Genomic DNA, 64,500 nt, shown 5'->3' with positions numbered 1-64,500 from the left:
CTCCTTCCCCGAGCTTCCCACCGCCCTCTGAGGGAGCCTGTGGGCACCCCCTGTCCCCGGGTAGTTGGGCTGGTGGTCTAAAGGGCCCTGTTTTAAGAAAAAAAGCAAAACAAATATATATATTTTACCTACGGAATTATGCTCTTTCCCATCTGTCCGCCCATGTGCCTACACGGCTGAACCTGCCAGGTGTCTGTGGGGCACCCCACAGCTTGTCCTTATTGTTGCCTGCTCACTGTCATGACAGAAGTGCTGTATCGAGAAGCTTAAAAACGTGAACTTGAACAGGCCGGCTTTGCAAGGGTGTATAGTTAAGGGGAAATATGTCCTGCATGTTCTGGGAGATGGAGGAGTTCTCTTTCCTAGGTGTTGAGTCCTATGATCTGCATGCAACAGCAAATTATTTGGAAAGCAACACTTTTAGTCAAAAACAAACCCCAAAGCACAAAATCCTGAGTGCGGTTCAAGCAATTAAAAAAAACTAAGGATGAGAGCAGCCATGCTGAGCCAGACCAAGGATCTTTATAGTTGCATCCTATTCCTAAAAGTAGCTGTGTTAACGCTGTAGTTCTACAATTGTGGTTTGGAAGAAACTGTGCTCTTAATGGGAATCTTTCCTGAATGAACTTAGATGTGTGTTTTGGCAGCTGCTTGGGGAAGATTAGAAGAACGTGGTAAGCATGAAGATGCTCTTGTCACTTGTCTCTCACTCTATAATGATTTGCAGCTTAGCAAATTGAGTTGTTGACCCAGAGTTGGTGTCTTACTTAATGTTCCTTGATTTCCCTTTTAGAAACTTATTCAGTGTTTTCCTGAACTTAGTGCTTCTTCGCTGAGATCAAAGCAAGCAAGTTATTCTTGGTATGATGTGTCAATGTCTGTAAACATCAGCTTAAAAGAAGTGTATTTATCTTAATTTACCGTAGTAGTCCAGTCTGTTGGTGTGTTCCTAAGCAGAATTTTAGGTTTAATGGGATTTTCACTGGAATGTTGTAATAATCAAAATATAATGTTGGACTCTAGACGCAAACATTAGAGGCAAAACATAGAAATGTGGGGTAAGCTCGAACTTTAAATAGTAACATGTTAGTGGAATCAAAAGCAATATTCAAGTCAGTAAAGGCAGTCAGGTGGACAAACACAATGAAGAGTTAGTCCACTGGTATAAAGAAAAGGGATGGGAAGAGGCAGCAAACACACTGAGCTTGAAGTGACAGCAAGTAACTCTTGTAAGACGATGTCAAACAGGGAGCTGCAGTTATGGATTTGAAGGGGACAGTAGCCTGGAGTGGAGAGGCAGCATCACTTGTGATGAAGGAACCTTGTGAATTTTGGAAAACCACAAACTTAGGAGCAGTTTCTGTGTAAAGCAGAGAACTAGATACATAAACTGACTGTCAAGGATATGGTCTCGGAAAAAGGAAAATAGAAGTCAGGACAGTGGTCTTAAGTTATTAAACAACGTTTTCAGAAGAAAACGTTTTCTCTTCCACTTTCTTGGACTTCTCTGTGTTCACGTGAAACTCCATTTGCCCTCCTGTTTCTCCCAAGAATTAATGGTAGTTTATTTCTTTTTTAGTGGACTGAAAAGGGAGGGGAACGATATTTGTAATTCCTGGTTACAAATACACCTTTAATTCCTGTAAGGGCTAGATAGTCCTTTGTGATCATCCCTAATGCCCCCACACACCATGTTTTAATATCATCAGAACTTTTAGGGCGGTCAGGACCCACAATTTGAGAAACTATGTCAGTGAGAAGGCATATGGAGTTGAAGCTGACTTTGTAAAATTACTGAAGAAGTATTTTTTGGCTACTAAAAGAATTTATCAACTAAACGAAGGGGGAGTGCTATTGTGAAGTTATTTGATGAGGTAGAGATGCCAAAATCAAATAACCTATAGGGAATAATTTGTGGGAGAGAAGAGAGAAGAAAATTGTCAGAGCAGAAGACAATGAAAACAGAAGAGAGCAGGAAGGTAGTATTTCTTCTGTGGTCTATGTAGTATTTCTTCTCTCACTTGCACACCAGTATACAGCAATAAAAGTATTTATTAAACCTCCCTAAGACTTCATATTTTGTATTTAAAAAACGTGGTTGGTATATTAGGACTCAGCAGGAAGTAGGGAGAAGGTAATCTATTTTTTGGAACCTTGGGCAATAGGGAATCTCAGCATTTAAAATCATCTTTATACCATTTCAAAAATGTCAACTTTCAGCATAGAAATGAACTTTCCATTCTGAAAGGTGTAGATACCCTTAGCAAGAGAGCCTTTGTCATGCAAGAAGAATCAGCATCCAGAATAACTCAAAGAACAAAAAGTCAATTAATTTCCATCTGTATTCCTATATGGTGAGCTATGAGATTATTGTGATTTTTTGACATTTTGAAAAAAGATGATGATGCTTAAGGAGGCTATCCCTGCCAATTTAATGACAACAATTTAAAAATAAGTTTTCTGTCAGAAAATGCATCTGTTTAAAAAAACAACTGAGAATATTATAATTGACAATTTTAAAGGTCACTCTAAAACTAAATTTTCCTTGCATCGTTGTTTGCTACATTATATAAGCAGTTGGTTCCTTTGACTGATAGTTTACTGTGGTCTTCCCAAGCTTACCCTCTGCTGACAGCTCCCTGCTTGGTGTGTCTGATGATTATTTTTGGTGTGCATCAGACAACTGTATCATTCTGACGTTCATTCATTCATTAACAAATTTACCTTGCTTTTGTTCCTTCCCCCTTTCCCCCCATCCTTTTGAGTTCTTTTTCCCCATATCCTATCAACCAACCTCTTGGTAAAGAAATGCCTCTTCATGTCCAGCCTGAATCTCCCCTGGTGCAGCTTTGAACCATTCTTGCTTGTACTGTCATTGGATCCCAGGGAGAAGAGCTCACCACCTCTCTCTCCACTTCTCCTCCTCAGGAAGCTGCAGAGAGCAATGAGGTTGCTCCTCAGCCTCCTTTTCTCTAAAGTAGGCAAACCTAAAGTTCTTAGACACTTCTTGTAGGAGTGTAGAGCCTATTACTGTTGCAAAAGAACACTGAGGTCAGGGCTAAGCAATCGGAATGTCGATGGGGAAATACTATACTCCTTTTAGATAATTGTGAAGGGCCTTTTTTTTTTGCTTTGTTTTGTTTGAGCCTTTTAGATAATTTGGTGCTTTTAAGTAGAGCCTAGATTATTGCCTTTTCCTTATTAAAAAAATCCACTGGTTCTCAGAGAATTTCCTTTTACTTATAATTGAGCTGTGCAAGACTTTGTCCATTCAATCCATTCTTTTTATGTTCTTTAGTAACCTTGACTGCAATCCTAAGGACAAAGTCTGTGCAGCATCTGTAGATTTTTATAATGCTGTAAGAAGGAAAAAAAAAAACCCCACCCTCTGAATGCGCTTGTGCCATTTGCTCGCTGCAACACTAATTTATTTACTTCTACAAAACCAAGGTAGTATGCATTAAATGATCAAAACTCCTCTGACCTTCAGGCTCTAGAACTATATTTCTGTCTTTTTATGCTCTAACAGAATTTTTGTAGTTGACATTACAGCTTGAAAGTTTTGTTTAAAACAGAACAAAGATACTAAGTAAACCAAACAGATATTGTTAATTTTATTACGCTTTAATTTAAAATTTATTGGTCAATATTGCGTTCCAACTGCAGTATCCTTGTTATGGAATACTTGAAATTGAGATAATACTTTTAATCACTTGATGTTTCCTTTTCTCTATCTTACATATTCTTATTGCAGACTCCAGACTTTATATTTTTGTGTGTCTAAGTTTCTGGTTACAATTTGGATATTGTGTTTTCATTGATATTTGCTTTCAACTGAATTCCAGCAATGTTGTAATATTGTAATTTATAAGCGTTTATTTCCAGATTTTTCACTGGGTGCTGTCTAATGACACTTTCTGCTCATGTGTAAGAGTGTGTATTCATGCACGTAGTGGATTCTCTGGGTTTTAATAATAGTGTTGAGCTTGAAAGACTAGATAAATTCCTGCAGTAACTTGATATGCATATTTTGAGCTTTCAGGATATCTATATTAAGACGGATTCTGTGCTAATGATTAAATTCGATGACTCGAAATGAGCCACTTTCTTGCACTTGACACCTTACCTACTGTGTCCCTTGAATTGGATACAGTAATCATGGGAGCAGCTGGATCAGCCCCAGCTGAAAACTAACTTGTTTGAGGGTGAAGAATTAGTTTTAAGTTGCTATTTGGTCACACGATCTCTTTGAAACAGACAGAAAAGTGATGTAATGTTTTCTGCACAATTATTTATTTTAGTTCAGTTAAGGCAAAGACTAGTATGTGTGCTTTTTTTACTCTGCTGAAATTTTGCTGCAGGAGATTTTGTAGAGTTACATGTAGTTCCTGGTTGTATAACTCATCTGAAGTTGTTTTCTTTGTTTTCATATTTGTTTTCTTCTTTTGACATCTGATAAAATCTAAACTGTATTTCTTTGGAAAGATATGGGTATGGAAAAATTGAAAACTTGTTGATTCACAACAAACTGTGCCTTTTGCTTGGAATGTGATACTTCTTTTTGCTTATTAAAAAGATACACTAGATATTTGCAATTATAAAGCTTCACGTACATTTATTTAGCCTTTTCATTTTAACATGATAGGATAGAAGATGGGAAATGGAAATTTGAAAGGAAACTAGAATTTAGCTGAAATGTACAAAGCCTAGCTTCTTAAATTCTCAAATTAATGGAAACCCACATAAATGTAAGGGTTGCACTGAAGTTTTAAAATACTTTCCTTTTCAGCTGGTAGATTCAAAACCATATTACATGTAATTGATACTTTTAACTGATTATTTCCACTCTAGCTTTCCTCAGCTTGAAGGGGAAAATAATTTTTAAATTCACAGTTGGTTTCTGAGATTTGACCTCATTAGGACACTAATCAGAATTACTAGGGTAGTGTTAAGTGGAAAGAAAAACATAACGAAAGAAAAAGACTGCTACTGACCTGGTTTAGTACTTTCCAACTGGCGTTTTCCCCCAAATGTTTAATTTGTGGCAGTTTAAGCATTTAACTGCTACTGGAACTTTTTTAATTAATTACTGAATTGTATGTTTAAGCTGTAATACAGATTGTTCACAATTTCACATTGAACTCTAAATAATTTAATTCTGAAAATCAATTTAATTAGGAGATTTCAAAAAAATGTTGGCTTACTTTTGTACACAGCATAATGTCACATACCAGTTAGATTAGTTTATAACGTTTTAACAGGAAAGCTTTTATGTTAGTTATATATATACATTCCCTACACCTATATAATTTTAAAAATGCATAATGTAAGGTGATAATAATTATATCTAATCTAAAGAAAATACTGGATAATCAAATGTGGTTTGATGATTGGTTTTAGAACTCCCAACAAAGAAGTTGTAAAGTTATGGGATGTGAAATGTGACTGTATTCAGTAGCATCTTTGCCATGGCTATAAAGATAGTCATATTTTTCTTTGCAGTAAAAGTAATGCTTAGAAATGGTATCAGATAGAACTTTTTCCCCCCCAGTTCATGTTCTTGTTTACGTTGCTTCATATAGGATCCAATTCTGTCATCTAGCCAAGTCTTTCTGTGTAACTGCTACAGTGCATCTAGTTGTAACTGGAATGAAGATGAACATGAGACAAGACAAAGATAAATTATAATCATGATAGAAAACCAGCTTGCTTTTGCAACTTTAAAGGAAATCCTTTTAATTTTCACCATGACAAAAAACCTCTCAAAAACTACTGAAAACAATTTCCATTCCTTCCTACATATACCCAGTTTTTGGAAATGAAATTGTAATTTTATAATTATTTGTCATCACTTTATGACAGGATGAATATGAAGAGCGGCCTCATTATGCTCTGGTGCCTCTGAAGTTTGAACAGTGTGTCTTGAAGTGGTCAGAACCTGCTTCAGAGAGAGAGGTGGCATATTTTCAAGTGTAACAGATGATGCCATTCACCATAAGACTCCAGGTAGTATGGAGTGTAATTATTGTCGTAGTGTGCAGTGGTATGTGTTGATACAACAATGATACGACTTTTTTGACTTAAGTTTTCTAATACCTTCTGTTTGAAATGTACACATAGCTCATATAGTACATTTGCATTTTGCACAACAAGAAATTTTAGGAAGGTACATGCACTGAAAGGTTCACTCTCTGACATCCCTGTCAGATGATAGTATTGATGTGCAGGCAGTTCTCTGTGATTTGTGATGCAAATGTTTCAAGTGGTTGGTGTAATAATGCAAAAAAGGGTGCCCTGCCTTACAGTACACTTCTTTGAAATTTGACAGGTCACGACTGGTTTTGCTCATACCTGTGCTGCCATGATAGTTAAATGAGTATTTAAAATATGAGTATTTGGAAGTAAGAGTTAGTTTAAAAGGCCTTAGTGTTATGACTAATCATGTCACTACATGAATGTCATTTTTGCTCTTTCAGTTCAATCACACTATTTAAATTTTACTTTATTGCTTGGTATTTAGGACTGTATAAACGTTGTTTATACAGTCCTAAATATAAACTGTATTGTCTTGTGATGCATTAGTAACACTGGTATTAATGGTTATATGTTGTTTGCTTTTGTCACTAGCATTTATATTGATGAAGCTCTGGTAATTTTGCTTCAGAAGAAATAGTAAACAATTATACCAACATTATTTCTTTACTAGGGAGCTTAGCTTAATCAGGAAGGACTTAACTTTAAGTTCTATTCTTTATCATGCTATTTCATGATAAATATATTTAACTACAGTTTTCTTTTCACTTCTATTTTTGTGACCCGTGAAGATGGGTTTATCTGTACTATTTAGAGGGTCAGAGGGTGTAAAATGTGTAGATAATTTTATTACTAGAGGCTAAGCAGCCTTGAAGTGGTGTGTATATCTGGTGCTAGTCATCGTCTTGGAGTAGATGTTGTTCATGGGTATTGTATGCCAGAACTCCTGGCCATGCTGATCAGAGCTAAATAACTCTCTGCTAGCCAGAATTTACCAGTGCGATTGCAGAGGGCAATTCAGGTTCTGCAAGTTGTTTATTTCACATTAACAAAAAATCTATCTTCTAAATTGTATGGGTTTTTTTCACTGGAATAGAAACAGTTCTGGTAAGTTGTCAGTTACCATTTAGTTAACTCATGTTAATACAGTGTAATAAAAAAATTATCTAGAAACAGATTCTTGAAATAAGGAATGCAATTAAAAGTGAGGGAGGTTGTGTTGGTTATGCTCTGTATCCTTCCACAAGGAGCCTATGTAGTGGAGTTTAGGTACATTTAGACACCCAAGCCAATATCTCTCTTTCCAGTAGGCCATAAGGGGAAATGTTTTATCATTTTTATGAACTAATGGGTAATCTTAGTCCTTAAGGACATCACATCCATAACTTATCCCCATGCAGAGTTAGCATGGCTGTTCTTCTGAATATCAGACTGCCACTGGTATGATTTTGAGTTCATTGAAAGCATGAGAATGGAAGTTTGAAGAGAGAGAATATTATGTAATGGAAGTAGATCTGCAATTAGAATAAGAATAATGTTAGAAAAGCTGCCAACAGAAAAGTTTCAAGTGCATCCTTTGCATTTTCATTTTTACATATTGAACTTTATTAACTTGCTCCAGTGTAGTTATGTCCTATGTGGGAATTGTACCAAGTTGCATAAGAAGTCGGATCAATAGAAGCTGCTGGTACTTTGTACTTTGCCAATTATTCAAACAGTCAAAACATTGTAGAAAAAAATTCCACTGTAGTAAGAGGTATTCCTGCAACTCCTAGAATGAGAGCACTCACTTGAGGTTTAAAAAATTATAATAGAAAATGTTTTGATTCAGAAAATAAAATATCCTCACCTTTTATATCAGTTTGACGCACCAAAAATTGCAGTTTGATAGATTCAATTAAAGGTAGCATTTAAACTAGCTGTGATTTTCATAGCCAAAGAACATTCTGTGGCTACTGTCAAGAGCCCAATACCAGGTTCTTTCAGATACTACACACAAGGAGGGTTTAGGCTTCTGTTCTCATCTGAAGATATTTGCTGTTACATGGGACCTTGGTTTAGCAGAGTGATACAGCAATCTGCTGAAGTCACAATGCAAGCACATGTCAGCGCTTGTTTGGATCTCTCAAACAGGTAAGCATACTCTGTAAATTAAATTTTATTTTCTGACCTCAATAGGAAAGAAAGCAAGCACATCAAACAAGGGCTTAATCCCCTTTGTACAGACTAGTCTAACATGTGAATTCAATAATTCATCTCCTAACTCATGAGGTTTCTAGCTCACAAGTTCTCCAATTAATAACTCGCAACTTGTAGCTCACGTGGCTATGAGCAAAATAGTTCCCTAACTGACGGAAAGAGTTCTCATCCTTCCTCCTCCCTCACAGTGCAGAACTCCTTTGTGTTGCACTGGGAAGCATGAAAGCCTCAGCAGTCTGGCTGCTGTTGGATGTATTTCAAAAAGTTTTTTGGATGTATTTATACCTTGAGCTTGGAAGTTTGGTCTATACTCTTTCCATAAATTAGTGGATTCTGAAAGAACTGCCAGACAATCAATATGCAAGGATTATGACTGCAGGAGACAGCAAAGTGCAGGTGATAGCGGCTGTGTAATGACCTGTAGCTCTTCTGTCCACCATGTCCTGCCTACATGCTGCTCTTGCCTTGACCTAATGGCACAACTCCCAGGATAAGACCAGGCCTTAGCTTGATGTTATCCAAAGTCTGAGCAGAACTTCAGTGAAGAGTCACAGCAGTAACTATAAGTACAGTTAGATCACAGTACAGATGAGATTCCTGTTACAGATCTTTATACACTAATCATCATGACATGGGACATTCCTACTTGCCAGGAAGGACTATGTGGGTTAAAGCCAGCTCATGCCCATTGCTCTGCTGAAAGTTGATTTTGCTGGTTGCTCAGTTTTTGTACTGTGTTGGGTTTAGCCAACATTTCCCACCTGCTCATCTGGCCAGCACAGGAATGCAGTCACAGTTCTTGATTAACTAAGGCCACTTATACAACCAGTTGATCCACTCAACTGGTACAGCCAAAGGCCACCCTCTGCCCTTCCCTGTGTTGAGATAAGTTCAGCTTTCTTTACAACAGCTGTGGTCACTCCCTCTATTCTTCCTTAAGCTTCATGAGTGCTCATCCCCTCTGCACTAGCAGATTGCCAGAATTCAAATACATTTGCAAAACTCGTAAATTGTAGAGCAGTTCAGGTCAGCTCCTGTGACTGTTTCTCAGCCTGAGAAGTTGTTCTAAAAACAGTAGAAAATTTCAAATCCAGTTAGGTGGAATTCTATTATGAAGCAAATTCTAGTTCTCTGCTTAGAGTTTTGTCTCCCAGTTTGAGTGGAACATTATCTTGTAAGGGAGTATTTGTGATGTGCGGTACTGCTGTTCCTAAGAAAGAAGATCAGAATCAAAACACTTGACTTGAGCTTTTTTTCTTTTTATAGATAACTCTAAGCTCTATTTTCGATCATATTTGTCTGAACAGAAGATCTTAGCCAGCACTGACTGCTGTCGCTCTTTAACTCTGTGAGAGGAGTTGTGCTTTTACTTTTTTTTCTGGGGCCAAACATGTATCCTATGAAGTATTTGTGCCTTTTTACTGCCTAAATGTGTGCAATAGAAGTGAGAGGACAGATTTCAATTCCCTTGATTGCTTCTCTTGAAATATTTGAATAATTATCTCTTAATATGCTTGGTATTACCAAATAAGAATAGTCATTTGCAAGCTGTAGTTAATTGTCATGGGATAAGGAAAGAAATGCTCTTATACTTGATGGCGATAAAAATTTTGCACTGCAGTTTTATGTATTGCTCATTACAAGGAGCCACATATTCCCCTCAGTTATAGGCTCTGAAGTTTATTATCTTTGCAAAGGGCAGCACCTTGCAAAATACAATTTGTCTTTTATTTTCAAAATGAAAAAAAAATGGTTAAAAACAGTAAAGAAGGTGCTTTTGATCTTGAGGATGGCGACAAGAAAAATATTTACATGGCACCATCATGCTTCTGTTGACTACACAGTATAAATAAACTTCTGCTGCTTTGCTGCTTCATTAAAACATAGATTTGTTGTTCAAAATGTTACTTAGTCCTGTCAGTCTAGCAAAAAGATGTATCTCCTTGAGACAGAGCTTGAAACAATCTAGTTGTAAAAAGAATGTTGTTTCAACTTTCAGAAGGTATCTGACCAAAATCTGTCCCAAATCCTCCATATAACCTCTAGTACTAATCCAGAGTGATGGCATATTTGAATGGTGTTTCCCAGTGTTAATGGGCTCAGAATACCCATTTTTTCCTGATACTAATAGCAAGACTTTGAATGAACAGTCAGAAAGTAATTCAATTCAAGCTCAGTACTATACCTCTGATACCAATCACATAGGGTAGATTAGCACGTTGTTTCTGAAGGGCAGTTAATTTTTTTGTTTAGCTCTGTTCTTTTGTCATGGCTACGTGTTCATACTAAAAATCAGGCTCTTTGACATTTGTTCTGTCCCTGTCTGGCTCTAATGCTATTGCTGTATTAAAACAACAGAATCACAACTAGGGTAGTGCTCTGTAAGTTTGCAAAACAAAATGTATGTCTGTGCTGGGTATAGACTGAATACCTGGAAGTTTGCACTTCTGCAGAGCTTCTTAAGCTGGCAGTGCTTTTTCCCCCTTCTCCATGTGATGTTGGTATTGAGGCCAACAGTTTCCAATGCCACGTGATGCCTTCTGAAGTGAAGTTCTCTTTGTGGAGTATTCCTTGGTCTGGCATTTTGACTTTCTTCTCAGGTTTTTGAAACTGAAGTGAGCATTTCCACTATGACAGTAGAAGCCTAATTACTGGTAATCTTTATTTGTTGCAGTAAATTTAATGATACATAATACCTTCACTGAAAGCTTCCAGTCAAATATGAAAAATAATTGGAATAAAACATGTTGTACTGTTCATTTCAATGTCCATTTGAAACCTAAAACTTAATTTCCTGTTCTTGTTGCCAGTTTAGTTGATTAAATGTGAGAATGACTAAGACTGGAGCAGTGAATTATTTGTAGCGGAGATGTGTACTGATGACTCATACCCAAACAGTGGGGAAAACTCTTTCTCTTCAGGCTACCAGACCTCAGTATTGATCCATTAAGCTTCTGAGAAGATTAGAAAAAAAAAAGACATACATTTTAGCAAATTGCTACTCTCAGCTAGGGCCACTGATAGCAGATCACGTGTGAGAACAGTCTGGCAGAGCTTATTTACCTGATAAAAACAGAAAAGCCAGACACTAGAGGCACACAGTAAAAAAAAACAAAGCAGTAGTATTGGGATAAGACACATCTGGAAAAACTGCTCATTTCATTACCTCTACTACAAACAAGAACATGGTCTTGAATAAATACATCTGGGGATTATTTAATGATGTGCATTTTTATGCTTTATCATATCCCCATGGCTCCATGTCCTTTTTACCTTAGTGCACTGTAACTCAATGTCATCACGTACTGCAGTGAAAGGAATAGGAGTGACAGAAGGAGAGCATTAGGAATAGGGTTGAAATTAGTATGTATACAACTAGAAAATTATGGCAACACCGGAAGGCCAGGGTAAATTACATAAGATGATGATACAAACATAAAACAGATACACTCAGTGGATCCAGTGAAGGATACATCCTATGGTAAATGAGAATAATGGAAGCTGAGTTAGGAGAATCTGTATATAGGGAAGATTAAAGGGAGGGGACTGATGAATTTGTAATACTACAATCTTAGATGATGGCGCTTTTCAGTCTATTTTAATGTCTTGGGTTTACTGGTTACATTTTGTTCAGTTTTTTTTCTTTGCAAATATCTTGCAAACTGTGCTGTGTAAATTGGATATCTTTGTAATCAAAGCAAATAATAAAAGTTTAAAAATAAAGACAAACCTTCATGCATTTTGCAGCAACATCACGACTGAAGGAAGAACACAGTGACGTGCAGGAATGGGCACAAGTGGTAAAGGACAGAACTGGGAATAATTGAGGATAGTAACACTGCCAAATATTTAATATTGTGAAAATCCAGCAAGATTCTTCATCAGTGGAATTAGATGTATTTCAAGTAGTCTGGGTCATCTGTCCTGCATGTCATATTTTTTGGAGATCTTTACAACCAACAAATATTCAAATTCTGCAATTAGCCAAGCAATACTTCTCTCATTTGCAGGAGAAAAAATGATGGTAAACTAGAGCCTGATCTTAATGTACTGGTGTGAATGGGAATAATCTGTTTATGATCTTCTGCATATATAATTGGTTAGAGAGATTAGTCTAGCGAAATGGTATGTTAGGTAGGTCTTCTTTAGCTCAATCTAATTTAAATTTTATGATGTGTAGTTTTATATGATCTTAAGAGAAACACCAAAAAACCGTTGTATCTGCCTCTACATCACAGTTCTTCCTTATTTCCGCGTCTTGGAGCATGAGTGCACTAGTTGCAATTCAACCTACTTGATAGGGGAGTAGTATTGACCAGACAGCTCATCTCACTTCTTTTGAACATGAGGCCTGACAGTGACAGTAACTGTAAATGAGTGTCAGCCATCAGGCTCAGCCCTTAGTAAATCAGAAACATACATTTCCAGTGTTCAGTGAAAATACTGCTTTGTTACAAACAGTTAAGCTTATCTTTGTATACTTGTACCTAAAAAATTTTAAAGACAGTATTTGTTTTCAGAAGTGACGACTAAAATGTTGGAGGTTTCCCCTCTCTGTTTATGAAAGGAGAGTGTTTTGAAGTTGTCCTGATTGTTATTAATACAAGGAATCTGCTAATCTCTCTTCTTTCCAATTTTTTTTATTCAGCTGTTAGCTTGGATAACAAATTTTCTGTAAGGAATAACTAAATACAAAACAATATTTTATTTTCTCTGTTTATTTAAATATTAGCTTCTTTATTCTTAGTTCTGCTTTTTTCTTCCTATCAGTTGGAATTCAGATGACTGCCCATTAATTTTTTATTGCAGCGGTATTTAGCCACGGCACCTGAAAGTGAGGCCTTATTGTGTAAGGCATTATATATATTCATAGTAGATATTTCCTTTCTTAAAGAGTTTAAAATCTAGTTGTATGAGTAAATTAAAAGCTGCAAAGAATAAGGGTGCAGGTACATACCAACATTGAAATATACCCACAGGTTGTGTTGTGAATGCACAAAGGAAGGCCCCTGGTCTCAGGAATTCACAGTGTCATTAAGGAATATTGCAAAAGTTTTTAGATTTTTGACCTTGGCTGTTAATTGACAAGAATTCTTTACTGAGAGAGAGACTTTCCTTTTCTGGCAATGCTATTTTTTGGTACTTGCTTTGGTCATCCTCTTTAATGTAAGAAATTACTTTCTTTAAGAGAACGGTAGTGTTGATTTGATGAATGTTACAGTAGGACTATTGGTTTAAATATATTTATATCTTGAAAGCATATATTTTAATTGGGTTATTTGGTTTACTTGGGAAAAGGGAGTTTCTGATTACATAAATATTTTGGTGGTTGAGGTTTTTTTTTTAAATGCTTCTGACTTCCATCCAGGATGCAGACCAGTTAGTCTTTCCAGAGTATCAATCCTTATTCTCTGTTTCATTTTTAGTCTTAATATCAGTGAAGGAGCCTTCTGAGGCCAATATGGAACGACTTTCAGAAGAAACATCTTCACAAGAGTCCACACATGGTCCAAGAGAAGTCCACGATGCCACGGTGACTGAATTACCTTTGCCCGATGAAAAAGTAACTCATATAGAAAACATACTCGATCTCTGGAGTGGAAGTCTTAAGGTATGTATTTTGTATGGAACCCTTAAATATCCTGTACAGATGTCAGTGCGTTGTAGGATAAGTGAGAATGCAGGAAAAGCTGCAGCACGATTGCACTGGGAAATGGTCCTAGTGGTTTTCCTTTTGATTGTTGCATATTGCACATAAGCACTGGAGTATCTTGTTTCAAGTACTTGGGAATAACTTTCTCCGTTAGAGATATTCAGTTATTATCATTCAATAGTTCATTATGCCTCATAATATTTATAGATATAAACAGCCTGTATAATGAAGGCATCACTGTCTCCTTAATTGCTAAGTGTTTTAAGATATAAAATTATTCCCTCCTCTCTTTTAACTAATTGCACTGCTGTCATACCTTAAATTTTCAGACAAATGTTCTGACTGAATTGAGAAAATGGAAGCTGAGTTTGATCGAACATCATAAGCTTCAAATGAGACAAGAAAAAGAGAAGCACGCTGCACATGTGAGACAATTGAGCAATGAGATGGAAAACCTGAAGGAGTTGCTACATACTTATGAAATCTCTATTGGCCGGAAAGATGAGGTAGTAATTCAATTTCATAATTCAACAGTTCCTTTCTTTTTAAAAATATCCACACTGAATTTTTGGGTCCATCTTTGAAAAAAATTCTTCTTGCAGCAAGTAACATAGAGAAATAAATAATATATTTATATCCTATAGTACAAAAAGAATCATTGTTGCTAGTAACATGATCCATAATAGCAACAGAAATTTAACATGTGTGCACATATTTTGCATGGTTTGTCTTTTAAATCTAGGGTCTGTGTTTGTTCCTTATTTATTTCATAACTATCACATGGGCTCAGATGAGTCTATTGGCGCTTACACTTTAAAAGCCTTTAATTTTTCAATGATGGGATTGGTTTTCGTGAATTTTAAATGGACAGTAGTCTCCTAAATGTTTAAGAGTTTGTATTTTAGGATTCTTAGGAATTGTACATTTATACAGATTCTTAGGGTTGTACATTTGGGGTCTCTGAGTTATGCTTTTCTGCTATCAACAATACCAACAACTTCAAAATTAACTAGAATTGTGGAAACGGGTAGAAAATTTTGGCCCTGTAATCACATAGGGCAATTAAATCCTCTTATTGCTGTCATGAATTTTTAACCTTGTACTTGAGAGCACTTAATGGAGTTTGGGTTTTTAGTTCCTGTTTACGTTTTTTTTAAAAAATCATCCATTGAAGGAGTTAAAATATGGAGGAAGATGATGTTCTGTGTCCATTTGGGAAACAGTCTAATCTTCATATAGGCAAATACAAATGTAATGTTACGAGAAAAGGATTAGTATAATATCATTTAACGTATGTGAAGAGCCATAGTTATTTCAGTGCGTACCATTCAAACATATTTAATTCTGTTGGATATCATTGTATGTCACTCATGTTTAATGAACCATAATTCTTGATGATACCTTGAAAGCAGTATTTTTTAATCAAATAATTATTTCTTCAGCCAATTTTACAGTTCTGTATCTAAAAAAAAATATAAAATCTTTTCAATAGAAAATTATTATTGCCACCACCTTAATCGTAGGCGGCAGTGCTTCCATTTATCATACCATATTTATCAAAACTGCTGTATTCTGACATTGGCATAAGCCAAAGTTTGTCAGCCTCACAAACATCATGAATACTGTAGATTCTTGATCCTTCACACTGTAAATCTCACAAATGCTTTTTAGTGGCAAAAACATGCTAATTAACAAACACGGGTTTAGGCTAAGACTTCTACTATGTATCAACAGGTATGAAGCATCAATAATTGATATTTTATGTTAGCATATAACACCTTTTCAACAAAAGTAATTGATTTATTATATTCATTTCCTTTGCTATCTATTTTATTATTGATTTGTTGATAATTTATGCAAACTTCTAGTTTTAGATTAATTCATTGTTACGTAGCTGAGACTATTCAGTTACTGTGAAACTACGAAAAGTTAAAATTAGTCATATCTAAGCAGAGTAAAGTAGCTTATCCTATATTTATTAACAGACAGTGTTATGAAGAACTCATTCTTAAAAATCTAGAGATGGATCAGCTTTAAATTACTTTAAATGTATCAAATCGACCTTTATTTGTTTCTGATTTTGGTATTTTGAACACCTTAAGGAAACCAAGCTTGTGCTTAGTAATGTTTCATTAAACATTCTGAAGATGGACTGAAACAGTCTGTATGAAATTCTGTACTGAAACAAAATTGGAGTTTTGTACTATTTGCTAGATAACTGTGTTGATTTAAGGGTAAACTTTAAGTACAATTCATTTCATTGATGTATGTTCAATAATTATTGCATTTAACTTATGCAGTATGACATAATAAGGTGTGTTAGCATACAACAACTTAGAATATTGTTCCTCACAATCTTTACACAGTAGGTAAAATAAAATAATTTACCTTTGCTCCCAGGAGTCCCAAGATTGGTCACTGTTGCCCATTGGTGTTGCTCAGGTGATTGATGTCAGAATCCAGCTTAAGAAATTAGGCAAAAAATATAGAGAAATACATAGTGATTCAGTGTACCCAATTTTGCATCATGTCTAATTTTTCATCAGGGAACCTCAGCTGTTTCTGTATACCACTTAAAACATATTTAGAGATCGGTGGTAAAAGTCACTAGTTATGTTCTCTGTCCAGTAGGCCATCTTGCCTCTCAAATGTTTTGATAGCAATAGGCCTATATGGTACCTTTCATGAGAACTTTTAAAGAGAATAACAGCTCCTAATCAGATTTTTGTAGTTCGTAGCAACTCCCTAGCTTGTTTATTTTGTTCAGACAACTGAGTAAGCTTTCTGCATGTAAGTCATGTCTTTCCATTTCAGTTAGTTAATAATGCACTAAAACAAACTTTTAATATAAATATTCTTGATTTATCAAAATTGTCTTTGAAATAAGTGATTCTTCTGACCTTATGCTACATTAACATTTAATTATAAGGAAAGAAGCCTGCAGAGGTGGCATGAAATAACAATTCAGTTGAACTTTTCCTAAAACTACACAATGAAAGTGTTTGTCCCACAGTCTGAGTGTTGAAGCCACAGGACTTTTACTCTTGTTTTGAATTCAGTTGTTTTCAGCTTGATTAGAGTAAGGGGAAGATTCAGTAGAAAGCATCTATAAAAAGCAAATGCTCTAAGTGGAAAATAACTGATGCATAAAGTACATTCTATTTGACCTTACACGGATCGTAGTTATTGAAATAGTGTTAATAAACATTTTTCAGGTGATTACTAACTTGACCCAAGCATTAGAGAAGCAAAAGGAGAGAGTAGAGTTGATGAGAAACTTTACACTGTGGCGGATTCAGCATGTTCAAGCCAAACAAGAGGTATGTGTGCAAAATGAAAATGTGATGAAAACGAAACCTCTGAACTCAGAAGGGTCAGAGTTGCTGTAGTTCCTGTTACAGTTTGAAGAAATGACAGTGTTGCTATCTTGATGTGTTTGACGATGTCATATAAAAGTTTGAAAGCATCAATTCTAAAAAAAAATAGTGCTGTCAGAATACTCTCTGGGATGGGGAAAAAAATCGGACCTGTGCTTGTCTTATATTGCTCTGACTGCTGTGATCAGCTCACAGCAAATCACTGTAGTTTACAGTATCTACATTTTGAAGTGGGTGCCAAGGGAATCTCTATCTAAGTCTCAAACACATTAGGTTTGACAGTATGATACAGTATCTCATTATGTTACAGTGCGATACAGGATCATACTGTATATGACACAATACAGTATCACATTTGGGGGAGGGAAGCCATTTTCACAACTAAAACTTCAGCTGCCCTCTTTTCTCACATTGCCAAAATTTGAAGCGGCTTAAGAGCTAGTCGCACACAAGATGCTGGTCACTGCATCAGGCACGTAACAGCAAACAGTCTACCAAGTGAGGTATGACAGAAAAGGAGGATCCCGTGTCAAGGCTGCAAACCTCTCCCATTCCAGGCTGTTGAAAAGGAGAAGCTGTGCTCAGGACCCTTGTTTATTGGTATGGATTCCTGACTAGACTGAAGTTCACTGATGGTATCCAAAATTCTGTTGAAATGCAGAGAGAGATAGCCTTTTCTCTTTTCCTTCCCTCCCATCTTAGAATTTACTAATAATTTGGAGTTTGTTTTTTACTCAGCTCTTTTTATTTTTCCCAATTCATTTCTGAAAAAATAATTTAATGCTGAAGTACCTTGAGTGGTGACTATTTTGAAATAGAGTAGACTAATAGAGTTGTCTTAAACGACATCCTGAAGCCTAAATTTATTAAAAAGATGAGTGGCTTATGCTAATCTTTGTGACTGCAGGTTTTATATGGTTCCTGCAGTAAATCAAAATGTGCCACATACCCACTAAATGGCTTCACATATGCGTGGTTACACCATAAATGTGAGGTGGCTGTTTAAGTAAGAGTAAAGCTTAAGGTAAGAGTAAAAACACTGTGTAACCTAGGAATTCACAAATGTGTTTTTTCATGCTGGGGACAGTAACGCTCCATCACGTGTGTGCAGAAAGAAACATTGAGCTCCTGATGCTCTGTTTGGGTACCACTTCACTGTGGTGTGACTCAGTTTTGGCATTCCTCCTGTGGTCTATGTAATAAGTTGTAAAAGCATCATCCACAGTCTTGAGTACCTAAATTTTTAGGAAACTTGCATATGATGTGGTTTTATTTGTTTTCTAAGGAATATGCAAATAGAATAGCAGACAAACAATTTCGGACAGCTTTGTTGAAGAAAGTATGGGCAGCATGGCGATCTCTTAGTGAAGAAAAATGGAAAGAAAAAGTAGCAAAAGCCTGCCAGTTAAGGGCAGAAGATATCTGTGTTCAGCTCACCAATGATTATGAAGCCAAAATTGCAGAGGTAAAATAAGATTTCTCTTCTTCATTCTTTTTCTCCTTTGTTCCACCACCCCTCATTCCTCCAAAGCATCGCTTTCTCAGCAAACTAAAAACCATGGTGACTTTCCAGCAGAAGAGAGCTCCCAACTACACAAGACAATCTAAAGAGATCTAAGGTCTCTGCTATGGTTTCTAAATGCGACTTCTTTCTCCTCTGCATCTGATGTAAAATGTTGCTGATCTGCATGCACAGGTGAAGTAAATTGGACTGTTCCTGAAATGAGGCAAATCCCTATTTACCCACCAATAGGGATAGTATTTGTTTTCTAAGAGCATGTTGTTAATGTTGGCTATGCATTTTCAGGTCTTACTGAAGAAGACAGTGGTAATAGAAGACTGTTATTAGTATGAATAATCATGAGGAGTATTTTTTTTTCATGAGGAGTATATTTTTTTCCTATAATAGCTGCTCTGTTAAAGGCTGAATTTAAGTTTGGTTTTGCCTTCAACTTGCCTATTAAGCTTATAGAATTTTCAGAGCATAGAGTGTAAGTTATCAACCTAGAGTTTTAAGAACAGGCTTACCAACTGTGGCTTAACAGTACAAAAACAGTGAGTTACAAAGGTAACTTGTTCTGTCTTTTCTCAGCATTTTTAGTTTTTCACATCAGTTAGAAAAGAGAGATTGTTGATGATAATTCCCCCTATGCTTAAATAATTTTCTGGGAACACTTATTCTTCTGTTGGGGGAATCCATGTTTCTGCAGAAATCTAGCTTGTGCCAGATGCCTAACTTCTAAAAGACAAGAACTTGCAAGATGAATTTCATCTTAGCCGGTGAGGCAGGGTCTGACAGTCCTTTTGAATGCGCTGGTGTCCTTGGTATGCTTTAGCACAAATAATGTGCTTTAGTACAAAGAAACTGTAGCTGTTCGTCTCTGGTGAACAAGAGATTTTTGAAGTGAAAATGCGTATCTTTGTAAACATAGTAAGCGACTTCTAAAGCTAATTGAGGAGTATGTTTGTAGTTTGCATTCCAAAGTACACCACAGCTCTTTCCTTACTCTGTTTTGTAGCTAACTGCAACTTTGGAACAGACAAAAGCTGAGGTGCTGAGACTGCACAGTGAAAGAGAGCAGTATGAAGACACCATGAAGAAAGCCTTTATGCGTGGTGTATGTGCATTGAATCTGGAAGCGATGACCATGTTTCAGGGCAGGGACAGTAGGACAGATCCTGGTCAGTATAAAAAGCAGCTCTAATGTGGCTGGGGGGGGAGTTTTGTTAGGTTTGTTTGTTTGTGGTTTTTTATTTGTTTGTTTTAAAGGGTTCTCCCCTTTCTCTCTTTTTTTTTTTTTTTTATTTAACATGAGGAGTTATGGCAATATAGAGTTTATCAAAATCTTACAGCTTTAACAAGTCCTTTTGAATGTGTTGAGAAATATTCTGATGCTGTAGTTGAAAGGTGGAATGTGTTCTCCTCACCCCTTGTTGCTGGGAGAGGTAGTAACACGCAACTGAATGTTGCAACTTGAAGAACAAGAAGCCAGGGATGGCAAACTAGTTAAAATACTGTGGAAGATCACCCAGAATTCTGTCAGCACCCAGGTTACAAGGGGGTGAGGGGGAAATCCTGGGAAACCCTCCTCTGTTCCCTGGAATCTCAGTGTGCAGTGAATCTGCATCTCCCAGACAACTCTCCCTTCTTTCTTAATCTTGCCTTTTAATGCAAAAAAGGGCAAGTAAATCTCCCAGGTTCTGTATGTAGTTGGAGCTCTGTGCCAGAACAGGAAACACCAGTGTAATTATATCAGAAGCACACTCGTAAAACTTTTGCAGTTACACAGGAAAGAGCTGCACACCTTTATTGATGTAATGAAATCACCCCTTTAGAGTGAGACAGTCTATAGCAGAAGGAGCATAATCGTGCTGCTGCTGTAGCAGTCTACATCAAGAGTGTGGCTTAACAACCAGCTGTACTGGCAGCAGTTGTTAACAGCCTCAGACAAGTCACTTCAGTTGCTAAACTTAACAATCTTAGACCATAAGTTTCTGAACTACTTCACAGAAATTCCTCCCCAACAATGCAGATACAAAGAGGAAATAAAAACTTGAAGAAGGTGTTAGAGGATGTTTACCTTAGCTTAGCTGCTGAGCTCCAGTGTTTGTGCAGTTGCTTAGGAAATTACAAGATGACGCTGGCTAAGCACAGTAGCTGTATGCTGGTAAAAACATAGGAATAGTATTTGGGGAAGGTCAAGGATTAATGTTTTCTTGAAGATACTGAGCTTGTGAATGAAGTTACAAGGTGTTGCCCAAGTGTTTTATTTTTCACCATGTTGTAAATTAAGATTTTCTGTCTCTTGAAGCTTTATGTTATTTGTTTGTTCATGGATCAAACATTTTGATTGATTTTTACTATGAAGCTGGAGCTTGTGCTCTACACAGGCTCACTGCCTACAGGTTTTTGCTCTGCTGGACAACGCTGGTGTGCCAACTTTTTGGGTGTCCAGCATCATGCTTTTTCATTTCCTGTGGTCAGTGTGTCCTCATCAGGCTTCATTACATCTCACACTCTCTGTTGTCCTTGGTCTCACCCCTGCCATCTTCTTCCACTGCCTCTTGTACCGCCTTCTCCTCTGTCCCAGGCACCCTATCTCTCGCTTTCTGCAGCCAGACAATGCTTTTAATGAAGTTAGTTTACTAAGTATTCAGTATGGTTTTACAACCATTTATTTGCATTCTTCCTCAGCTATAACACAACAGTGATCAGGACATTGGGGATTTCAGACATCAGATTAGATGATTATTATGATTTGTTCTAGTCTTGCATTCTGTGGACATTAAAACTATGTGCCAAAGTCATTCAGTCTTTATTTATGTGAACGCTGCAGTGCCACCTACTGACATTGGAAATAAAAGCAGAATTTGATTATTTTTTAATTATTACTAGGTTATTATAATGTACATTTAGTATACATGCAATATACAAATAACATACATATAATCTATATTATAATCCAGGTTATTAATAGTGTGCAAGTATCACAACCTTAATGGGTCCATAACATTTAGAGTCAATGTTGGTGGTCTAAAATCTGACTGATTTACTGACAGATTTTTTTTTTTAATTATTAAGATTATTTTTAACTTCTTTATGTATTTAAAGGAACATTGAAGCCACAAGCATTGATGAATTTTTACTTAAAAAAACCTAGCACTACTTTTTTAAGTAACATAGATCAGATCTGATTAGTCTGTAACTGTGTGTTGCTCCTGTCTATGCTTAAGCTTTATGTGTGTAATATGTGTGTACATATACATGTACAAAATGCATATTCGGGCATACTTTCACCTTTGAAATCTTTCTGTATTGCACCAATTTAAGCTACCTTCCTTATATGTTTCCTGCTTGTTTCAAGAGGAAAATGAAAAAATATAGGTGTAACAAAACACAACTACCACAGGGTGTCACTCTGGGCCCTGGAATGAGTGAAGTTCCCTGGTCCCGGAACTGGTGCCGGCATCATCTGCTTCCGAAATAGGAGAGTAAATACGAATACCTTTCTCTTCTTCCTTTAAGGAAGTTTGCATTGTGAATGAAAAGGCTGAAACTGTTTGGAAAAGATATAGGGCTTAGGTGGGCACATCTGACCTCCCCAGGATGACAAAAGAACCCTGGACAGATTTTGTGCAAGCTCCTCTTACCCAGCTGCTGGGGGGAGATGAGGGCTATAGGGTGCCTGTAGATCGTCCCAGCCCTACGGCCAGGATGTGGCCGGTGTCCAGCCATTGTATGTGGAAATGGGGTGCTGCTGAGCGTGACCTATGGCTCCTTGAAATTGCAGTACATTCTCAGGAAAGTTAAAATAACGTTTTATTTTCCCGACAGTGAGCCCCCTTAAGGATCTTACACCCTTCCAGAAGTCCAGTACGCATGGCCTTTCTGTGTTTTGCTGCTCTCTACCTGAAGTGGGTTTTGGCCCTTAGCATAAGAGCAGCTCTTGCACACTGGATTTGGTGTTGGCAAGCAGCACAGAGAACCTCACTTCTTTGCACTGCAAGGGTGTGAGGAGCACCACAGGGATTTTGAGGCATAACACAGGAACAAGCCCCTTGGAAAATATTATTTCCAAGCATCTGAAAAGAAGGGTCTAATACAGGAATGCTTAGATAAATAAATAGATACACAGACACCTATGAAGAACATAGGTGTTGATCCTTTGAATTAGATTATACAGAAATCCCACAGGAATCCCAATTTGTACTGTGACTTACGTCTTTTTTCCCCTTAGAGTTTGCTAGATTATGTGCTGATCCTATTGCTTTGTTTTTCTAATAATAGATGTAGGAAGTAGGAGAAATGATAATGGTACCATTGTTGCAGGAAGGCTGCCTCCTTCACAGTACAATCCGCCCTCACCACCACCTCCACCAGCAGCTGCTCTTCCAATGGAAGACATGGTAAGCCTGTAGCCAGAACTGTGCTTGCTAGTAGCAAAAATGAACATACTTTGTTGGAGCTTTTTAAAAATAAAGGCCATAGCCTGTGAATTGAAGGAATTTGAAGTCAGTCTAAGTGTAAAAAAGAAACCTGTGGGTATGGTGTGTTCAGACTCCATTGTGTATATGAAGTGGCTGGGCATAGCTGTCGTGACTTGCTATAGTTTCATTAAGCTCTGTTTTTTGTTTTAGTGAAAGCATGGTAAACAAAAGAAGGTAAGGTCACTATAGTAAGCAGAATTTTCTTTCTAAGGTTCTTTCTGGAAAAAAGCTGTTAAGAGGTTGTGTTTTTTTTACAAAAAACCTGTGTTTAAAATAATCTGAAAAGAAGAAAAGCTGGCTTGACTTGAAGCTTCTTTTTTAAGAGTGTAACAGATAGACACTGAGGGAACTCAGCTTATTGCCCTGTCATGTCAGCTTATCCAGATCGTTACCCCGTAGCTTGGATGTTGTGGTCCTGCCCAGGAGTCATCCTGAAGATGTTGCCACTAAAACAATTTCACACTAGTGTGCAGGTTAGAACAGAGACGATGTGCTTGCCTCTCCTCTGATTTTTCATTCTAATAGTATCAAATGTTCTTCACACTGTTTATACAGTTTTTAGACAAGTATTATAAAATTAGCTAGACAACAGTAAAACTAGAGATAAAAATTAAATTTAGAAGGGTAATTTGGAGAGCCAAAAACTAACAGAATAGTCAAAAAACTAAGTAACACTGTGTTTTCTACAAAGTTTTACTCATTCTTTTTAAATTCTGGTTTTATTCACAGTTTTCTACCCATCTGGGTCATGCAAGCACTTCTCAGACCAGGCTAGATTCTGATTCTCCAGTAATCATCACTAGCACAGCTGCAGGATCTGGTGTGGCATCAACTCAAAAACTGGTAATGTACTAAATTTAACTCTCTTGCTTTTTGAGGCATGATTTTAACAAATATTAGTTTGGATATCATTATTTCCACATTTTTCAGAGCAACACAAGTACGTAGTTGAGGAAACTGCCTTAGAGTTTACATAGCCATGTGAAGACGCTAGCGTGGAAATGCTTGTGAATATTACAGAAACCCATTTATGTTAGGAGCAATTTTAGATTGTTTTTGGAGGGGGGAGGGAGAAGTGTGACAAAATGAAGAACAGAAGAATGCATGTGTGCTAATGTATAACACAACAGGAACAATTGGTGTTTCACAGGATACCATTTCATTATGGAATTAATATGCTTTGCTTTAGCATCCTGCTCTTCGAAATACCTCTTGTTTCCTCTTCTGTATCTGTTGTTAAACTGTCCTTTTTACTTTTCTCCGCTGTCTTCTGCATTACTCTCCTTTCTTTTTCCCATCTGATACATTTTGCTAACAGCTGTCAGAGAAAGATGCAGCATTTTACTGCGTGGAAGTTTTTTTTGTATCTGCTGTGTTGCTGCTAGAAAAACTCCAGGGTGATGGAAGTTCCTTCAGCTGTCACTTGAATATGCAGCCAGTGACCAAAGCTAAACTATCTGTGCTGCCTGAATTTAGCCTTGCTCCCCTCAGGATAGATGTCACTCACTGAAACACTATCTCATACTTAGGAAAAAGGTGGAATAAACCGGATTGCAGCTAGCTGGAGCATATTCAGTCCCCTCTAACATAACTGGGTTACCTGCCCCATCTCATGTTCCATTTAAGCATGTAGCTGATAAAACTAAGCAGACGTATTAGAGCATTGTTAATATTATGTTTAGAATTCTTTACCAACTACTACTTAATTTATTTGTAGCCCATGGCGAAAGTAATAACATCTGCTCAACAGAAAGCAGGAAGAACAATCACTGCTCGAATCACAGGCCGAGCTGATATGGGTCAAAAAGCCAGAATTTGTGGTAGTTTAGCTGTGATGGGAGTTGCTCCACCCATCAGTTCAGTCATTGTTGAAAAACATCATCCAGTCACTCAGGTAAGTCAGAATTATGCTTGTTATAGTATTTTTATTACAACACATCTGGTAGTAGTTTAAAGAAAAATGACCATCCTGAAGTTGTCTTAGACTTGAGGCCTATTTAAAATAACAAACGATACTGTGGTTGGGCTGGGTAGAAGTCACTGGTGAGGAGAGAAAGTAGATATTGCCACATTAATCTATTTGTCTTGTTTCTGTAGTATTTATTTCACAGGTAGAGTAGTCCTGGCTGTCTCTTGGCCAGCTCTTCCATGAGTCTTCCTCTTCATAGAAAGGGTCAGTTGGCAATGTTTGGTGTCATCACCACGCAACCACAGTTTAAAGGCAGGCATCGTGGTGTGTAGCAGGAAGAATGACTGAACCAGAGGTGGCAGAGATACAGATTAGCCTGATAGGCTGAGTGTAGCAAATTACTGGGGGGGAAAAATGTAATCATCAAGCCTTCTGCTTGTTGTATTTTTGCGTCCTACGTCTCCCACTTACCCTGAAGAAAACTGAAATAAGTGCATTAAAAGGGTACAAAAGTAACATAGACTGTAAACAGTGCTCTAAATGGCCTGTGCGGCTGCTGCACTTTTAGATCAACTTGGGCAAAAAATGGTTTTAACTGGAGTTGCATGAAACAGTCGAAGAAGGTTTTTTTCATATTTTAACCCATAAAGTAGGATCTGAGTTTTCTCTGTGCTATCTCAAAGTTCAGTTTCTCTTCAGTGATACTGCCAGGACAAGCAGTGCTACATCAGGTCCCTGAATTTGAGCTGGAGTTACTGGTAACTGTCCATGTGAGACAACAAAAAAACCAACCTTGAAATAAGGTTGAGGTGATAAAAGCTCAGGGTACTTCATTATTTGGAAGTACATTTCTGACAAGGAAGGAAAAAAATTACTCATGCTGCTAAAGTAACCATTTTTTATTTTTTTTTGAGAAGTGTATTTGTTTGCTCTGTTCCAAATCTTTCTGCTTAGAGTACAGCTCGCTTAAAGGTATTTTAATGGGATTTTTTCTGTACTGTTAAGTGTTTTGATGTATTTAATTACTTTTCAGCAAACTATATCTCAAGCTGTTGCTGCTAAATATCCCCGATCTGTGCTCCATTCTTCCGGTTCTACCACTGTGAGACCTGCAGGGCAAGTTGGGCGAATGCTTCAGGGCCAAACTCATACCAGTGTTCAGTCAATAAAAGTTGTTGACTGAGTGATTCTCCTTCTCACCGGTGTGGGAGTTTTATCAAGGTACAATTTAAACCTCTTCTCAGTCTTTCCGGATTTGATGTAGCAAGGCTACGTGTGTGTATCATGTTTTCACTCTTTTCTAAAAAAATTTTTTTTTTAAAGTAAATGTGCTTTTATAGTAAACATCTGGAGGGGAAAAAACTTGAAATGTTGCTCTACCTCCAAACTATTTGAGGACTTATTTTATTACAATAAACACTTTTTATTTAAGGGATCTTTTGCACGATTTTGAATAAAGGATAGAATGTGATTATTTTTTTTGTCTGAATCTCTTTGTTTAATCCTAGCGTTACCAATATCTACTTTGAAGTGAAAATTAATTTTTGTTACATATAGTTTTAGTTGCTTGTGCAACGAAGCGTAGTTGATATGCTTTTTAATTATATTCTAGAACAGCATGCTTAAATGAAGAATAACAGGGTGATATCCTTCACACCCAGGGTGCGACTTGGACCAGGTGAGGTACTGAGTCCATCAAATTGTTAAACTTTCTCATTTTATAAGCTAGTGTTGCAGAACTTGATGCAAAGGGTCAGGATCTAATAATTTTTGATCTGAGATCACTAATTCCAAAAACCTAAGGATTTATCAGTCTGTTCTTCATATTTCTGTGATGCACTGCAGCTGTGTCAAAACAGGTTGCACATAAGAGGGCAGTTAGCTGTGAGACTTCAGACTAAGACAGAGATCATCATCTTTTTAGGACAAACAATAAGATTCAGTACAAAATAATGCTAGCTATAGAGAGAGCGACAAGGCAATTCAATTCTTCCTTTACATGACAAAAAGTATTGCTATTTTGTTATAGAGAAAGCTACAAAGATAGAAGGTTTACATCATTCAGTTATGAAATATATTCAGTAATGAGAAAACCCTTTAACACATTCAACAAGACACTACCAAATATTAGTTCAAGACATGAACAAGAAATAGGTAAATGATTACTAGATGTATTAAGTATTAAGTATCAAATACTCTTTTTTGAGTATATATACAAGGTTATACCATGATGGAAAATTCTGCTGCCAGCCACACATGGGTTTAGACATGAAATTTTTGTGTATTTTCATTGCATAAATCAAATACCGAAGAAGAAAGACTTCTTAATCCCAGCACTAATTAAACAAGAGAAAAACCCGCTTAGACAAGAACACTATAATCCTTACCAAGACTTTATAAAAACATGAATCCCAAATGAGGCCAGGTGCCAACCTGTTTCTGGAAGTGTTGGTTTATACACATAATGTTCACTTTGTAAATTTAATTTCTTTCAGGTAGAAAACATCTCATTTATGTTTCACGTCAAACACAAAATAGCTTAATTTGCAGTTCCAATATGGAATTAGTGTATCAATGTTGAGCCAGGTGTAGAAATTGAAGGGGGGTGGTGTTTGCTTAGCAGTATAGTCATAAATTACCAGCCAGCCATTCACTCTTAAATTCCTTAAATGTTTGTATAGCAAGCACATGAGAAAGTCCTGAAACATTGGTTAGCTCTGCATGTTCTCCTAGCTTAGAAAAAGTCCTACAATTTCAAAACGGATTTTTGTTTCCCAAAAAGTTATTATTTGTATTTGAAAGTCACTTTCCATCTCGCATGTAATTCCATCATCTGTGTCATGGGTTTTTTGATGAATTCATGAAATTGCACATTTTCTGGGGTCCATATCAGAGCTACTTGCAGCTCTGATCTTCTCTGCAAGGGAAGAGGAGAAAACACTTGCTTGACATGATATGTTTTTACAAGACTAATGTAAGTGAAGGATGGCCAAACACATTTTAATCATATTTGCAGGACTAAGAAATGCAAAGTTTGCACATTTTTATCTTCCTTTAGGAATCTCAAGTCTCATTTAAATGCTCTTCCTCAAGCAACCTCACCCCCCAGCAAGGGACAAGTCCCAGAAAGGAAAAGCGTGTCCAGCTCTGTCACAGTCACCCTGCACCAGCAGGGACCTCAGCACCGCACTGCTCTCCAGCAGAGGACACTGTGATATGCTCCATACACCACAAAGAACTTACCAGCTAAAGGCTGAAATCCTGCTTCCACCAGATCCTCATAGATATGCTTGACAGGATTCTGATGAGCCAGCAATATACCATGTAGCCAGATAAGCAGCATTCTGTTTCCGTGTTCCTTATAACTTTTTTTCCCTATGCAATACACAAAGCAGTGTATTTTGTGCTTTTGCACTTTCAGAGTTCCAAGAGGTTTTAAAACCTACTAATTTACTCTTATTTCCTTTCTCACCTAGAAGCAAAATGAAGACTGAAATAAAAAAATAATCCTAGCTTTATCCTCAGGCTACTCTAAAGGGAGGGAAAAAAAGTTAATACATCTTAAAATAAATTTTTCTTTCATTTTCCACAGCATGTGGAAATTTACCCTGTAGTAGTAGTAAACAACCACAGTGCATGCTGAAAAAGTGTTGCTTTCCCAGCATTTCAGACGCCTGAAACTACAAACTGCTCTTTCATGGCAGTTGTCAAGACAAAGCATGATCAAGGTCTTTCTGTGTCACAGGGTTCCCCAGGCCCTTATTTCCAGTGTGACCTGCAAGACCCTTCCATGCTGCTCACTGCTCCTGTTCTTGATTTCTGAAGGTGAAGGTTCCTTCAGGCCAAGAGGGAGAACAGAAATGGCCTCTGCTTCTACAGTACTTCACTTCCCATGAGCCAGGGATGAGGCTTGTATCCATTCACTGCTCCTTTTCATAATTTGAGTAAGAACAGTGGGGCCAGTGTGTATCTGTGATACTCTCATAGTTTAAAAAGCAGCTCTGCCCTGTGGTTGTCATAGCTTAATATATTATGCCTAGCCATTCAGATATTGTTACCTGTCCATTGTTCTTCAATAGCTTTAATTTGTTCATCTGTGAACTTCCAGAACAGGGCCAGTTTTTTCCATTCCTGGGGTTTTAACTGGTTGTATGCTAGATACCAAAGGGAGGAACGGATTTGCTTGGTCTGTGTGCTATGATCTTGCTTGAAGGACAAGCCAAAGTCTGACCTGTCATCACTATGAGCTAGACATTCCTGAAAAAGAAAGTAGATGATAATTTTGTAATGAAGCTGGGAACCTTTGCTTAGCAAGCAGTGAACTTTGTGTCCTGCATGGCTACTGACAGGTGATGTCCTCAGTGCAGGTAAAGGAACGTGTTTGGCTAGTAGAGCTCTTTGGAAGATGGCTTGGTGTGGATGATATTGTTACAGTCTTACTAACAGAACAGAAGCAAAGCCTTCTGTGTCTATTGCTATGTTTTATTAAGATAAATGCAAAATGAACCACTTTCTTTTTCTGGCACTTGATACACAACAGGACATAACAGCAAGTGTTTATTTTATATGTCACACTTGGAACACGGTTGGGTTTCAACCACAGTTGGCCTTTCCTCTTCTGGAAGGGCTGCCCTCCCCCTGAGGAGGGGCTGGGCACCATTGGCATGGTGCTTGCTCAAGCTGATGCCACCTCTGCCCCATCAGCTCTGCTTGGCTGAAGCAGGGACTACCAGGTGACTCGATGGCAGCATGAGCCATTGGGTTTAGCGTGTGGAGCCCCGTTCAGCAAAGGGTCTAAGGGCCAATAAGTGTGTGCGTGTTGAGCCAGGATCTGGTTTTATTGCCTGCATAAGCAAAATCACATTGAAACCAAAACCTCAAGCACTTTACCCTCCAGATTAAAAGTGATGTTGTTACCGTATGCGTGGCTCATCTGAAACAGGAGGGATGGGGTTACTTCTCGTTTGGGCACCTCTGCAAAAACCACCTCTAGCAGTGACTTCAGTCCTAGACAAGTGGAGCCCAGGGAAACGCCTCATTCCTACGGTAGGGAAGCTCGAACTACCTTTACATTTCATTTTGTTTATGTGCTAGTCGTGTTTCAAATCAGTCTCCAAACTGAAAAACTGCTTCAGAAAGTTGATACAGGATTACAAAGCAGATACTAAGCAAAAAAAGAGATGGCAGCATGCCATATTTTAAATGTGCTAAGCATAAAATACTTCATGCTGAATTAAATTCAGAAAAATACAACAGGACAATTTCCTAACCTTAAGAGTCTTGCAAGGAAAAAAGGAAAATCATTTTAGTTCAGTAAGTAAACATTGTCATGTTGGTTTGATTCCATTTTTCTGGTGCAGACTTTATTTCATGCTTCCTGACACATGCGGGGTGAGGTTTAGGACATTTTACTGGACAGCTTCAGGCTCTCCCCAGTTCAGTGTTTCTCTTCTGAGGTTTAAAAAAAAAAACAACCCAACAATAACAAAAAACTTTTTTCTCCTCCCTGTGCAGCAGCACAGCTTCTCTTTGCCACTAAATGTGTGCCTAGGCGATGGCAGAGTGGGACAGTAACAGCAGCCCTCAAATCCAGTCAAAAACAGCCTGGGCAGTGATAGGGAAGTGTTGGGTGGAAGCAGTAAAGAGGAAGAAGGGGAAATGGAGAGAACAAGATGTCTCACACATGTTAGTATCGTGCACTTCCTCACAGCAACATGACATTTCCTTTTGTAACTAATGCCTTGTCATAGATGATAAGTCAGCTCAATGTAACAACAAGTTCTTAGAATAGTGTTTCAGATCACTGTAGTTTTGTATATCATAACACCACCTGAACAATATCACATTCCATAGCTGTAAGACCCAAGCTGCTTTCCCAAGGCTGTGCTCTGAGCTTCAGGTAGTGGGATGTTAACACTTATGTTTCTCTTTCCCAACATCTGTTGGGAATCTGTGGAGCTCTTTCGGGAAAAAACATCTGCGTAAACATCTTTTCTTTTCCTCAGGCTATTCAGTGAACAATGCCAAGAGGTGAGGAGCGTTACTGCCTCACTGCTGTCAGACTTGTCATGTCTTCTCTGGCAACAGATTACTTCACTCCTAATTCCCCATGAAGCCAAAGGAAACAGTAATGTACCTGACAACTCCAGCTGAACTGATGCAAATCAAATGCGCACAACGCAGGGAGTTCGCAGAGGTGCTTTTCATGGTAATTAATCTGCATCTGTGATTTACCAGCACAACGCCCTGTAACATTAAGTGTTATGGATTTGGGCACACAGGGCCGGAGTGGGGTGGTAAAACCAGCAAATTCCTGTGCCTGTACTAGGGCGGGATCAGCGTGTACCACCCCGGGAGGCATGTGGCTAACCTGGTGAAACAAACCCTCCCCAGCAGGAGGAGAATGAAGTTACAGATTTGTGTGGCAGCTCAGCAGTGAAAGCGCAAGAGCTGACAGTCAAGTCAGTTCCTTTCACCAGTCCTTTTTCTCTGGTTTGTAGCTCTGGTGCTCACAGAATTACTTGCTCTACGTAAATAAATCTTCCTCCTTACACGTTTTATAGTGAATGCTACAAGAAATGTCTTTTACTGCCTCACTAGGACAAGCTGGCAAACAAACAGCATTATTTGAGAGAGCTTGGGGATTCTAAACTGTGTTGTGTCAAAACCTGGCAAATTTAATCAATTCTTAGGGGGGTACATAGAGGTCCAAACAGGAAAAACTGAGTAATCCAATATAAAACTGATGTATGGAGCGTTAGTATGCCCTAAAATGAGCCTTCGCCATCCTACAAAATACCCCCCTTTCATCAAGTGCGTAGGTGTAGCAGATTCTTTGTGGCTCATTGCTACAACTGTTACTGATAGAATAAAAGAACTTTGTCAGTGGTCCCAGTTAAGACCCTGTGACATGAGACATCCTGGATTTTCAAGACCCATTTGGGCTGGTCTGAGTTAGAAGGCATGTCTCCAGAATGGACCTCACCAGCAGCCCAGCTCCAAATACTCCTTTGATTTTAAGAGGTTCTAAGCTTAGCTTTTCTTGTTCAGACATTTAACCACCTACAGAGTGTGTACAGATTCGTAGGTGACATGGGAGAGTCAACGCAGGCCAAAATAATCGTCATCTACACCTCAGTACATCTGACTTGCAGCCCTTTCAAGGGAGGGTCATCACTAAGCAGCCTATGTTTAAATAACAAATGGGGAAAGAAGGGTAGAAATTCAGACAATCTGAGGTCAACCTAAGCTGTGTCCTTCACACTTGTTGCCTGGTTCTTTCCCATTTCAGAGTGTGTTTTATAGTTAACACACGTAGAACAGAGGAGGGAGCTCCTGCTGAAGCAACTGAGCTCTCAATAGCAAAGGAGCGACAGACACTTGCACTCCTCCATTTTTCAACCACAAATTGTGCTGTACCAAAGGACGCAAGGTTCAGCATGGATTCAGGTCATCCCAGCCCCGATGGCACAGTTTGAATTTGGGTCAGAATCTCTCTCCCACTATTTCTATGTGTAAAGCATGATGAAGGAAAACAGTAAGGTCTGCCTAAAATTTTACAGCAATTCAGGAATAGAGACCTTCCTGTTCCCAATCCTAGCCTCAGTTTATCAAAGCCAGTCTTGCAACCTGCCAAAAGGAACCACCTCTGGCAAAAAGCGCTTCAAGATCAGAATTGGCTTTTCCCTTATAGTTCTCCTTAGTGAAATGAGAGATGTCTCTTACCTGTTTCATGGCATAATACCTTTGTGCTTTAATGATCATGTCTACAACAAGGGCGTGATTGCTCCTCGATGCCACAGCTAGTGCAGTTTTTCCATGCTGAAAGCAGAGATAGTGAATCAGAACATTACCATATATATGATGATAGGTATATCAGAGAAGAAATGCAAGAGCTTAATTTACAGAGCCCCATCCCTTTTTTTCAAGAAAATGTATTGCTGCAGTTTTATGGCTTCAGGGCAGCTACCTTGATGGTAGTTTTATGCTTTGTGTGAGCTGTATCCCCTCAGCCCAGAGGTGGTCAATTTTTTCCCCCACTGAACTCCCCCTAAATAATTTCTAGTGAGGTACAGCTGCTTTCCGAAACCTCCCGCAGTCAGGCTGCTGCAGACCTCACACCAGCTCGCGCTCCCAGTCACTGTTTCCAGGTTCACGCCCGCCCAGGCATCTGCAGTTTGAAAACTACCACAAATACAGTCCATTCCCATGTTATGGTTTAACTGGCGTTCCAGATGGATAGTCTGGCAAAGTTGGAAACCTCCAACTTGAAGGGCAAACCTGCATCTTGTTTTGGATGTAAGAGAAGCTGGCTCACAGAATGAAAAGAGGGTGTGGGAATGACTTTCTCATGACAACTGAAGTGAGCACAACTGAAGGTATTTCATGGGTAGTACAAGCAGTCAAAGGAACTAAAAGCCATTGCTTTAATTCCAGCTGCAGAGGATTCTTCAGTAGGTCTGAACTCGTCTCTCCTATCAGCACTTTGATGTAAAGGCATCTCAGTGGCTCTGCAGGGTTCTGTCTGCAATTGTCCAGTTCTCTCTGCAGTTGTCTGTTTTCAGCATACTTGCACTGAGTGGAGCTGCCTCAGATTTAAATATTCATTCTCCACATATCAAGTCCTAGGCATTCTAGAAAATTAGACCTGAAAGAAGCCAACTCCTTAATTAGAAGGTTCAGTACTTAAATTATAAGGCATTTCAACTGTCCAGCTATTATAAAGTTCCCTGATTTATACCTTTTGAGTTCAAACTTCTGCTCTGCTCAAGATCATTCTAAATGGCTTGTTTTTAGAAAAGCATCCCATTGGAAGCCGAGAAATTTACATTTCATAAAATCTTTATAGCCTAGACATACTTCATATGTGAAGAGTCCAGAGACCACAGAAGCTCCTTGGGTCCCACCTCTAGAAAAGTGCTCTGCATTTCACAGGGAGGTGGAAGAAGGGGGTTTTTTTCTGGCCTCCTGTGCTAGTGCAGGCAGCACTGGTATCCTGCATGCACATGTAGCACAGCAGTCTTGCAGACAGGGATCACTTTCTGCACTATCAGTCACAACCAACGACAACTATATCTGCAGATGGGAGGAAGGAAGAGCTCCCAGGAGAGCATTTCCTGAGCTGTAACAGCTTGTAGCTTGTGCAGATGCGTGGCATGCTCTGGAGGCTCAGAACCCTTGCTGCCAGGTCACGAAGGACAGGAAACCACTCTGCAATTAAAGCAGGCTCTCCTTTTTCCTGCCTGCTGTTCAGCAAGGACGGGAACGTTTTTGGCACCTCAGCACTGGTTTAGTTCAAAGAGGGCTGTGCTTGTGAATGTTCACAGTGGTGGCGTGGGCTCAGGGGTCATCCAGCAAACAGGCAAGGGAAAAGCAACTCCAAGAGATCAAACCAGTGTAGAAAAGTGACAGAACTTGCGCTGGCTCAGAGCCATGTTCTCATAACATTTTAACTCTGTCAACACTGCTGTAATGCCAGGACAAAGGCCTGCAGGTGCTTAAGGTCAAAACAGGCAATAATTAATTTTCTGTGCCTGCCAATGGCTAAAGCTAAGGCACTGTCTAATGTGGACAGGAATTCATTCTGGGTTAGCCATGTGAGAACTGCAGCTCTCCAGCTAGTGTAAGGCATGACTCTGAATGGGAAGGCTTAACTGCAATGCAGCATCTTACCTCAGCCTCCCAAACCGCATCAACTGTATCATCCGCACTCGGAGCCCCAAGCCTCACATCAGGCTAGGGAAAAAAGAGATGATGATCCTAGTCCATAAAGTTTTGTTCATCATCAGGACCGTTTTGTGCATGAAAATTACTTTCTAAATTCCTAAAGAGCTAGATTTTGCTCATGATAAACATAAAATCTGTCAGTTCAATCATACAGAAAATGAATACAGTGGTAACAGTATAAAAAGGGAAAGCTCAATCTTGCAGTAATTTAGCAAAATTTTTTTAAAACTTCATTTGGTACTCTGTTATTTCAAAAGCAATTCCCCAGAGACCCTGCTTTGGTACTACTTCAGCTTTTGCCATTCTTGCCTTAGTCTTTCCAGGCTGAACATCAGCAACTGGATCTAAGCACCCACCTGAACGGATCTGGGACGGCTCCTCAGGGACGTAACACCACCATTTCCAGATGGCTAAAGGGCAAACTCACTGTTGCTGCAATTAGTGAAGCTGGCAGTACCGGTGCCTTTCCTGGCTGCAGGTGCACAGTTACAACAGCCGCAGGCTGTTTTACATTCCATAAGCCTAGTCCCTTTTTCCATCAGAGATCTCTGGTGACAGAGTTTACCCTTCAAACTGCAGATCTTGGAAGTTATACAGCTCATCACTAAAGCCATTTCAGATTCTCTGCAAGCTGCGGGTACGGTCATACTAAAAGGAGACTTCCTATGTAAAAACTAGCAGCTAGCTTTACCTAGAAAAGACGACTGGCAACAAGTGCTTCCTGTGTCTCTGGGAAGAAGGTTATTAAACCAAAAATAAAGTCACATAATCCTTGCACATATGAGGAATGCAACCTACCTTATCCACGGACTTGAGATCGCAGTGTGCCTTCAGCAGCACTTCCACCAGCTCCACATTGCCAAGATCAGCTGCCAGATGCAGAGGGGTTTCCTGCCTCTGGAATTAATGACACCAAATAAATACAACAAGCCAAACTCCCTCTTAGAAGCAGAGCACTCACAACCTTGATGTAAAGAAGATTTACAACAAGAGATAGCCTTGGTGAGAAAACATGGAACAGAGTGAAATCATTTAACTTTTGAATGATCTACCTGCCAGTTTTGTTTCAGGCAAACAAGAGAGCATCTGGGATCTCCACAGGAAAACCAGGCAGGAGTTCCAGCTGGCTCAGGAGAAAGTTGCTGTCATGCCCCTCTAATGTACTGTAATCTCTCTGAGCTCTCTCTCTTTTCCCTCTTCAAACAAGTTGTTTTGGACAGAGTGCTTCATGTGACTGCCAACCTCAACACATACTATCCTCTTGAGTATTTTTTTCCCTGCTGAAATTCATGCAAACACAACTGGACATCCATAATTTTCAGCCATACATTGTGCCACAGTCCACAGGGTTTGTTAGCTAGCCCTGCCACAACAAGATGATATTCAGCAGAAGTCTACTTGCTCCATAATGGGTTCAGTGAACCTTAAACCATGCACAACCAAAAAAAAAAAAAGGAGGAGGGAATAAAAGCATTAAACAAAACCAAACCATTACCAAGAAATACAGATAAAGAAGTATTCAGCTTCATATCTAATCTTTGCGTCTGAAATGAGGGTCGTGTAGTCTCTACACAGCTGCAAGTACCCAAAAAAACCCTATTTATCTATTTATCCTTCTACAGAATATTAGAATGAGAAATTCCAGATGCCTATGGGTGTAATGAAGCAGCAAATAAGATATGTTGTCATGTGTGGAAGCCCTGCATAGCTGGACATGTCTCTTAGCATGTTTCAGTGACAAAGCATCCTTTTAAGTTGAAGGTTTTGTGCCTGTGCTTCTCTGATATTTTAGGTCTACATTCTGTAGGTCTGGTTAGAGAACTTTTTTTGACATTTAAATCTGAACTTAAAGGTTGCAGAGTCAAACACCCAGACCTTACACAGCAAGAAACACCAGCCTCAGGGTTCCACATTAGAGTCTCCATCAGCTCTTTTGGGAATACACAGCATAATCATATGACCTCATAAATTTCCCACAAATTTCCACACCCTACTTTCTTTTCTCAGTAGTTTAGAGATCTGTGTATGTAGCTTTTGTGTGTAACTTCAGGCATGCTAGAGACAAAGTGCATCTTCCTAAAAGATGGGTTTAAGAAGTTTACAAAATTCTCTTATTTTGTGACAGAAGGCCTTGTCATTACAGTTGACTCCAACCACAAATGACAACCTCTGTCTCCCACAAAAATGTGCATAAATTAATCTTTAGCAATAAAATGATCAATGGGAAGGAGCAAACTACAGGTTTCAGACTAGTCCTTGTTCCTATCATGTGCAACAGCTCCACTTGTTACGCAGGAGACCAGGGAGCAATGCCCCAAGAAGGAGCCAGAGTGCCCGATGATGAGATGTAGTGTTATAGGGAGCACTGCAGCTGGCAGGCTGGTCTATGCAGAGTTGGTGCCTCAATGCCTGCCTGGTCCATTGTGACCAGGGTGCTAGTGTACAACATCCACGAGCAATGTACAAAATCCTGCCACACTGACCATGAGCACTGGATGTCATCCAGATCCCTGGAGGCCTGGTTGTTGGACAGGGCACTGCCAACCACCTTCACCACCATTAACTTCCTATTTACAAAGGCTGTCAATGACAGAACAAGGGGTAATGGCTTTAAACTGGAGAAAAGCAGATTTAGATTAGACATTAGGAATAAATTCTTTACTATGAGGGTGGTGGAGCACTGGAACAGGTTGCCAAGGGAGGTGGTTGAGGCCCCATCCCTGGAGATATTCAAGGTGAGGCTCGACGAGGCCCTGGGCAACCTGGTCTAGTTGGGGGTGTCCCTGCTGACTGCGGGGAGGTTGGACCTTGAAGGTCCCTTCTGATCCAGATGATTCTATGATTCGATGATTCCTCAGATACTGGACACTTATTTCTGTGGTAGTCTACTTGCCTCACTGGTTTACAGTATCTTTGAGGAGTTACTTTGCCTTCGTGCTCTTAAATCACCTCCAGAGGCTTGAGAGTGGCTGCCTCTCTTCCAATCCCTTCCTCAATCCCATAGTCCCTGGAGATGGATCCCAGCTGCTGGACTTCCTCACCTTCCCAGCACTGGAGCAACCCCTTCCACCCCTCAACAGGAGATGCTGCTTCCCTTGCTAACCAAGTTGACATCCGCTTCCACCGTTTCTTCTTCAGTGCAGGAGCAACTATTACACTTGAGGGTTGGGTCTCTGGTGTGTGCCCTCAGATTGAGTGACCTTTTCAGTATCTATATTGGTGGCTTCAGCACAGGAGATCTTCTGAGCATCCCTTTGTGTGCTCCTTGGTCAGCAGACCCTTTCTCTTTCTCTTTTGAGGGCACTGGGTGGCAGCTCAGCAGGCATGGGACAGGGCCCCAACACAGTATTAGAAATCACTGTGTTTCATCCGATCAGGCAATGTTCCCCTCCTTCAAATGGTGTGCAAATCACCTGGAACAACCTGTCTATTCAGGCATGAAATGCAAATATATTGGAGGCAACAACAGCCCCAGGCACCTGCCCAACTCCTCCCCCACACCCAGCCACCTCAGGATCTACCTCCTCCAGGCACATTCCTGTGTGGCATTCCCAGTTAGTTGTTTAACTGTATGAAAAATAATCAAAATGAGGCTTGCTACACACACTAGTATGCATAGTCTGATTACACTAGGATCTTCAAGGAACTGAGCAGCTGTTACAAGAAGATGGGAGAGACCTATCCTGGGGAAAAAGGAAGGGGTAGGTGCCATTCGTTCCTCTTTCCACAAAGCACCTCTCCCAGGAGAAAAGGAGGAAGGTGAAATTGATGATTTTCTCCATGAGGTGGTTCTCCAAGTACCCGGAGCATAGGACCCATAAATACCAGATTAGGCTCAAGGCCAGTGCTTTTATCATGGCTGTCCCAGGCAAAGCAAAACAAAGTGATACCCAGCATAACAGAAGCTGAAAATGGTTCAGCAACAGCTTAAACACCGGTGGCTTACCAGTGCTGTTTTGGTCACAAGTCTGAAACACAGCACCCTATGGGTTCCTATGAAAAAAATTAACTCCATCCCAGCCAAGTGACACTCTGCACTGGGTTCTCCTCTGAGATCAGAACCATTGAGACATTTCTGTCATTTATTTTGCGTGAATCGTACCACTTGAACAATAAATTAACCCAAATATTTTCTGAATATTTTGCTGTCCTTATCTTGCACAAAGAATACCAGCACAGCATGTACCAGTGACTAACACATATGCACACACACAAAAAAGATAAGGAGGGAACTGCCTTTTCCTTCCTCTTTTTTTGTACCCTGAGCTCATAAGGAAAAGAAAAATATTTTGAGTAAAATCCACACAATCTCCTCTTTACCAGTGAAGTTATGTTAATTCCCAGTTTTTCTTACGTGATTTAAGGAGTTTATGTCATGATTGGCATCCAAGAGGCTTCTTACTACCATTAGATGATTATTGACGATGGCTAAATGGAGGGGGGAATTCTTCTGCTGTGGAGGGAAAATAATGAACTATTATATTTGGGTACATAATTAGAAGTTCATTCAAACAAAAAGAGGTTCGTGTTAAAATCTGCAAAGACAATATGCTCTAACAGAGGTTCAAGACTCCAGAAAACACCCCTTGAGGTGCAGGTTTATGCCAGATGTGGCAGCCTGCTCCCGCTCCCGCAGCACCACCAGCAGCAGGTGAACAATGACAGCTGAGAAACACGGGAATGTCGAGTGCATGGGATGTGTATTGGCGTGTCACCACTTAGAAACATGGCAAGGCACTCCTCTTACATGTACATCCCTGGGATGTGTTGCTACCCTTGGCCGACAATAGAGAGCTTCGGGTAGTGTTTCTGTTCCCTCAGAAAACTGGGTTTGCCCTTAGCTGGGTGGGCTGGAGACAGACTAATTCTGTCAGAGACGACTTTCCAGCAATAAACTCTTGTCATATATTGCTGCTAGAAATATTCTTCATACTTAACTGACTTGCTGTCAGATTTATAAAAAAAAAGCAAATTGCAGCTAGAAAGAAATAAAGGGGTTTGATTTGAATGATTATTTATTAAAATAACTGGGGCACAGATCAAACACCAGTCACAAGCCAACCATTGGATTGGCAAGATCACTTTGTGTGTTGAACCTGTGACTCATCAGTTATATCTTACTAAGTACAGCTAAAGAACAATTCCATACCAGTGCCATTCACGGATGCCCGACACCAGTTCATTAGTGTCTTTATAAACCCCAGCCATTTCTTCAGTGCTACAGAAAAATAAAGCAAGCTCTTATGCAATACTGCACTGGAAATGTTTCCAAAACATAAGTTACAGTTTTATGAGTTACTTCTGCTACAGAAAGCCAATGAGAACAAGCAGCACAATAACTGCCTGATCTTTAACACAAATTGTTTCAAGCACATTATAAATTGCTCTTCCTTGATGGCGTTACACAACAGGCCAGTGATCATGGCAGATAAGTCACGAAGCCCAGATTCTGTTTTCACCCTGTACTGTAAAAGTGGAAAATAATTTCCTATTCACAGAAAATCTCACGGGTAACAAAAACTGAAATATCTAAATTGAGACAAGATTTGAATCTCAGGAATAACTCCTTTTTAAACCCCAAAGAATGGTGGCATGCAGATTTTGAAGCCATATGCTTTGAGTGCAGAGGGTGAAAGCACTCAAGTGTTTATTTACCTTTTATTTACCTTTATTCAAAATCATTTACAAGTCTTTACTCTTTGCCCATTGCACGCAGGGGAGGCCTGCCTGACTGCTGCTTAGTTCAAGCAGGGTGCTTTGCATGCCTTCTCCTAATGCCTGCTCCTTGGCTTAGCCTGGCCACCCCCACACTGCACTGCACCAGTCTGCCCAGGCACTCACTGGTTTTGTGCAACAGGACCTTGTTTTTGTTGGTCCATACGTGTTGATAACCAACACCCATAAGCCACATAACACGTATAGTAAAAAAACTAAGGAACTAGCCAATCTCATTCAGCTGTCTGAATTCCCAAGGATGACCACAAAAGACAGGACAGGCTGAACAACAGCAAAACAATCATACTGATATGCACTCACCTCGGGTTTAGGAACCAGGTCAATATTCCTATCAATAAGAAAATTAACCAAGGAGAGATGTCCATTCTGAACTGCAATCTGCAAAGCACTGCTATTGTTCTGAAATAAATGGTATAGACAGCAAAAACTTATGGTTTTGTTACCAGAACAACAGTACTAAAGCGAGCTTTCAATACATTGAAAGAGACCTTCATTTACATTTGTGTTATTATCCCCTTCCTCCAAAAAAATCCCTTTGATAAAAAGATATAAAATCAAATGGATCAGCAGTGACCATGATGTGTTTTTGTAAATACTGAAGGAACTTCCTATTTTTACTATATCACAACCAAAATGCTAAAAACATCAGTATTCTGTAGTCTTTTTCAGTCTCTCCTAAGATAGAGGTAAATCAGCATGGTCAGCTATCCTATGCCATGGAAAATGCCAATGCCAAAATGTCTCCTAGACTGTTAGTTCAATTTGTTTTTAACAAGCAAGTACAGCTACATTAACAAATTTTTTAAAATAAATCAATAGAATATTTTTATTTAATAATTCTGCTAAAACAAACAAGCTCTCAATCTGCTGGAATCATAAACTTCTCGCAGCAGGCAAGCCAAGGCCATTCAACAGATGTGAGCTGGACTGGAGTCCAGGAACCAGATGTGGACGAGAGGTTTGTCATCAGTTCAATCATATACGCTGCCAAAAAGGAGGATTTTCAATTACCCTAGTTGGTTACATTTCCTAGTCATATGTTTTACTATTGGACATACAGTAAATAAAAAAGCTACAGTACTCTGTCAAATAAGTCTTAGCTATATATCTTCCACATCTGTTTTACTCTGTTAGCACTCTGCGTTCCCAATTGTATTTTATTAATTTAATATTTTACCATTTCATAAAAATAAGCAGAGAAAATATACTGTTAGCACTCCCAGAAAAGATAAGGTCCTTCCCACAGCCCAGGATGTCCCAGTATCTGTATGCTGGAGGAATACTATGTACATACTTGAGTTAAAACATTGATGTCACTCCCTGCTTCCAGTAAAAGTTCAGCGCATTTTTCATGACCTCCTTCAACAGACAAGTAAAATGGAGTTTCTCCATTCTAGAGCAACAGAGAGAAGTGTCTGTTCCAATTTAAGCCATGTGACTATAAGGCTGTGACACAAAACATGTTAGCTCAATCACACTCATCCAGTTCAACAGAAAGGGGGAGGCGGTCACGAGAGAACACAACCTGAATGCTATAAATTAACGCTTAAATGAAATGGCAATTCAGCAACACTTAAGTAACAGATGGCATTTATGTGGACAGATGTACAGTAAAGGTTTACAATACAGATAACTATTTCATAAATATTAATCACATTCTTTTCAAAGAATATTGCTAGAAACCAGCACAGAAAACAAGACAGTGGGTAGCAGTTGCTGCCATTCAACACCAGGCAACACTGCTAGCATGCTAGCACGTATCATAAGTACCAATTTCTGTTCAGTTCAATGCCATGGATTTGTGACAAATTCCAAACTCTAGTAATAGTTATAATGAGCGCTTCTAGCAGAAATAATTCTGTTGCATATTTATTTCAAATATTCTCAATAAAGTCTCCAACTTTCCACAGCAAGTCTCTAAGCTAAGTTATGTCAGCTGCACAATGATCTAATCCTTGCTTCTTAAATCCTAAAACACACAGAGGTTTACTCTAGTGCTTCAGCATTCACAGAAGCATCAATAAATTCTGATTTTGTCTTGCTTAAACTCCTGCCACCATTACTCTGGTAAACTTAAAACATTTTGGTGCTTTACTCATGCTGGGGAAAGAAGGACCTGTTTATCCACAGCCCAGAACATCTCCAGAGAGACAGGAAGGTCACACCATTAGCCATGGCAAGGCAGGGGCACAAGCAGCACAAGCTTTGGGTGCAGAAGCAGCATTGTTAGACAAGGCTTGGAAATACAAGGGCTTTGCATTTCAAAGGGGTTCATGTGCCTCAAAGCTTGCACAGCTGGAAATAACAAAGAAGTTGGATAAGAGACAACCCCTCCACCCATAAATCTGTTGCTGATTAAGGAAGAGGAGGACCTCGGGCGTGAGTGGGTGTCCCTTACTCATTTCAGCCGCTGGGCCAGCGGGCCATCAGCCATGAACAGACCATCAGACACTAGGCAGGTTCCTGCAGTGGACATGCCAGCCCACACCAAAGTGAATTCACTTTCCCAGTTCATTCCAGCTGCCCCACAGAAGAAGCAGAAGACACGAGGACCCTTTGAAAAGCAGGAACGCTGATCTGAATACCCTCCTCCACCAGGACTTTAAACCTTAAAATAAAGTTCAGGAGTGCATCAAATCAGTGATACAATCTCCACAGCTAATATGCGATTAGTGAATATTCTGGCTGAGCTCTCCAATGCTAACCCAGGAAAGAAAAAGTGGGTAGGCGGCACCTGCAGCCAATTCTGTGCAGTCAAATGAGCTCAGATGAAAATGGTGCAAAGCTGAGACATCTTTGCTGAGGTGCCTGGGGCAGTGTGTGCTGGGCACGCATGTTGAACTGGCTCAATGAGGAGCCTGAAAAGCACCAGAGATGGTAAAAGGAATGGGATCGCATAGCCAGAAATGTTGGAGGACAGGAAGCAAGGTGGAGGCTCCTCTGTTTCCTCCTACCATGCAAGGGCATGCAAGACGGAGGGAAGGCCATTGTGTGAGGAGCAGAGAACAGAGGAAAAGACATTGCAGGAATTAATGGAGCTGACTTTATTGGAGGAGGGACAATGAAACAGCATGCAAAGGTACTAGAAAAGCAGCAGAACTAACGACGTCTACTCAGTGCAACATTTATTCCTTTAAAATGTTATTTTTGAGTTGATTTTTCAAATCTCTTACTTTATATCTTTTAATGATTTCTGTATCCTTACCTCATTGAGGTCATTTATTTCCTCCCACTGCTCCAGCAGAATTTCTATAACTTCACTGTGACCATTTTTGGCTGCTAGATGCAATGCTGTGTTTCCATCCTTGAAATTAAAATGTCAAATAAGACATTTTAAAACCCAGAATAAAGTCAAAACACTAAGTAAAATCAACACAAAGCCTTTGGTCTTTTACATACACCTCTCTTTTACATACAAGGAGGAGGAGGCAGATCCACACAGCATGTTCCAATGTTCAGACTAGTCCAAAAGGGACCTTTTCAGATCTACACAGACATGAACTTGCTGGTCTATGTGGTAGTCTCATATTCTGAAAACTGCAGGCTATGACCAGTAAAAAGATCTAAATTTCTAACTCCTAAAGAATGAATCAGAAAAAAACTTTGGATACTGGTTCCTACAAGAATGGGGCCTACACCAAGCCCTCAAGATCACTGATTTAAATATTAATGGCCAAAGCCTAAGTAAGTATACAGAAACTTGTAACGGCTTTGATGCCAACACCACAATCCTCAATCTCCTTCACCATGATCACAATTTTTGACCAGTTAAATAAGAAGAAGGACATAGGGGTGTTGGCCGACTGTTGACTGAACATGAGCCAGCAGTGTGCCCAGGTGACCAAGAAGGCCAACAGTATCAGGAACAGCGTGGTGAGTAGGACTCAGGAGGTGATCATCCCCCTGTACTCGGCACTGGTGAAGCTCCACCTCAAGTACTGTGTTCAGTTTTGGGCCTCATACCACAAAAAAGACATTGAGGTGCTGGAGCAGGTCCAGAGAAGGGCAAGGAAGCTGGTGAGGGGTCTGGAGAGTAAGTCTTATGAGGAGAGGCTGAGGGAGCTGGGATTGTTCAGCTTAGAGAAAAGGAGGCTGAGGGTACACCTTATTGCCCTCTACAACTACCTGAAAGGAGGTTGCAGAGAGGAGGGTGTTGGTCTCTTCTCCCAAGTCACAGGAGACAGGACAAGAGCCAATGGCCTCAAGTTGCAACAAGGGATGTTCAGACTGGATATTAGGAAAAAATTTTACACAGAAAGGGTTATTAAGCATTGGAATGGGTTGCCCAGGGAAGTGGTTGAGGCATCATCCCTGGAGGTATTTAAAAGATGGGTAGACATAGCTTTTAGTGACATGGTTTAGTGATGGTTTTTGTCCGAGTTAGGTTGATGGTTGGACTAAATGATCATAAAGGTCCCATCCAACCTAGACAATTCTATGATTTTATTAAAAAAATTATTTATTAAAAAAAAAAGCAAGCCAAAAGCAAACCCCACACCAGCAAACAAATAAAAACAAAGACCAAGTTCAGGAAGAGCAGCAGGTTTTGAGCTAAAAGAAAATGCTGGCGTGAGAAAAAGTATAAAACTGGCTAAAACCAAACTGAAGCTGGAAATCAGTGGAAGAATCCTAACCCTCAGAGAAATGAGAGTCCAGAGCAGCTTTTTATTCACAGCAATGTAGGGGGAGGAGGAATTAAAATCCTTATTAGAAATGATGGATACAATATGATTATTTTTAGTGACCCAGGAGATGAGTTTCTGTCCTTCTGTCCTGGCTTCTCACCTCCTTACTCTGTAGGATCATAGCATTTGCCTCCCATCATCGTTGTTTACACCTTCAGCCTGCTATGTATCTGGGACAGCATTGTCTTTCAGCCTCTGCTGATAAACTGTGTAGCACAGCAGAGCTCTGGGCTGTACTGCAGCTTTTAAACTATTACCAGAATACCAAAAAAAAAAAAAAAAAAAAAAAAAAAGAGCATCACTTCCTGGGTGCTTACTTGCATGGTTCTATAAATGCAGTATTGGACCATTTCACAATTTTTAATGCATTTATCCTTGCAGTGCCTCAGATGCAGCAAAATACCAACTGGCTCATTCCACAAATAGTTGAGTAAGGAAATTTAAAGGTAGACTTTGAAAGTTATTTAGATACCTGAATATTCAGTGTCAAACAGAAATTCAATCAAATTGAAGTGGTAAGGCCCTTCTGAAAAATAGGTGTTTCTGAAAATAGGTGTTTATTTGCATCCTGAAATATTTAAACACCTCTGAAAAATTAGTCATGAGGGATGTAGCAGCGACACAACCAGCAGAGTGAAAAGCTGAGAAATATGACCTCCCAGCATGGAGGCTGACACTTTAATCACCAGACTTTCCCACTTCTCCCAACAGACAGCATACACTTGTCTTGCTTTACACTGATTATAAATGTGTACAGAAAAGTTTCCTGGCAATAAGAGCAGAAGCCCCACTGTCTTCTCCTAATCACTGAAAATTCATCATCCTTATATATTTGTTGGTCAAATATATATTACTACCAGGATTGTGATACTTTTACAGCTTCTTCACATTACTTGGTTGTGTGATAACTACACTGAAACAAAGTAGTCTTTCATAAGTACATTTTTAATTGTACTTCTGTGGAAAAGAAACCTTTACCTTATCTTTTTCAGTTGTAAACAGCTTCAGAGTAATCAAATTATTTATCATGTCAACATGACCTTTTTCAGATGCCAGAAGAAATGGCTTTTTGCCTTTCTACAAAACAATTATGGAGAGAAACACAGTGTTATTAAAAGTAAAAATATTTTGCTTCCAATTACTAGATATATGGTGTGCATATGTGCATGTCTATTCTGCATAAAAACTTGTATGTCATATAATTAAGTAGGTTAATAGAAAATTAGATATATACAAGAAGAGTAAGAATTTAAAAAGATGCAATGTTTAGTTAGAGTAAAAAACCAGATTATACATTGTACTCATCCTGAAGAAAATACTTGAAAACTGTTCAGAAATGTTAACAAGGTAGAAAATGTGCTCAAAATATGTACTTCTTTTCTTCTCAGTATGAAAAAAAATTATCGAAAGAACTGCGTCATTAAAAATCTGAGGATGCTCAGAAACAGGCAGTAAAGAACTTGCAAGATCAGAAACAAGCAGTAAAGATTTGCAAGATTTATTTCCATGGGGTAATGTTTGATCTGAATTCTGCAAGCACAAACCAGAATAACGATCTCTCAGAAGTTTCATCCAAGAGGCCTGAATTTAGTCCTGTATATTGTGGGAGGATTTTGGTGGTGGTGGTCAAGGTAACAACAATTCAACTGCAGAAATTTATCTTGACATAAAACCATACCATAGTGAGGCCATAATAGGTTAGACATCCTCACTAGCTGCTAGGGGCCTCTATTAAAAGTCTGAGAAAAAAAATGCAAGCAATTAATAGATAATTATGAAAAGACCTCAACATAAAGAAGATTCTTCTTAATCTTTGTCTTTCCAAGGCCTCAAACACAAAGGTTTGTTTTGTTAAATTAACTCTGCTCTGTCAGCTTTGTCACGTGTAGAAAGAATTCAGAGTTTTGCACTATTGAGTCAATACAATTCAAGACTTGAAAAAAAGAAGAGGGGAATTTTGTTCTTTTGGTGACAGATCCTACAAGAACAAATATTCCCCGTGTAAAGATCAAGTATCCTACTTATCTAAGTATGCCTTCAAAGCAAGATCCCAGAATTGTAGGAAGGAAAAATAAAAACACAGCAAACCTGATAGGGGCAAGCCCTGGCACTGTTGAAGAGTTAGTGCACCTCTGTAGAATGGCTGCACATAGTTTTATGCTCTATATTGGCAAAATATGCCTGTGTTAGTCATAACTGGCAGGTTTTGGTAAAGGCAGGGAGCTGCAGGTTGAGGTGTGTGGCAGGAGGTCAGAGACTGCCCTGTGCTGGTCACAGCCATTTCCAGCTGGCTCCACAGCAGACAAATCTGACCCACCACGTGTCACCACTTAACACATCAGAGAAGCAGATGGTACCTGTGTGAAAACATATTTTGGAAAGGGTGGTCTACTATGGGGAGGATGCATGAGTGTAAATACAGGACGAGACAGGAAAGGACGCAAGGGAGGAGATACAGGAGGTGTACCCACAGGGTGAATACAGCCCATGAAAGAATCCTTGCTGGACCAGAGGAAAAGAGTGAGAAACAAAGAGTGGAAAAAGGGAAACCACTGCAGACTGACCTCAACCTCCTCTGCTTCCCACCACCTCACCAAGACTGAGCATCATGTGCAGCAAAAACAAGGGGAGCAGGGGAGAAAAAGTGTCTGGACTCCAGCTGAGACAGGCAAAGAGGGAGGAAATGTGTTTTTCCTAAGCACTTGTCTGGCTATTTGTTTTACTTGTTTCTCAATACACAACCAGTAATTAAAAGTTTATATAACTGGCAATACATTACAAAATTCATTGAAGTTCCGCAAGTCAAGATTGTTTTGTCCACAACAGATGCTTCATGACATTAAAGAGATAAACATAAAGAAACATACTGTACCCCATCAGGCTTGTTCAAGTCATTCAGATGAAGATCTTGGAGAAAATAATCAACTATTTTAACGCTGTTGTTCTGAGCTGCAAAGTGCAATGCATTCATTCCTTCCTGAAAAAAACATAAGCAACTCTGTAATAAAAAGTTTGACTTTTTTCCAACGTAAGTATGTTTAGAGCTGCTGAAAATTTGTCATCAACAAACCTCATTCTTAGCCTTTTGATCCGCGCCTGCTTTAACCAATTTTCGCATTATATCCAGATTTCCAGTCCAAGCTGCAAGATGAATCACTGTCAGGCCATGCTTCAAATAAAACGATAAAGGCAGAAATTACCACCAGAATACCTCATGCCAAATTTCTTTAAATCTTTTTCATTAATTCAGTGTATGAGTGGGTTCTGCTCTGCAAGCTCTTAGAAAATCAGTATTAGCACCTGGCAGTGTGACTAAGATTCATCTCACTTAAATTAAGCTAAATGTCATACATCAAGACCTAGCTAAATGTTCTGGGCTGATCCCCTTCTTGACAGAAGCTCTGCCATCTTCTAAGAAGGGCTAATCCTATTTTAAGACCAGGAGATTAAATACCACCTGGGAATTATTTCCTCTGTCTGGAGTCTAGGTAGGTGGTTAGCACTGGGTGCAGTGGATGAAATTTCAGGTGATGATGAGTAACGACTATATTTCCAGGAGTCACCATAATTTTCCAGTTAGCCCTCTTTGTAGGGTTCTCTTTTCTTCTCCAAAAAGCCCTTCTCTTATAGGAAAAAAACCTCAACTCTGTTGCTAACTTCTTAGACCCAAAAGGAATACAGATAAGGAACTTCCAGCCAGTGTCTCCCATGTTGGCCACAGACCTCTCTAGCTTTTCCTCATCTCTTCCTCAATTTGTGTGTGCTGTGTCCAGGTGCAGCATTATGGCTCGTGGCTCATTGTCCACAAGACATTCATACTGCACCATAAAAGCTCCTAGTCTAATAAGTGGAGTAGAGGAACCTAAAGGAAGCAAGAGGAATCAAGGCACTTCTGTAGCAGTTACAACCATTCCCCCACTGCAACTTGGAGTGATATAATTGTGAATTAATACTATTAACAATAGTGGTGTGATTATTATCCAATTAATGTATTATTGGTTTCTTAGAGATGTGTTGCCTAACCAATAAACCTTTTAACGATCTCCGTGAGCTATGTCAAGTCTCCAGTCTAAAAGTGGGAGTACCACACTGCTAAGAACACCATTGTGTGTTTTAAATCAGCTTATTTTTTGTACTGAGAAATATTAAGAATGCTTAAGACCTTGAGCTTATTAATACAAAAAGTATGTCAGAAACTGAAATGGGGTAAGAAATAAAGTTATAATATCTTCATTCTCTTTTTTACCAATTGCAAGACCAATTGCAAGACCAAACTGATTGCCAGAATACATGAATCACTGTCAAATACATTATGTAATGTCATAATATTTAAGCTCTATGAGCTAATTATGATGGAGTGTTTCCAGTGGTATTTCAACAAAGATGATTAATGACATCTAAGAATTAAAGACAACTAATAATTAAAATGTAGTCCTTAATTAAAATGAGATTCTGAGTGCTTGATAGAACCCCAACATGAGAGGAGGGTTTATATTTCCAACCTGGCTTCAATGTTCCTTATCAGGGTAATTAAAAGACCCATAAAATATTTTGAGTCACTTTATTGCCTCAACAAACCTGGATGATAGCCACTGAAAAATAATTTGCCATAAAGAATAATTTACAATAGTTACAGAATAAAATTACATTAACACTATACTCAGAAGTACTTTGTAAAAAATCCAGGGATCCATTTCTTAACTGTTGCTATAGAGAGCACTACAACTTAAAGAAAACTGTCCACTTCTTGCAGAACTACCCTTTTAGCATTTGTATCAAAGACTGTGCTTCATTCAAGCAATGTCTTTCAACTTGCCAGACAAAAGGGGAAACATTGCTTACAACAGTGCAAAATTTGCTTAGGAGCTGATAAGGCGGGGAAAGATGGCCATATTTCTTCAAAGCAGCTTGTGAGGTATTCACTGGCAGGACAGCTTGGGAGAACATTTCAGAGCAACTCAAGCAGCACTAACAAGGAGATTGTTACATACACTGCAAGAATGTGCTCGAGCCAGGAGCCCCTGGTAACTGGAATTGACGGGTCTCTCTCATACTCATTGCAACACAATGCAAAACCAAAGCAACTTTCTCCTTCCACAACCTATAATTTACGTTACTTACAAATTAAACACTGCCGCATGCGGTGGATGAGGAGAAAGAAGCAAACAGAGGAAAAAAAGGTAAGTGATTCATCTATTTTCATCACTTGCTTCACCGGAAAAGTCCTAGGTTATGTAGCCTGTTTACTAATAACATACCATGCATTCAGTTTTAATATCTGAATCAAGTCTTGCACTGCGGGTCACCATCTGACCCAACCACATCAGCCATACACTGCTAAACCCTTAATGTCATGGAGGCCGCAGCGCAGCTGACAGTTTTGCGTTAAGCTACTCACATAAAAATGGAGGGAAAGGACACAAGGACTTACTTTCTGAGCTCCTAGTGAGCCCCAGAGCTCAGTTTTGCTCTTAGTGATCTCTCTCATATAAACCACACAATGATTAACGCACAACTACCACAGGCAGTATATTTGTACAATTGACTTCAACCACCTTTGCACTCACTCAACTATTCAATGCAGCCAGAACCCTGGGAAATGTGTTTTTCCTCTAATAGTGGGGGTTTTTCATACAAATGTGTACAGTCTTAAGACACACTAAAGCCTTTACTGCAAGCACTTGGCAAAACAGGGAGGATAAGTCACTTTTACCCTAAGTTGTTCCTATACTGTGTGAAAAAAACATGTAAACCAGCTTACCTGATCCGCCATATCAAGTCTAGCTTTGTGATGGAGAAGAAAATCCACCACTGATATATGACTTCTTGCAACAGCAAAATGGAGCGCAGTACGCTTCAGCTGAAATAAGCAGAGTTTTGGTTTTCAGGTCCATAATACAGTTCTTTTCCTTGTGCAGGTGATCAGGATTTCTGAATTCTCTGATTATATATATATGTATGTATGTATACAATTGCGTATTTCTTCTTCAACAGCCATGCTTGGTCTTTATGTGCATTTTTGTTCCATTGGATAGAATGTGGGTATTGATCTTAAAGATTTCTTGTAGAACCAGAATGATTTAGTTACTCTATGTAGCATCACCCCTTCACTGAAATTCACTGAAATGTCAAGTACGATTAAGTAATCACATGCTGCCTAGAGGAGATTCATGCCGTACAAGAAGCATCCATGTTTACTATTTTATTATATGGTTTGATTTGAAAAGCTGAGGACTAAATTTATGCAATTAGATTTTCTTTTGACTATCTCTCTGCAATGCATGACAAGATTCCTCCCTCACTCAGTATTAGTCACCCTCTCAGACTGAGTCATTATCTATGTAAATGAAAGATTCCACCTTGCAAACAGTGAGTAATTTTACACAGGTGAATAAGCTCACTGTTTATCAGGAACACTTGATTAATTTTTCATTAAAGTAATTAATAGTGTGAATTTGAAAGGGAATGGTTAAATTGAATTAAACTTTAGCGGAGAGAGTTTTGCTTCCAGTTAAAGTGAACATAACTAAGTTTAATGTAATTCACTGAGAGTTTCCATACAAGGTTATGTAAGTGATTAAACTGATTAACTTTAAAAATCAATTTGGATTTCTTATTTTATGCTTCTATACAGATCAGCTGACTGATCCATGCATAAGTCCAAGTTTACAGCTGCATGTGTTAAAAGCTGTGGGATTCATGACATGCATTTATGCCAGAAAAAAGCCTCTTGCACAGAAATGGTTCTATCTATAAACAAAACTCACCTTTTGGCAGGCTTGCTTATTTGGCTTGGGAGTACAGGGGCAGAAATAACCAACATGAACAAAAGAGTGGTTTCCCCAGTATAAGCTACATCCCCACCAGGAGAATCAATCAACACACAACATCCACATAGCTATGCTAGGAAATCTCTTGTACTATAGGTCTGAGTTAAGGATGACAGAGTAAAGATTCAAACTACTGGTCTGGAAAAGTATTTAGTTTAATTTCCTGAATTCTGGAAAGCAATAAAGAAGCAATAACTATTTTCTAAGTGACTTTTTAGAGTATGATGTAATTGATGGGAACACTCTCATTGTTCAAGAGAAGTTAACTCAAAATCAAACTTTTGCCTTGTTCTCTTTTTCACAAACAGACCAAAGAATGCACCTGTACCATCTCCTCAGTGGGGAAAAAGGCACACGGGCATGGGAAGCAATTTTTTTCAGAACCCATGATTAAGTAAGATTGGATGATCACGGGCAGGTGATTTATACGTAGCCACAGCAAACTGTTCTCCACAACTCCCACATAAATATCATGACCACCCCATTGCTGTTGAACTACCTCTCATGTGGAACACAGCCCTTTAATTTGTTACCATGAAGTGTACGCCCTCAGATTTTAGCCCTAGAATTGATGCTGGTATAAAAAATGCATTTGCATCTATCTATCTAGGGCAGATCTGAACTCTGATCTCAGCCTGGAGCCAGAAGACATGGTAGAATGCTCCCCTGGTTCCATAAAAACTGAACAATGACACTTCACTCTTGAAATTTGCAATGTTAGCAGCATAAATTCATTCTCGAAGTGACTGGGAGGTTAAATCCTTCTTCTCTGAAACATGGGGAACTCAAGAAATAAGTCACCCCAAAACAGAGTAAATATTAGAGGAGGCACCACGGTTCAGAAGTCCTTAGTTCCCAGTGTGATGCACAGACTAGGCTGTGGCATTTAGACTGGCTAAATGCAAAGACCTGTGAGTTACGCTTCACAAATCCTACTGTCCATACTGGACGTGCAAAACATTTCTTTATCAGGTTCTAGAATGGACTCTTGCTGCCTTACCACCTTGCATCTGACAGTGCTAGAATGATGGGATCCCACCATGCAACCCCAAGGAGTCACATTTCAGATCAGTCATCTGTCAGATGGTTCATACTCACAGTATCTACAGCATTTATATTAACATTCTTGGTAAATAGCTTTTCCATGGTTTCCAAATTGTTCATTTTAGCAGCATGTTGAAATTCTCTCTCATCTGGCAATACTGTGGAAAAGCATAATGAAAAAGTCATCATTACTAAAAAAATAGCCATAACCAACGCTATGACGACATTGTTCGTACCTTCTGTTATTTGTCCTGATTTCATATGTTATGAGAGCCATTTGCTTCTCAGAATTGTTCCAGGATTGCATTTTTCTCCATTAGGGATATCTGGCTTATATTTCCAGTTTCCACTCTTAAGTGCAAATAGAGGTAGACTTTTCACAGCATGGACTGCCATTATTTGCACTGCTTACAGGAACAAAAGTTCATTTATGAAGCTCTCATCATCTAAATGGGTCCCAAAGTATTTTATAGGCATAGCAGTGAACTGTACAAACCGCAGCATTTATTTCCTATTCTTGGAAAAGCTGCTCTGTTTTAAAACAGAACACATCACCAAAATACATGAAGATGTATAGCAGTAACCATATGGTATGACCCAACTGAAAAAAACCCCAAAGAAACCAACAAACCAAACAGGACTTTTAAAGGAGAGAATGACAGGGCAAGGGGGGAGGAAGATGTGTACTTTTACTCAAGGTTTGGTGAAAATGTGGAATTTACTATTAAATTGGGAATTTTCTTTAATGTCTTAATCCAAAAATGAACATCTCTTTGGTCAACTAAGGTAGCTGCAGCGTGCATTTAGACACTTAAAATTCAGTAACTTTGGAAAATAAAATTCCAGTGTCTGATAACTGGTTTAGCTAACTTAGAGGTCTGAGCATTTTTCATGTTTCTACCTTAACATCTAATTAATCGCTGAGAAGAAATTAGTGTAGCAGTTAAATCAGTTGCAAAATGTTAGTAGATATCTTTAATTTCCTAGCATATTACATTAAAAAAGTTAATCACTTAGATGTCTTCTGTCCAGAATATTTTGGCCTGAAAGCTGCTTGTCCAGTGACATCACCAAAGAGGACAGCACTCTCTGTTGAACTAGAAACTGCAGCAATTATCTGTTCCATAGAGGCCTCTCACGTGAATTCATCCTACTGCATTACATTTAAGTTCATTAACGCCTAATGAGAATACAGCTTGAGGCAGTATGACTACAGAGCATACTAAGGAAAATCAGTGTGGCATTCACTTAATTGCATTTTACATATTACCCATTATTATAATCTCAGTGGGAATAATCACAGTTATACTGTACAAAATGAGCTATAAATCAAACTGGACACTAATAAATCTGTTTTCAATTTTCCTATGACATTATCCAAGCACCTGAAACGACAGAAGCATCGTCCCAAAACTCTCTGGAAGTCACGGAATATTGCTCGCTTGTTGTAGGACAAGGGGGCACAGCTTAAAAAAAAACTCCAACAAACCAGTTGCAAATAAAAATGTACCCGTGGCATCTGTGACAAGGACTGTAGCAGACAGCAAAACCAGTATCACAAACAGGAATCTTTGCAGAACAAATACATCACTTGTAGTTTTCATAGTCTACACCCTAATGAAGTATTCAACTGAGCTTTCCGCTACCTTGATTCCAAACATGGGTCAATCAATGGTCACAGGGTATCTTGCTTAAGGCAAATTTGTGGCAAACACGGAAACAAAAGGTAAGGCACCAGTTAGCTGCAATTAGTTATAATTAGGCCACATTCATTCCTATCCACTGCTGGGAAACACTCACACCTGTACGATGCAAAGATAAGTGCTGTGGCAACTTAGGACATTCGGGAACAATTCCAACAGTTTACTCGCACTGCCTTCAAGACATAAGAGAAACTTACATTTCTTTACTGCATCTGCATTCGCAAGCACAGTTTTTTGTAGCTCTGACAAAGAATTAGTGACTGATCTTTTTCTCTCCTGTCCTGAAGTCATGCATTTGTCGTATGCTGTTAAAAAGAAGACCTTCTGTTCTGGGAGTGATGTTTCTTAATAATCGCTATCTCTTAATACCCTTTAATTAGGAGTTAAGAACAGTGGCGACCTTGACACACTGCAGCACTGACTTGCTGCACAACCTTTTGCTGCTTTTGCAGAATGATTTTTGTCATGCATGAAACTACAGGAGTATAAAGCTGTCAGACTACAGATTTACAGAAACTTTTTATCCAAGCTAGGATTTGGCACTCCTTGCATTATTAGCAAGCACTCTATTTTCAAGCACAATCAATTATCTATTTGTGGCTGTTAGTCTGTTTAGGTTTTTATTTTCTTTGGCTTCATAGAAAATGTTTGGCTTATTGCCTACAGGTTATGTCATAGCTATATACTTAGATATATATATTATAACAATAAAATAGTTATATCCAGTTTTAATTTTGAGCTAACTAAAGGTAGTACTTTTATCAATTTATTTCCTTTGTGGAAATCCCTGCTTACGGTGTATTAAAAATTCCCCAATTTCCCCTTTCTTGGAAGGACAGTGAAGTAAAAAGATGCAGAAAAGTAAATCACTTTGTTTACCTGAAAACAGAAAGTCTTCCTCAACAGAAACTCAAGCTTTGAGGTACCTTCCATTTTTCTTTCCTCATATTTACACCTTATTTCTGGTGGCTTCAATCTCTCTTCTAGTAATAAGGATGACTTCCAATGAAGTAAAAATGTGCACCAAAGGTTCCAGTAGTCTTTGAAAATGGAAACCTTTTCTTCCTCCCCACCCCACTATTTTTAATTTCCTGTTGTGGTATCCACAAGATGAAATCTGTCATTGCCTCAAAAAGCACATGGAAAAAACCCAGGAATTTGAATTTGCTGAAGAGTTCAAGGAGGTAAAATACAAAACCAGTAACAATATTCAGGTTCAAATGACAACAAAATTTACTTTTACTTTATTGTTTCTAAAAATTAAGTCATATGCTTTGTGGTTTGGTGACGTTCTCAATGTTTTCTCTATGTTTCCTTGTTTGTTACCAGAAATAAAATGACTAGGGCAAAGTAGGTATTTTGCTAAGTCACAAGAATCTTTTTCTAAGATAACCATTTTCCGATTCAAAGAAGTCATGGGAAAAACCACCTATTGAGTCCAACAGTGATATTTTATTTCTTTCTTTTCTTTATCTGCCCTCTTTGCCAGCCTGGAAGCAGGAAGCATGGTCCAGGGGAACCGCTCCTGGCTGTCACGCTGTGATCACAGGGCAGGGCCGCGGGCAGGGTTTAACAATCACCGCTCAGTTTCCACAAATAACCCGTTTTCACTAATTGCAGCCCATGCCAGAGCAGGCTGTTCTTTCACGAACCGGTTTGTGGGACGAAAGCTGGAGACCCCATCTCTGGGAGTCATGGAGGTCAGAAGGTCCTCCAGTTTTAGTGGGCCCCCCCAAAATGGGGGTCCTGGAGCAGGTGTGAAGCTGTCGGCTGGTGCTCAGCCCCAGGGATGTGACCAACACCAGTGAACCCCCTTGGATGGCTTCAGGGGAGAAGTTAAAGTGGGGCCACTGGGCACTTTGCAGGACCTGTCCCTCAGAAGAGGGACGTGCCAAACCCCAGTTCCCAATCCCACATCCACACATCCTCTCCTTTCTCTTCTCCCCACCCCCTGCTCAGTTTGTTCTTTAGCCGAGGCAAGAAGGAGGTTGGGGTGGACTCCACTGTGCTGGCAGCCCTGACAGGGCTGTCCCACCACCCCCACCGGGCCTCACCCCCGACCCCCACACACTCACGGCCATCATGGCTGGCTGCCCCCGCTCCCACCATGGCGTCCTCCCCGGCACGCAGCAGACGGCTCAGCCCCTTCATCACTGCCCTGGGCTCCTCTTCCTCCTCACCCGAGGGAAGGGGCCCCAGGCCGGGGTGCCGAGGGAGGTGCCCAGCCCTGTGCTGGCCCTGACAAACCGGTTCCACTCACAATGTGCGGGCTGAGTGGAGCTCACCCAGACGGGGCCCGGCTGGCGGCACCCTGGCCACACCATCACAGAATCACAGAATCACAGAATCTTAGTGGTTGGAAGGGACCTCCGAGATCATCGAGTCCAACCACATTAAAAAAAAACAAAACAAAAAAAGAACCACACACACTCAAAAAACAAACAAAACCAAACCAAAACTACAAACCCCAAAACACCACCCACCAACTAAACCCCACACCCACAACCCCACACACTACACCCCACCACAAACCAATACTCTTGGGCACTAGAGCATGCCCTGAAGAGCCATGTCTACACGTTTCTTAAATACCTCCAGGGATGGTGACTCCACCACCTCCCTGGGCAGGCTGTTCCAGTGCTTGACCACTCTTTCAGTAATTTTTCCTAATATCTAATCTGAATCTCCCCTGCCGCAGCTTCATACCATTACCTCTGGTCCTGTCATTATTCCTTTGGGAGAAGAGGCCAACACCCACCTCTCTACAGTCTCCTTTCAGGTAGTTGTAGAGGGCAATGAGGTCTCCCCTCAGCCTCCTCTTCTCCAAACTAAACATGCCCAGTTTCCTCAGCCTCTCCTCGTACGACTTGTTCTCCAGACCCCTCACCAGCTTGGTGACTCTCCTCTGGACATGCTCCAGCACAGGTGTGAAGCTGTCGGCTGGTGCTCAGCCCCAGGGATGTGACCAACACCAGTGAACCCCCTTGGATGGCTTCAGGGGAGAAGTTAAAGTGGGGCCACTGGGCACTTTGCAGGACCTGTCCCTCAGAAGAGGGACGTGCCAAACCCCAGTTCCCAATCCCACATCCACACATCCTCTCCTTTCTCTTCTCCCCACCCCCTGCTCAGTTTGTTCTTTAGCCGAGGCAAGAAGGAGGTTGGGGTGGACTCCACTGTGCTGGCAGCCCTGACAGGGCTGTCCCACCACCCCCACCGGGCCTCACCCCCGACCCCCACACACTCACGGCCATCATGGCTGGCTGCCCCCGCTCCCACCATGGCGTCCTCCCCGGCACGCAGCAGACGGCTCAGCCCCTTCATCACTGCCCTGGGCTCCTCTTCCTCCTCACCCGAGGGAAGGGGCCCCAGGCCGGGGTGCCGAGGGAGGTGCCCAGCCCTGTGCTGGCCCTGACAAACCGGTTCCACTCACAATGTGCGGGCTGAGTGGAGCTCACCCAGACGGGGCCCGGCTGGCGGCACCCTGGCCACACCATCACAGAATCACAGAATCACAGAATCTTAGTGGTTGGAAGGGACCTCCGAGATCATCGAGTCCAACCACATTAAAAAAAAACAAAACAAAAAAAGAACCACACACACTCAAAAAACAAACAAAACCAAACCAAAACTACAAACCCCAAAACACCACCCACCAACTAAACCCCACACCCACAACCCCACACACTACACCCCACCACAAACCAATACTCTTGGGCACTAGAGCATGCCCTGAAGAGCCATGTCTACACGTTTCTTAAATACCTCCAGGGATGGTGACTCCACCACCTCCCTGGGCAGGCTGTTCCAGTGCTTGACCACTCTTTCAGTAATTTTTCCTAATATCTAATCTGAATCTCCCCTGCCGCAGCTTCATACCATTACCTCTACCAGCTTGGTGGCTCTCCTCTGGACACGCTCCAGCACTTCAATGTCTTTCCTGTAGTGAGGGGCCCAAAACTGAACACAGTACTCGAGGTGAGGCCTCACCAATGCCGAGTACAGAGGCACGATGACTTCCCTACTCCTGCTGGCCACACCATTCTTGATACGAGCCAGGGTGCCGTTGGCCCTCTTGGCCACCTGGGCACACTGCTGGCTCATGTTAAGCCAGCTGTCGACCAACACCCCCAGGTCCTTTTCTTCCGGGCAGCTTTCCAGCCACTCTTCCCCAAGCCTGTAGCGCTGCCCGGGGTTGTTGTGACCAAAATGCAGGACCCAGCACTTGGCCTTATTAAACCTCATCCCATTGGCCTTGGCCCAATGATCCAACCTGCCTAGATCCCTCTGTATAGCCTTCCGACCCTCAAGCAGATCAACACTCCCACCTAGTTTGGTGTCATCTGCAAACTTACTGAGGGTGCATTCAATCCCCTTGTCTAGATCATCAATAAAGATGTTGAACAAGACTGGCCCCAAAACTGAGCCCTGAGGGACACCACTGGTGACCAGCCGCCAACCAGATTTTACTCCATTAACCACAACTCACTGGGTACAGCCATCCAGCCAGTGTTTTATCCAGCGGAGGGTACACTTGTCCCACAAGTGTCCACACTTGTACCACTTGGTACACATCCCCAGAGGCAGAGGTGCCGAGCAGCTCGAGGGGTTGATTTTCAACAAAACCAGGAGCTAAAACCACAGAATTTCTTGAGGCTAGCTAGGCATCAAACAGGGTCACCCTTGCGCTGTCACCTCTTCTGGTCTTCTCTAGCGGCTGGCCGTATGGGCAAGACTCCACCACCTCCCTGGGCAGGCTGTTCCAGTGCTTGACCACTCTTTCAGTAATTTTTCCTAATATCTAATCTGAATCTCCCCTGCCGCAGCTTCATACCATTACCTCTGGTCCTGTCATTATTCCTTTGGGAGAAGAGGCCAACACCCACCTCTCTACAGTCTCCTTTCAGGTAGTTGTAGAGGGCAATGAGGTCTCCCCTCAGCCTCCTCTTCTCCAAACTAAACATGCCCAGTTTCCTCAGCCTCTCCTCGTACGACTTGTTCTCCAGACCCCTCACCAGCTTGGTGACTCTCCTCTGGACATGCTCCAGCACCTCAATGTCCTTCCTGTAGTGAGGGGCCCAAAACTGAACACAGTACTCGAGGTGAGGCCTCACCAGTGCCGAGTACAGGGGCATGATGACTTCCCTACTCCTGCTGGCCACGCTATTCCTGATACAGGCCAGGATGCCATTGGCCCTCTTGGCCACCTGGGCACACTGCTGGCTCATGTTAAGCCGGTTGTCCACTAACACTCCCAGGTCCTTTTCTTCCGGGCAGCTTTCCAGCCACTCTTCCCCAAGCCTGTAGCGCTGCCCGGGGTTGTTGTGACCAAAATGCAGGACCCAGCACTTGGCCTTATTAAACCTCATCCCATTGGCCTTGGCCCAATGATCCAACCTGCCTAGATCCCTCTGTATAGCCTTCCGACCCTCAAGCAGATCAACACTCCCACCTAGTTTGGTGTCATCTGCAAACTTACTGAGGGTGCATTCAATCCCCTTGTCTAGATCATCAATAAAGATGTTGAACAAGACTGGCCCCAAAACTGAGCCCTGAGGGACACCACTGGTGACCAGCCGCCAACCAGATTTTACTCCATTAACCACAACTCACTGGGTACAGCCATCCAGCCAGTGTTTTATCCAGCGGAGGGTACACTTGTCCCACAAGTGTCCACACTTGTACCACTTGGTACACATCCCCAGAGGCAGAGGTGCCGAGCAGCTCGAGGGGTTGATTTTCAACAAAACCAGGAGCTAAAACCACAGAATTTCTTGAGGCTAGCTAGGCATCAAACAGGGTCACCCTTGCGCTGTCACCTCTTCTGGTCTTCTCTAGCGGCTGGCCGTATGGGCAAACAGCAATTTGCACCTACAAATGCACACGCACAAGACAAAGAGGTGGTCCTGCTTGCTCCTGAAGTGTTTCCCAAATCCCCACACAAACAAGAGACATTTTTGGAAAGCAACGCCACAAGCGCACCTGTATGGAGAGGCACAGAGACATCGCAGCTTGCACGGGACCCCGGAGGCAGGTGGCTTTGCTGCCGACTGCAGGGAGCTCCAGAGTCACCGGCTCTCTCTGCGGGCACAAATGCCTCCTGGAATTGTCCTCACTGCTGTCAAGCGGCGTTCACTGGACTGGAGAGGGAAGACTGTCCCTCCACCCCACAAGCTTGATGCAGCCTTGGGATGTGGGAGACTCAGGTGCTGCTGCCGCCGTAAATTTGGGCAGAAATATGCCCATGCAGTAGCAGTACTGATGCAAACACAAGACTCTTCATTTTCAGGTAGACAGTACTTTCATTTGCTTTGGCCCAAATCCAGTCAAAATGGATGCACACATCCTGAAATGTTCAGTTTTTGTGAACTGACACATCCATCTAATCTATCTAATTCTCAATTTATCTTGAAGTCCACCATTACTTTGGTCTACTTAAGCCAACATTGATTATTTCATTTCATGTAGACACTGATTATCTCAGATAGGGCACAAAAATTGTTTAACGTGATTAGGTTAAATTTCACTGTAAAAACAGCCTTTGATATCACTAGCATCTCAAAATATATATTGGAAAAGTAGCACCAAGAATGCGGGACCATCAGTCTTCAGCCTTACACAACAGAAGACACATTTGAGTTCCTTTGCTATAATTTTTTCTTTGTAATTAAATTACACAGTCACCTTAACTTCCAGGATTATTAACACCATGCAAGTCCATAATAAAACTAATCTGAAAGACTCAAAAGAGTTTGCAACAAAACTATTTGTTCAGATTCTGATTATCATGTATGAAAAGCCTCCACAGTTCTTTTCTCCTTTAAACATTTTTGCTACAGTCAGGTTGTGATGTATAAGAATCTTTACACCTGATACAGCTTGGTCTGATAAGACAGTTTCATGAACTGTACTTCCAGATGAATGCTACTCAGCTGAAAAAAAACCAACAAAAACCTGTGAAAATAAACCCAGAGTGAGAAGAACAAGTCACTGATTTAGCTGTAGCTGAATCAGGTTTCACTTTTACTTGCTTCCTGTGAGTCAAATGTTCCAGCAAAACTTCTTAAGAGTTTTATTTCTGTATGGTGACCGGGCTAGTAATACAGACCCACTGTTTACAACATGAATGCTCATTTTTGAAATCAGAGACAACAGACAACTGTGGAATGATCAGGTTTGACTACAAAGCTGGCACCAAAGGAGGAATGTGTTTGCAGCCTCACAGAGAGCACGAGTTATATGGAACGGGATCATAATTAGGTCTTTAAACTAGATATGAGGGGGGAAGGGGGCACTAGAGATGAGCCTAAGGATAGCCTCCAGCTTGCCACTTCACTTGAGGCGAGAGATGATAATAGTATCTCAGATGATGATAATGTCTCAGAAAGGGGGATGGTAATTGCCAATAACAAACATGGTGGGAAGACACACACAACTGGAGTGCTGTTATCGACGGCTACCAACTCTTCAGAAGGGATAGACAAGGAAGGAGATGTGGTGGGGTTGCCCTCTATGTTAGAAACACATTTGAATGCATAGAACTTAATAATGGAAGTGACAGGGTAGAGTGTTTATGGGTTAGAATCAAGGGGAAGGCCAACAAGGCAGATATCATGGTGGGAGTTTGTTACAGACCCCCAACCCAGGATGTAGTAGCTGATGAAATGTTCTACCAGCAACTGGCAGAGCTCTCACAATCACTCGCCATCATTCTTGTGGGGGACTTCAACTTCCCAGATATCTGCTGGAAATACAACACAGTAGAGAGGGAACAGTCCCAGAGGTTCCTAGAGTGTGTGGAAGACAATTTCCTAACACAGCTGGTGAGCAAACCAACCAGGGAAAGCACCCTACTAGACCTGCTGCTTGGTAACAGAGAAGGTCTCGTGGGGGATGTAGAGGTTGAAGGTCGTCTCGGGCAGAGTGATCATGAAATCATAGAGTTTTCAATTCTTGCAGAAACAATTCAGAGAGCCAGCAGAACAGCCACCCTGGACTTCCGTAAGGCAGACTTTGGCCTGTTTAGGAGAATGGTTGAGAGTGTCCCCTGGGAGACAGTTCTGAAAGGAAAAGGTGCCCAGGAAGGCTGGTCATACTTCAAGGAGGAACTCTCAAAAGCACAGGATAAAGCCATTCCCAGGTCCCATAAAATGAACCAACAGAGAAGGTGGCCAGCCTGGCTAAATAGAGAGTTTTGGCTGGACCTCAGGGAGAAGAGGAATGTCTACAGTCTCTAGAAAAGGCACGGAGTGGTTGTTTTTTTAGGTTGTTGTGAAAGCACATTCAGCTGCCCAGAGCAGAGTCTAAATTACCCGTGAGCTCAGTAACAGCCCTTCTCCGGAGGTTGGTATGTGCAGAGGTTTGGTCTTTGTGTTTGCATTTTCTGTGGTAGGGAGCTACAAGCCAGTGCTCCCCCCAGATGTTGCACACACGTGCCCACATGTATGTGCACACACACAGAGCCTGGTACTGCTGGCAGCGATCCTGTCCACCACTGTCACTGCCTTGTGGCCTGGGGCTTGCAGATGTGCTCCCTGCTTTCCTAGCCTCCTTATCCGGAGCCCCAGGTCATCTCACACCTTCCCTCAGTAGCGGTGCGTCTCAGTCTCAGGAGCTTCACAGAATGGTAGGGGTTAGAAAAGACCTTAGGGACCTTTGAGATCATCTAGTCCAACCACCCTGCCAAAGCAGGGTCATCTAGAGCAGGCTGGACAGGAATGCGTCCAGGAAGGTTTTGAGTATCTTCCAGAGGAGGAAACTCCACAACGTCTCTGGGCAGCCTGTTCCAGTGGTCTGGCACCCTCAAAGTAAAGATTTTCCTCATGTTGAGACAATTTCCTGTGCTCCAGTTTCTGCCTGTTCCCTCTTGTCCTGTTCTTGAGCACCACTGGAAAGAGTCTTGACAAATTCCCATCCTCTTGACACCCATCCTTTAAATATTGATAAGCATTAGTGAGATCCCCTCTCAATCTTCTCTTCTCCAGGCTAAACAGACCCAAGGTCTCTCAGCCTTTCCCTATAAGAGCGATGATCTATTCCCTTGATCACCTTCATAGCCCTCTGCTGGACTCTCTCCAGTAGTTCCTTGTCTTTCTTGTACTGGGGGGCCAGAACCGGACACAGTACTCCAGATGTGGCATCACCAGGGCAGAGAGAGGGGGAGAATGACTTCCCTCAACCTGCTGGCCATGGTCTTTTTTATGCACCCCCAGATACCATAGGTCTTCTTGGCCACATAGGCACATGGCTGGCTCATGGTCAGCTTGTTGTCCACCAGTACTCCACTCAGGAGGCTTCCAGCCTCCATCTCTCCTGAAAAACCCACAAGCTGCTGGTAGACCTTGCCCATGGGGCTGTGCCATGCAGTCAGGTGGACTGGGTTTCACTGAGGCTGCCGCTGTTCCAGATGGGATCTCAGAGCATGAGGTGCCCTTCTCAGGAGGTGACAGGTCGCAGGGGGGCGGTGCAGGGGGAGGAAATGTCCAACATGGGCTGTTCCTTCAGAGGACACAAGCCCTATTCCTTCCTGCAGCTTACCTCCTTGGTGTGAATTATATAGCACTAAAAGGAGAGCTTTGCCTGTGAGACACCAGGTTCAAAGTGAACTGAAAAGCCTTATC

The 64,500-nt window shown here is 40.5% G+C and overlaps 2 protein-coding genes across 7 annotated transcripts; one reads left to right on the top strand and one right to left on the bottom strand.

Moving 5' to 3' along the window:
* The first annotated feature begins 5,865 nt into the window (after positions 1–5,865).
* POC5 (POC5 centriolar protein) lies at positions 5,866–26,633 on the top strand. 2 transcript variants are annotated; one of them, XM_014965100.1, is made up of 10 exons: positions 5,866–6,006; positions 13,659–13,843; positions 14,215–14,391; positions 17,101–17,205; positions 18,548–18,727; positions 19,782–19,944; positions 23,093–23,169; positions 23,980–24,093; positions 24,968–25,144; positions 26,193–26,633. In XM_014965100.1, exons 2-10 carry the CDS (start codon positions 13,694–13,696, stop codon positions 26,340–26,342), a joined length of 1,293 nt encoding a protein of 430 aa, XP_014820586.1. In that variant the 5' UTR covers positions 5,866–6,006; positions 13,659–13,693; the 3' UTR covers positions 26,343–26,633. The 2 variants fall into 2 exon arrangements, with proteins under 2 accessions (XP_014820586.1, XP_014820585.1); XM_014965099.1 differs by having other exon boundaries at positions 23,051–23,169.
* Positions 26,634–27,050: 417 nt separating this feature from the next.
* On the bottom strand, positions 27,051–58,138 carry ANKDD1B (ankyrin repeat and death domain containing 1B). Of its 5 annotated transcripts, none has more exons than XR_001414410.1 (15): positions 56,959–57,062; positions 53,235–53,338; positions 51,068–51,166; positions 48,377–48,475; positions 48,179–48,283; positions 46,285–46,383; positions 43,827–43,925; positions 41,916–42,014; positions 40,922–41,020; positions 39,240–39,338; positions 35,684–35,782; positions 32,885–32,980; positions 29,218–29,416; positions 28,403–28,631; positions 27,051–28,076 (listed from the first exon to the last, which is right to left on the bottom strand). XR_001414410.1 is itself a non-coding variant. In XM_014965096.1 (15 exons), exons 2-15 carry the CDS (start codon positions 53,298–53,300, stop codon positions 28,018–28,020), a joined length of 1,449 nt encoding a protein of 482 aa, XP_014820582.1. In that variant the 5' UTR covers positions 53,301–53,338; positions 58,129–58,138; the 3' UTR covers positions 27,051–28,017. The 5 variants fall into 5 exon arrangements, 4 of the variants coding, with proteins under 4 accessions (XP_014820582.1, XP_014820584.1, XP_014820581.1 ...); XM_014965096.1 differs by lacking the exon at positions 56,959–57,062 and adding an exon at positions 58,129–58,138 and having other exon boundaries at positions 28,403–28,534; XM_014965098.1 differs by having other exon boundaries at positions 28,403–28,534; positions 56,959–57,076.
* Positions 58,139–64,500: the final 6,362 nt, after the last annotated feature.

The sequence above is a fragment of the Calidris pugnax genome, unplaced genomic scaffold (genome assembly GCF_001431845.1).
Source record: "Calidris pugnax isolate Ruff unplaced genomic scaffold, ASM143184v1 scaffold273, whole genome shotgun sequence".
NCBI lineage: Eukaryota > Metazoa > Chordata > Aves > Charadriiformes > Scolopacidae > Calidris > Calidris pugnax.
Note: the sequence above shows the minus strand (reverse complement) of the source record. Positions and strands in the feature narration are given on the sequence as shown.

Bases quoted from the DNA above. Each gene is read 5' to 3' on its own strand.
- POC5 (XM_014965099.1), top strand. From the start codon at position 13,694: ATGGAACGACTTTCAGAAGAAACATCTTCACAAGAGTCCACACATGGT. The intron at 14,392-17,100 runs GTAGTAATTCAA...AACATTTTTCAG, and splicing joins CTATTGGCCGGAAAGATGAG to GTGATTACTAACTTGACCCA. The intron at 24,094-24,967 runs GTAATGTACTAA...ATTTATTTGTAG, and splicing joins TGGCATCAACTCAAAAACTG to CCCATGGCGAAAGTAATAAC.
- ANKDD1B (XM_014965098.1), bottom strand. From the start codon at position 57,034: ATGAAGGGGCTGAGCCGTCTGCTGCGTGCCGGGGAGGACGCCATGGTG. The intron at 48,476-51,067 runs GTAAGCTGGTTT...TTTTATTTGAAG, and splicing joins GACTTGATATGGCGGATCAG to CATGGCCTGACAGTGATTCA. The intron at 29,417-32,884 runs GTAAGAGACATC...TTTCTTTTTCAG, and splicing joins GGTATTATGCCATGAAACAG to GAATGTCTAGCTCATAGTGA.